Below are 72,089 nucleotides of genomic sequence, written 5' to 3'. Positions count from 1 at the left end.
TAGCAAATAAAGCATAAAGCCAGAAGAGTGGAAATAATAAAGATACAACAGAAATAACTGATACAGAAACAAACAAACAAACAAAATAGTAGAACAGATCAATGAAACTAAGAGCTCTTTCTTGGAAAGAATTAATAAAATTGATAAACCACTTGGCAGACATGTCAAAAAGAGAAAGGACCCAAATAAAATCATGAATGAAAAAGGAGAGATCAAAACTGCTACCACAGAAATACAAATAATCATGAGAATATTTTGAAAAATTATATGCCAACAAACTGGGCAATCTAGAAGAAATGGATAAATTCATAAAAATAATACACATTACCAAAACTGAAACAGGAAGAAATATAAAATTTGAACAAACTCATAACCAGCAAAGAAATTGAATCAGTAATAAAAAGTCTCCAACAAACAAGTGTCTTGGGCCAGATGGATTCCCAGAGGAATTCCACTAGACACATAAAGAAGAGTTGATACCTATTCTTCTCAAATTGTTCCAAAAATAGAAATAGAAGGAAAACTTCCAAACTCCTTCTATGAGGCCAACATTATCTTGATTCTAAAACCAAAGACCCACCCCTAAAAAGGAGAATTACAGGCCAATATCCCTAATGAACATGGATGCAAAAATTCTCAACAAGATACTAGGAAATTGAATCCAACAGTACATTAAAATAATTGGTCACCATCATCAAGTGAGATTTATTCCTGGGCTGCAGGGGTAGTTCAATATTTGCAAATCAGTACACCACGTTCATAAAAGAAAGGATAAGAACCACATGATCCTCTCAATAGTTGCAGAAAAAGCATTTGACAAAATACACATCCATTCTTGATAAAAACACTCAACAAAGTAGGGATAGATGAACATACCTCAATATCATAAAGGACATATATGAAAGACCCACAGCTTTTCCTCTATAGTCAGGAGCAAGACAAGGATGTCCATTCTCACCGCTGTTGTTCAACATAGTGTTGACATATGTCAACATAGCCTCAGCAGTCAGACAACAAAAAGAAACAAAAGGCATCCAAGTCAGCAAGAAAGAAGTCAAACTTCCACTATTTGCAGTTGACATGATACTTTATGTAGAAAACCCAAACGACTCCACCAAAACATTCCTAGAATACATGAATTCAGCAAAGTTGCAGGATATAAAATCAATGTAAGGAATACAGAAATCTGTTGCATTTCTATACACCGATAATGAAGCAGTAGAAAAAGAAATCAAAGAATCGATTCCATTAACAATTGCACCAAAAACAATTAGATACCTAACAATAAACCTAACCAAAGAGATAAAACAAAACAAAACAAAACAAAAAACAAAACTTGTACTCTGAAAACTATAGAACACTTATGAAAGAAATTGAAGGATCCTGGGAAGATGGCAGCATAGGAGGACGCTGGGCTCACCCTGTGTCCTGCTGATCACTTAGATTCCACCTACACCTGCCTAAATAACCCAGAAAACCGCCAGAAGACTAGCAGAATGGAGTCTCCAGAGCCAAGCGCAGACAAGAGGCCCATGGAAGAGGGTAGGAAGGGCGGCAAGGCGGTGCGCACTGCACGGACTGGCGGGAGGGAGCTGGGGCGGAGGGGCGGCCCAGTGGCCAAGCAGAGCCCCCGAGTTTGGCTTGCAAAAGCGGAGGGGCCAGATGGAGTGTGTTCTGACAGCAAGCGGGACTTGACATCTGGAAGGTTATAAACTAACAGCTCTGCACGGAGAACGGGAGGGCTGGAGGACAATGGGAGGGAGAGTTGTTGAGCCCTGGACAACAGAGCGCTGCTTAGCGGGGAACAAAGGGGCTCACCAGCGCCATCTCCCTCGCCCATCCCCCAGCCAAAATCCCAAAGGGAACCGGTTCCTGCCAGGGAACTTGCTTGCACTGCGCAAACACCCAACGCTGTGCTTCTGTGGATCCATCCATCCATCCCATCCATCCCTTGGCGGGTCTGACTCCCTCCTGGTGCCGCAGGGCCCCTCCCGAAGCGGATCTCCGAAGGAAAAGCGAGCTGAGCCTGCCCCTCCCGCCCACGTGCACCTTGCCGATCCACCCCAGCTAATATGCCAGATCCCCAACACCACAAGCCTGGCAGTGTGCAAGTAGCCCAGATGGGCCATGCCACCCCACAGTGAATCCTGCTCCTAGGAGAGGGAAAGAGAAGGCACACACCAGTCTGACTGTGGCCCCAGCGGTGGGCTGGGGACAGACATCAGGTCTGACTGCGGTCCCGCCCACCCGACGCAAATTATTCAAGACAGCACAGGGGAAGTGCCGCGCAGTTCCGCACCACTCCAGGGACTATCCAAAATGACGAAACGGAAGAATTCCCCTCAAAAAAAGTCCAGGAAATAACAACAGCTAACGAACTGATCAAAAACGATTTAAACAATATAACAGAAAGTGAATTTAGAATAATACTCATAAAATTAATCGCTGGGCTTGAAAACAGTATAAAGGACAGCAGAGAATCTCTTGCTACAGAGATCAAGGGACTAAGGAACAGCCAGGAGGAACTAAAAAATGCTATCAATGAGCTGCAAAATAAAATGGAGACAACCACGGCTCGGATTGAAGAGGCAGAGGAGAGAATAGGGGAACTAGAAGATAAAATTATGGAAAAAGAAGAAGCTGAGAAAAAGAGATAAAAAAAAAACCCAGGAGTATAAGGGGAAAATTAGAGAACTAAGTGATGCACTAAAGAGAAATAATCTATGCTTAATTGGTATTCCAGAGGAGGAAGAGAGAGGGAAAGGTGCTGAAGGTGTACTTGAAGAAATAATAGCTAAGAACTTCCCTGATCTGGGGAAGGAAAAAGGCATTGAAATCCAAGAGGCACAGAGAACTCCCTTCAGACATAACTTGAATTGATCTTCTGCACGACATATCATAGTGAAACTGGCAAAATACAAGGATAAAGAGAAAATTCTGAAAGCAACTAGAGATAAACGTGCTGCAACATATAAAGGGAGACCTATAAGACTCGTGACTGATCTCTCTACTGAAACTTGGCAGGCCAGAAAGGAATGGCAGGAAATCTTCAATGTGATGAACAGAAAAAAATATGCAGCCTAGAATACTTTATCCAGCAAGTCTGTCATTTAGAATAGAAGGAGAGATAAAGGTCTTCCCAAACAAACAAAAACTGAAGGAATTCATCACCACTAAACCAGCCCTACAAGAGATCCTAAGGGGGAATCCTGTGAGACAAAGTACCAGAGACATCGCTCCAAGCATGAAACCTACGGACATCACAATGACTCTAAACCCATATCTTTCTATAATAACACTGAATGTAAATGGACTAAATGTGCCAACGAAAAGACATAGGGTATCAGAATGGATAAAAAAACAAGACCCATCTATTTGGTGTCTACAAGAGACTCATTTTAGACCTGAGGACACCTTCAGATTGAGAGTGAGGGGATAGAGAACTATTTATCATGCCACTGGAAGTCAAAAGAAAGCTGGAGTAGCCATACTTATATCAGACAAACTAGACTTTAAATTAAAGGCTGTAACAAGAGATGAAGAAGGACATTATATAATAATCACAGGGTCTATCCATCAGGAAGAGCTAACAATTATAAATGTCTATGTGCCGAATACAGGAGCCCCCAAATATATAAAATGATTACTCACAAACATAAGCAACCTTATTGATAAGAATGTGGTAATTGCAGGGGACTTTAACACCCCACTTACAAAAATGGATAGATCATCTAGACACATGGTCAATAAAGAAACAAGGGCCCTGAATGATACATTGGATCAGATGGACTTGACAGATATATTTAGAACTCTGCATCTGAAAGCAACAGAATATACTTTCTTCTCGAGTGCACATGGAACATTCTCCAAGATAGATCATATACTGGGTCACAAAACAGCCCTCATAAGTATACAAGAATTGAAATCATACCTTGCATACTTTCAGACCACAATGCTATGAAGCTTGAAATCAACTACAGGAAAAAGTCTGGAAAACCTCCAAAAGCATGGAGGTTAAAGAACACCCTACTAAAGAACGAATGGGTCAACCAGGCAATTAGAGAAGAAATTTAAAAATATACAAAGGAAAATGAAAATACAACAATCCAAACGCTTTGGGATGCAGCGAAGGCAGTCCTGAGAGGAAAATACATTGCAATCCAGGCCTATCTCAAGAAACAAGAAAAATCCCAAATACAAAATCTAACAGCGCACTTAAAGGAAATAGAAGCAGAACAGCAAAGACACCCAAACCCAGCAGAAGAAGAGAAATAATAAAGATCAGAGCAGCAATAAACAGTATAGAATCTAAAAAACTGTAGAGCAGATATATGAAACCAAGAGTTGGTTTTTTGAAAAAAATAAACAAAATTGATAAACCTCTAGCCAGGCTTCTCAAAAAGAAAAGGGAGATGACCCAAATTGATAAAATCATGAATGAAAATGGAATTATTACAACCAATCCCTCAGAAATACAAGCAGTTATCAGGGAATACTATGAAAAATTATATGCCAACAAACTGGACAACCTGGAAGAAATGGACAAATTCCTAAACACCCACACTCTTCCAAAACTCAATCAGGAGGAAATAGAAAGCTTGAACAGACCCATAACCAGTGAAGAAATTGAATCAGTCATCAAAAATCTCCCAATAAATAAGAGTCCAGGACCACATGGCTTCCCAGGGGAGTTCTACCAGACATTTAAAGCAGAGATAATACCTATCCTTCTCAAGCTATTCCAAAAAATAGAAAGTGAAGGAAAAGTTCCAGACTCATTCTATGAAGCCAGTATTACTTTGATTCGTAAACCAGACAGAGACCCAGTAAAAAAAGCGAACTACAGGCCAATATCCCTGATGAATATGGATGCAAAAATTCTCAATGAGATACTAGTAAATCGAATTCAACAGCATATAAAAAGAATTATCCACCATGATCAAGTGGGATTCATTCCTGGGATGCAGGGCTGGTTCAACATTCGCAAATCAATCAATGTGATACATCACATTAATAAAAGAAAACAAGAACCATATGATCCTGTCAATCGATGCGGAAAAGCCATTTGACAAAATTCAGCACCCTTTCTTAATAAAAACCCTCGAGAAAGTCGGGATAGAAGGAACATACTTAAACATCATAAAAGCCATTTATGAAAAGCCCACAGCTAACATCATCCTCAATGGGAAAAACTGAGAGCTCTTTCCCTGAGATCAGGAACACGACAGGGATGTCCACTCTCACTGCTGTTGTTTAACATAGTGTTGGAAGTTCTAGCATCAGCAATCAGACAACAAAAGGAAATGAAAGGCATCAAAATTGGCAAAGATGAAGTTAAGCTTTCACTTTTTGCAGATGACATGATATTATACATGGAAAATCTGATAGACTCCACCAAAAGTCTGCTAGAACTGATATATGAATTTAGCAAAGTTGCAGGATACAAAATCAATGTACAGAAATCAGTTGCATTCTTATACACTAATAATGAAGCAATAGAAAGACAAATAAAGAAACGGATCCCATTCACAATTGCACCAAGAAGCATAAAATACCTAGGAATAAACCTAACCAAAGATGTAAAAGATCTGTATGCTGAAAACTATAGAAAGCTTATGAAGGAAATTGAAGAAGATATAAAGAAATGGAAAAACATTCCGTGCTCATGGATTGGAAGAATAAATATTGTCAAAATGTCAATACTACCCAAAGCTATCTACACATTCAATGCAATCCCAATCAAAATTGCACCAGCATTCTTCTCGAAACTAGAACAAGCAATCCTAAAATTCATATGGAACCACAAAAGGCCCCGAATAACCAAAGTAATTTTGAAGAAGAAGACCAAAGCAGGAGGCATCACAATCCCAGACTTTAGCCTCTACTACAAAGCTGTCATCATCAAGACAGCATGGTATTGGCACAAAAACAGACACATAGACCAATGGAATAGAAGAGAAACCCCAGAACTAGACCCACAAACGTATGGCCAACTAATCTTTGACAAAGCAGGAAAGAACATCCAATGGAAAAAAGACAGTCTCTTTAACAAATGGTGCTGGGAGAACTGGACACCAACATGCAGAAGATTGAAACTAGACCACTTTCTCACACCATTCACAAAAATAAACTCAAAATGGATAAAGGACCTGAATGTGAGACAGGAAACCATCAAAACCCTAGGGGAGAAAGCAGGAAAAGACCTCTCTGACCTCAGCTGTAGCAATCTCTTACTCGACACATCCCCAAAGGCAAGGGAATTAAAAGCAAAAATGAACTATTGGGACCATATGAAGATAAAAAGCTTCTGCACAGCAAAGGAAACAACCAACAAAACTAAAAGGCAACCAACAGAATGGGAAAAGATATTTGCAAATGACATATCAGACAAAGGGCTAGTATCCAAAATCTATAAAGAGCTCACCAAACTCCACACCCAAAAAACAAATAACCCAGTGAAGAAATGGGCAGAAAACATGAATAGACACTTCTCAAAAGAAGACATCCAGATGGCCAACAGGCACATGAAAAGATGCTCAATGTCGCTCCTCATCAGGGAAATACAAATCAAAACCACACTCAGATATCACCTCACGCCAGTCAGAGTGGCCAAAATGAACAAATCAGGAGACTATAGATGCTGGAGAGGATGTGAAGAAACAGGAACCCTCTTGCACTGTTGGTGGGAATGCAAACTGGTGCAGCCACTCTGGAAAACAGTGTGGAGGTTCCTCAAAAAATTAAAAATAGACCTACCCTATGACCCAGCAATAGCACTGCTAGGAATTTACCCAAGGGATACAGGAGTACTGATGCATAGGGGCACTTGTACCCCAATGTTTATAGCAGCACTCTCAACAATAGCCAAATTATGGAAAGAGCCTAAATGTCCATCAACTGATGAATGGATAAAGAAATTGTGGTTTATATACACAATGGAGTACTACGTGGCAATGAGAAAGAATGAAATATGGCCCTTTGTAGCAACATGGATGGAACTGGAGAGTGTTATGCTAAGTGAAATAAACCATACAGTGAAAGACAGATACCATATGGTTTCACTCATGTGGATCCTGAGAAACTTAACAGAAACCCATGGGTAGGGGAAGGGAAAAAAAAGAAAACAAAGGAGGTTAGAGTGAGAGAGAGCCAAAGCATAAGAGACTCTTAAAAACTGAGAACAAACTGAGGGTTGATGGGGGGTGGGAGAGAGGGGAGGGTGGGTGATGGGTATTGAGGAGGGCACCTTTTGGGATGAGCACTGGGTGTTGTATGGAAACCAATTTGACAATAAACTTCATATATTGAAAAAAAAAAAGAAATTGAAAACACAAAGAAGTGGAAAAACATCCCATGCTCATAGACAGGAAGAAAAAACATTGTTAAAATATCTAACTACCCAGAGTTATCTACATATTTAATGGAATCCCTATCAAAATACCACCAGCATTTTTCACAGAGCTAGAAGAAACCCAAAATTTGTATGGAACCACAAAAGACCCCAAATAGCCAAAGTAATCCTGAAAAAGCAAAGCTAGAGGCATCACGATTCCAGACTTCAAGTTATACTACAAAGCTGTAATCATCAAGACAGTATGGTACTGTACAAAAAGAGACACATAGATCAATGGAATAGAATAAAAAACTCAGAAATGGACCCACAACTATATGATCAATTCAACTTCAACAAAGCAGGAAAGAATATCCAATGGAAAAAAGACAGTCTCTTTAACAAATGGTGTTAGCAAACCTGGACAGCAACATGCAGAAGAACGAAGCTGGACCTATTTCTTACACCATACACAAAAATAAATTAAAAATGGGTGATAAGACCTACATTTTGAGACATCAAAATCTTAGAGGAGAACACAGACAGCAACCTCTTTAACTTTAGCCCTAACTTCTTACTAGACACATCGCCAGAATCAAGGGAAACAAAGACAAACATGAACTACTGGGACTTCATCAAAGTAAAAATCTTCTGCACAGCAAAGGAATCAATCAACAAAACTGTAAGGCAGCCTATGGAATGGCAGAAGAGATTTGTAAATGACACATCCGATAAAGAGTTATCAAAATAAATATTATAAATATTTAAGAAATAAGCAGAAGAGAGAAATAGTTTTCCAAAGAAGACATCCAGATGGCTAACAGACATGAAAAGATGGTTAATGTCACTCATCACCAAGGAAATACAAATAAAAACCATGATGAGATACCCCCTCACACCTTTCAGAATGGCTAAAATTAGCAACACAAGAAACAACAGGTGTTGGTGTTGATTCAGAGAAAGGGGAACCCTCTTGCACTGTTGGTGGGAATGCAAACTGGTGCAGCCACTCTTAAGAACAGTATGGAGGTTCCTCAAAAAGTTAAAGATTCCTCGAAAAGTTAAAAATTGAACTACCCTACAACCCAGCAATTGCATTATGAGATATTTATCCAAAGGATACAAAAATACAGATATGAAGGGGTACGTGCTCCCCAATGTTCACAGTAACATTATCAACAATAGCCAAACTATGGAGAGAGCCCAAATGTCCATAGACTGATGCATGGATAAAGAAGAGGTGGTGGGGGTGCCTGGGTTGCTCAGTCAGTTAAGCATCCAACTTTGACTCAGGTCAGGGTCTCACAGTTCGTGGGTTCGGGCCCTGTGTTGGACTTTGTGCTGAGTTTGGAGCCTGGAGCCTGCTTTAGATTCTGTGTCTCCCTCTCTCTCTCTGCCCGTCCCCCACTTGTGTTCTCTTTCTCTCCCAAAAGTAAATAAATATTACAAAAAAAAAAAAAGAGATGAAGAGGTAGTGTATACCCCTGCCCCCCCCCCCCACACAATGGAGTGTTAGTCATCAAAAAGAATGAAATCTTGCCATTTGCAATGTGAATGGAGCTAAGATGTATTATGCTAAGCAAAATTAAGTCAATCAGAGAAAGACATACCATATGATTTCACTTATATGTGGAATTTAATAAAGAAAACAGATGAACATATGGGAAGGGGTAAAAAGAGAATAGAGGGAAACAAACCAAAAGAAACTTAAAAAAAAATTTTTTTTTAATATTTATTTTTGAGACAGTATGAGCATAAGCCAGAGAGGGACAGAGAGAGGCGGTGACAGAGGATCTGAAACTGGCTTTGTGTTGACAGCACAGAGCCTGATGTGGGACTTGAACTCAAGAGCCATGAGATCATGACCTGAGCCAAAGTCAGCTGCTTAACTGACTGAGCCACCCAGGTATCCCAAGAAACTCTTAATGACAAACATGGGTTGATGGGTAGGAGATGGCCTAGGAGGGTGATGGGTACTAAGGAGGGAACTTGTGATGAGCCCTAGGTGTTGTATGTAAGTGATGAATCACTGAATGCTACTCCTGAAACCAACATTGCACTTGTATGTTAACCAACTAAAATTTAAATTAAAAAAAAAAAAAAAAAAAAAAGGTGTGGTGGGGGAAAGATGTGGTTTATATACATAATGGAATATTACTCAGCAATCAAAAAGAATGAAATTTTGCCATTTGCAATGGCATGGCTGGAGCTAGAGTGGATTATGCTAAGTGAAATAAGTCATTCAGAAAAAGACAAATACCATACGATTTCACTCATATGTGGGATTTAAGAAACAAAACATACAAACACATCAAGAGGGGGTAAAAAAAAGAAGAGAAAGGGAAAGAAATCACAAGAGGCTCTTTGACAATAGGGAACAGACTGAGGGTTGATGGAGGGAAAAGGGTGGGGAATGGGGCTAGATGGGTGATGCATATTAAGGAGGGTACTTGTGATGAGCACTGGGGTGTTGTATGTAAGTGATGAATCACTGAATTCTACTTCTGAAACCTATATTGTACTCTATGTTAACTAACTGGAATTTAAATGAAAATATGAAAAGTAAAATAGAAAATAAAGAATAAAAAGAAAAGAACTGAGCTTCCATAAAATCTTTACAACAGTTCTGAAAGAGACTCACTAGGTAGTAAGCATCTATCACTGGGAATGTGAATGTGTGGGAAACACATTGTAGAAAGAATTTGTGCCCTAGGAGGGCATTTGGATATATTGCCTTAAGGCAATCCTCACCTCCCCACCCCAATTAAGGAAATAACCAAGTAAGAAATAACTACGTTCCAGATAGTCAAAATAAATTACCATCACCTGCTTTAAGGCATAAAGGGGAAAAATGTCACCAACAGAACTTCTATTTACTTTCATGGAATCAACAGTGAAAAGGCAATCTCAGAAGTGGGAGGAAATATTTGCAAATCATTTATCTGCTAAGAGGTTAATATCTAGACTATGAAAAGAATTCCTAAAACTCAGCAACAAAAAATAATGATTCAAAAATGGGCAAAAGACTTGGACAGATGTGTTTCATAGATGATAAACAAATGGCCAGTAGCACATGAAAAAAATGCTCATTAATCATTACAGAAATGCAAATAAGGACAATGAGATACCACCTCATACCCATTAGAATAGAAAAACAAAAACAAAAACAACAGAGTAACAAGTGTTCAGAAAATAAGTGTTGGCAAAAGAGTTAAGATGATGGAGCAGCACAGAGACACTGAGCTTGTTTCTTCCCTGAAATGCAGCTAGATCAGCACCAAACCATTTTGAACACCTGGGAAATTAACCTGAGGATTAACACAACAATTTGTATAACTTGAGCCACAGAACTCAGCAGAAAGAGAAAAAATTATTATTATTATTATTATTTTTTACTTTTTAATTTTTAAAGATTTCTTATTCTATTTCATTTTATTTTATACATTTTATATATATATATATATATATATATATATATATATATATATATATAATTATTAAAGTTTTCTTACCTTTTCTTTTCTTTCCCTTTTTTCTCTATCCTATCAAGCTTCTCACAACAAGCAGATCAAAACACAACTATGGTCTGGCTTTCATTATTTGATTTTGTGTTTTGTTTTTAATTTTAACTTTTAATTTTATTATTTTTTCTTCCTCCAAAATGACAAAACAAAGGAATACACCTCAAAAGAACAGGAAGAAATGACAGCCAGGGGCTTAATCAACACAGATATAAGCAATATGTCTGAACTAGAATTTAGAACCATAATAATATGAATACTAGGTGGGGTTGAAAAAAGCACAGAACCCCTTCCTGCAGAGATAAAAGAAATAAAATCTAATCAGGACAAAGTTAAAAATGCTTTAACTGAGATGCAATCTCAAATGGATGCCACGATGGCAAGGATGGACAAAACAGAGCAGTAAATCAGTGATACAGAAGATAAAATTATGGAGAATAATGAAGCAGGAAAAAGGAGAGAAACAAAGGCAAAAAGATCACGATACAAGACTTACAGAACTCAGTGATATATTGAAAAGGAATAACATCTGAATCATAGGAGTCTCAGAAGATGAAGAGAGAGAAAAAGGGGCAGAAGATTTATGGTAGCAAATTATAGTGGAAAACTTTCCTAATCTGGGGAAGGACACAGACATCAAAATTCAAGAAGTACAGAGAATTCCCATTAGATTCAACAAAAACCGACCACCACCAAGGCATATCATAGTCAAATTCACAAAATACACAGACAAGAAAAGATTTATGAAAGCAGCAAGGGAAAAAAGTTCTTAACCTATGGAAGACAGATCAGGTTCACAGCAGACATATCCACAGAAACTTGGAGGCCAGAAAGGAGTGACAGGATATAGTCAATGTGATGAATGGGTAAAATAAGCAGCCAAGAATTCTTTGTCCAGCAAGGCTGTCATTCAAAATAGAAAGAGAGATAAAGAGTTTCCCAAACAAAAACTAAAGGAGTTCATGACCACTAAACCAGCCCTGGAAGAAATTTTAAGGGGGGGTTTTGAGTGTAGAAAAGATAAAACAAAAAAGACCAAAAGCAACAAAGACTAAAAAGGCCCAGAGGACATCACCAGAAATACTAACTCTATAGAAAACACAATTGTACTAAATTCATATCTTTCAGTACTCACTCTAAATGTCAATGGACTAAATGTTCCCATCTAAAGATTCAGGGTATCAGAATGGATTAGAAAAGAAGACCCATCTATATGCTGCTTACAAGACTCATTTTCGACCTAAAGACACCCACAGATTGGAAGTAAGGGAATGGAGAACAATCAATCACGCTAAGTAGCTGGAGTAGCCATACTTATAATATATGAACTACATTTAAAAATAAAGACTATAACAAGAGATGAAAGGATTATATCATAATTAAGGGGTATATCTACTAAAAGGATCTAACAACTGTAAATATTTATGCCCCCAATGTGGCAGCACCCAAATATATAAATCAATTAACCACAAACATAAAAAAGCTTGTTGATAATAATACCATAATAGTAGGGGATTTGAACACCACACTTACAACAATGGACAGATCATGTAAGCAGAAAATCAACAAGGAAACAATGGCTTTGAATGACACACTGGACCAGATGGACTTAACAGATATATTCAGAACATTTCATCCAAAAGCAGAATACACATTCTTTATGAGTGCGCATGTAACATTCTCCAGAAGAGATCACAAATCAGCCCTCAACAAGTACAAATAGGTTGAGATGATACCTTGCATATTTTCAGACCACAATGCTACAAAACTTGAAATCAACCACAAGAAAAAATTTGGAAAGGTAACAAATACTTGGACACTAAAGAACATCCTACTAAAGAATGAATGGGTTAACAAAGAAATTAAAGAGGAAATTTAAAAAGTCCATGGAAATCAATGAAAATGAAAACACGACAGCCCAAAACCTCTGGGATGCAGCAAAGGCTGTCATAAGAGGGAAGTATATAGCAACCAGGCCTTCCTAAAGAAGGAAGAAAGGTCTCATATACACCACCTAACCTTACACCTAAAAGAGCTGGAAAAAAGAATAGCAAATAAGGTCCAAAACCAGCAGGTAAATAATAAAGATTAGAGAAGAAATTAATGATATCGAAAACAAACAAACAGAACAGATCAACGAAACCAGGAGCTGGTTCTTTGAAAGAATTAACAAAGTTGATAAAATCCCTAGCCAGGCTGATCACAAAGCAAAAGGAAAGGACCCAAATAAAGGGGAGAGATCACAACCAACACAACAGAAATACAAACAATAATAAGAGAATATTATGAGCATTTATATGTCAACAAATTAGGTAATATGAAAGAAATGGATAAATTCCAAGAAACATAAACTACCAAAACTGAAACAGGAAGAAACAGAAAATTTGAACAGACCCATAACCAGTAAAGAAATTGAATCGGTAACCAAAAATCTCCCAACAAGAGTCCAGGGCTGGAATTCTACTAACATTTAAAGAAGAGTTAACACCTATTCTTTTTTTTTTTTTTTTTAAACGTTTATTTATTTTTGAGACAGAGACAGAGCATGAACGGGGGAGGGTCAGAGAGAGAGGGAGACAGAGAATCGGAAGCAGGCTCCAGGCTCTGAGCCATCAGCCCAGAGCCTGACGCGGGGCTCGAACTCACCGACCGTGAGATTGTGACCTGAGCCGAAGTTGGACACTCAACCGACTGAGCCACCCAGGCGCCCCACCACCTATTCTTTTGAAGTTGTTCCAAAAAATAGAAATGGTAGGAAAACTTCCAAACTTATTCTACAAGGCCAGCATTGCCTTGATTCCCAAAACCATACAAAGACCCCCTGAAAAGAAGACCTCCAGACCAATTTCCCTAATGAAGATGGATGCAAAAATTCTCAGCAAGATACTAGCCAACCGGATCCAACAATACATTAAAAGAACTATTCACCACAATCAAGTGGGATTTATTCTTGAGCTGCACGGCTGGTTCAATATCTGCAAATTGATCAATATGATAAATCAAATTAATAAAAGATAGGATTAATAACTCATAATCCTCTCAATAGACACAGAAAAAGCATCTGACAAAATACAGCATCCTTTCTTAAAGCCCTCAAGAAAGTAGGGACAGAAGGATCATACCTCAAGATCATAAAGGCCATATATGAAAGACTCACTGCTAATATCATTCTTAATGGGGAAAAACTGAGAGCTTTCCCCCTAAGTTCAGGAACACAAGGATGTCCACTCTCACCACTGCTGTTCAACACAGTATTGGAAGTCTGGGACTCAGCAATCAGACAATACAAAGAAATAAAAGGTATGCAAATTGGCAAGAAGGAAGTCAAACTTTCACTTTGCAGATGACATTATACTCTATGTGGAAAACCCAAAAAACTCCACCAAAAAAACTGCTAGAACTGATCTATGAATTCAGCAAAGTCACAGGATATAAAATCAATGTACAGACATCAGTTGCATTTTTATACATCAATAATGAAGTAGCAGAAACAGAAATCAAGGAATCCTATTTACAATTGCACCAAAACCCATAAAATACCTAGGAATAAATCTAACCAAAGAGGTGAAAAATCTACGTACTGAAAACTATAGAAAGCTTATGAAAGAAATTGAAGACACATACACGAAAAGGAAAAACATTCCATGCTTACAGGTTGGAAGAACAAATATTGGGGTGCTCGGGTGGTCTCAGTCAAAGCGTCCAACTTCAGCTCAGGTCAAGATCTCACAGTTCGTGGGTCTGAGCCATGTGTCAGGCTGCGCTGATAGCTCAGAGCCTGGAGCCTGCTTCGGATTCTGTGTCTGCTTCTCTATCTGCCCCTCCCCACTCTCACTCTCCCTCTCTCCAAAAATGAACATTAAAAAAAAAAATTTAATTAAAAAAAAGAACAAATATTGTTAAAATGTCAGTACTACCCAAAGCAACCTATGTATTAAATGCAATACCTATCAAAATAACACCAGCATTCTTTACAGAGCTAGGATAAACAATCCTAAAATTTGTATGGAACCAGAAAAGACCGTGAATAGCCAAAGCTAGGATTTGAGCCTAATCCTCAAAAAGAAAACCAAAGCTGGAGGCGTCACAATTCTGGACTTCCAGATGTATTACAAAGCTATAATCAAGACAGTTTGGTACTGGCACAAAAAACAGACACATACATCAATGGAACAAAATAGAGAACCCAGAAATAGACTCACAAACGTATGGCCAACCAATCTTTAACAAGGCAGGAAAGAAAATCCAGTGGAAAAAAGATGGTGTCTTCAGCAAATGGTGTTGGGAAAACTGGACAGGGACATGCAGAAGGATGAACCTGGACCACTTTCTTACACCGTACACAAAAAAACTCAACATGGATGAAAGACCTAAACGTAAGACAGGAAGCCATCAAAATCCTGGAAGAGAAAACAGGCAACAACCTCTTTGACCATGGCTGCAGCAACTTCTTACTTGATATGTCTCTAGAGGCAAGGGAAACAAAGGCAAAAATGAACTATTGGGACCCATCAAGATAAAAATCTCCTGCACAGCAAAGGAAACAATCAGCAAAACTAAAAGGCAACCGACAGAATGGGAGAAGATATTTGCAAATGACGTATCAGATAAAGCATTAGTATCCAAAATCTATAAAGAACTTAACAAACTCAACACCCAAAAAATAAATAATCCAGTGAAGAAATGGGCAAAAATCATGAACAGTTTTCCAAAGAAGACACCCAGATGGCTAATAACCACATGAAAAGATGCTCAACATCACTCATCATCAGGGAAATACAAATCAAAACCACAATGAGATACCACCTCACGCCTGTCAGAATGGCTAAAATTAACAACCCAGGCAACAACAGATGTTGGTCAGGATGCGGAGAAAGAGGAATCCTTTTGCACTGGTAGTGGGAATGCAAATTGGTGCAGCCACTCTGGAAAACAGCACAGAGATTCCTCAAAAAATTAAAAATAGAATTACCTATGACCCAGGAATTGTACTGTTAGGTATTTGTCCAAAGGATACAGGAGTGCTGTTTTGAAGGGGCACATGCACCCCCATGTTTATAGCAGCACTATTGACAATAGCCAAAGTATGGAAAGAGCTCAAATGTCCATCAACTGATGAATGGATAAAGAAGATGTGGTATTTATATGTAATGGAATATTACTCAGTAATAAAAAAGAATGAAATCTTGCCATTTGCAACAACATGGATGGAACTAGACTGTATTATGCTAAGCGAAATAAGTCAGTCAGAGAAAAACAAATACATTTCCCTTACATATGGAATTTAATAAACAACATAAGATGAATATAAGGGAAGTAAAGATAATATAAAATCAGAGAGGGAGACAAACCATAAAAGACTATTAAATACAATGAACAAAAATTGAGGGTCGCTAGCTGGTTGTTAGGTGGGGGAATGGGCTAAATGGGAGAGGGGCATTAAGGACACTTGTTGGGAATGAGCACTGGGTGTTACATGTAAGTGATGAATCACTAAATCTATTCCTGAAATTATTACACTATATATTAACTAACTTGGATTTAAATTTTTAAAAAGTGAAAAAAAAAAAAGTGTTGGCAAGGATGTAGAGTAATTGAACCCTTGTGTACTGTTGGTGGGAACGTCATATAGTGCAGCTACTAAACAGTTCCTCAAAATTTTAAAAATAGCATTCACATGATCTAGCAATCCCATTTCTGTGTATATATCCAAAAAGAACTGAAAACAGGGTCTCAAAGAGATATTGTACCCCATGTTCATAGCAGCATTATATACAACAGCCAAAAGGTGGAAGCAACCCAAGTGTCCATTTATAGATGAATGGATAAAACAAAATGTGGTATATCTATACCATGGACTACTAGAATACCTTAAAATGAAAAGAAATTCTGACACATGCCATGAGAATGAACCTTAAGGACATAATTTTAAGTGAAATAAGCCGCTCACAAAAAGACACTCTTGTACCGACCTAGAATAGCCAAATTCAGATATAAACATATGGTAATTGCCAGGGAGGCAATTAGGAGAGGGACGAATAAGTTGTTTAATGGGTGTAATCAGCTACACAAGATGAAAAGAGCTCTGGAGATTGGTTGCTAACAGTGTGAATGTAACACTACTGAACTCTGTATTTAAAAAATGATTAAGAAGCTATGTTTTATGTTAGGTACATTTTACAATTAAAAAAAAAAGTGAATATGCTTAATTTTACTTGGTGATGAATAGACAGACTGCTTTTCACTCAAAGCCAGAAATCTAAATCTTGGCATCAAATAAAAACAAATTATATACTTTCTTAAAATAAACTAGGAAGAGACTAACTTATTCATTTTAGATGAAAGCAATGAGCTACTATTTAAGAAATGCCTTCTAAGTACTATGCACTTTATAGAAATATTACCTTCAGTTCTCACAAGGCAGAGAATATCTCTACTTTATAAATGAGGAAACTGAAGCTCTTTTTAAGGTTCTGAAATTTCCTTACGGTGGAAGTGGCAGAGTCACAATTTAAATACCAATGTATGTGCTTCCAAAGGCTCATGTTCATTTCCCTCTATCACAGGGCTTGCTAGACATTATGCCTGAGTTAGGATCATTTGACCGTGGCTTTTCTTTTAGATTTCCAGATCTTGGAAGGATCTGGAATTAAAAAGGGCAGGGGAAGAAATTACTCTTTTAAATGTTAGTCTGCTTTTTTTTTCTTCTTTAATGTTTATGTATTTATTTTGACAGAGAGAGAGAGAGAGAGAGAGAGACAGACACACACAGACAGAAAGGAGAGAGCACGTGCATGCTAGTTGGGGAGGAGCAGAGGGAGAGACAGAGAATCCCAAGCAGGCTCCGCACTGTTAGCACAGAGCTGGAGGCTGGGCTCAATCTTATGAACCAGGAGATCATGACCTGAGCTGAAACCAAGAGTCAGTCAGACATTTAACTGACTGAGCCACCCAGGCATCCCAAGAAATCCCTGTTTTAGCACTCCAGGTCTATACAGCAGGTATTACATCTTACTTATAGCAAATAAAATACAACCCCTATTGACACTATTCTGAATAGATTTTAAAATTTGGATATTCTTCATGGCTATACTTGATTTAATTAAAATCATACCTGGCACAATGCCTCTGAGCCCCTAGCAATGTATCTTCCATAAAGGTCCTTTCTTATAGTTATAAAATAAGGAGTATTTTTAGTAAGGTTACATTCTTCACTATGTGGGTGTGAAAGAAAATAGCCCTCAGTCCATCTGACTTTTTAATATGCTGTTAATGTGTAATTCATTACATGAGACCTTTATATGTGAAGTTCTCTCTATATTCTAACATTTGCTAAATACTTACTTATACCAGGTACTGTGCTAAATGTTTTATATGTATCAGCTCAGATACACCTCCAAATTATTCTATGAAGTAGACACCATTTTTAGTCCTACTTATAGATGAGGCATGAAGAAGTTAATTAGTTTTCTCAAGGTTCCATAGGTAGTTAAGTGGCTGTAAACTCAGGGAGTCTGATTCAAGAGTTTGTTGTCTAGTGAGCATTATTATGGTTCAGCATATGGCCTTTTTCTTCTAGAGTAGACAGCTTTTAGCATAGCAATGACTCCCCCAAACTGATGACAAGGGCAACCTGAATGCATATAAAAAGAAATATTTATTAACTCAAGCTGTACCATATACTGATTTAGTCAAACAAGAAATTTACACAAAAACCTAAGTAAAATCCATAGTATTCCATTCAGACCTGAATTTTATATTGATAGGACAGGAGAATGTCTTTTGCTTAAAACAAAAGAGCAAAATGGCTCCAATTCCATTTTGTAGGAATGCAGACCTGTGGGGAGCCAAAGCCATGCCAACCAGGCACTGGGCCTGACCTAATGAATTTGTCGCCCATGTCACCAGCCAGTTTGCTTCCAAGAACTCAGCCCCAGCACTGACTTCTTTGCTTTTAAGGCAATAGTCTTCGGATCCTTGTTATAAGAGTTCAAATAAAATTCCAAAGCTCTCACATCTTCATTGAGGTGGCAGATGTACTATTAGTTTGCAGCCAATGGCAGTCTGGAAGCTGAAATCACTCTGCTATAACCTTTTGTGCTTTGGCAGCATTTTCCAAAATTTTCCTTTTCCATTCTTCATAATCCTGTGTCAGATCTTCATCTTTCTGCAGTTTATGTGGTCTGTCTACTACCTTCTCTGTTTCTATGAAAGAAAATTTTCAAAAGTGTTTCAAAATTCTTACAAGTAAAAAAAAAGTAACCTTGTTTCAAAGATCTTATTAATTAAAAAATATGGAATATAATGCTGAAAACTGGAAACAGTAGCTAACACATTAGTTTTTTGCTCTTTTACTCCATGCACCTCACAACATCCTTAAAATAGTTAACATTTATCAAGCACCTATCTTGTGCTTCAAGACACTGAACCAAGAACTTCAATGGCATTATCTCATTCAACCCTCACCATAATTCTATGAAGTGGGTGCTAATATTAACCGCAAAAGATTAGAAAATTCAGGCTTACAGAAATAAGTGACTTTCCTAAAGTTCTAGAGTCAGTGGGTATTAAAGCAGGATTTGAACCTAAGCCGTTTGGCTTCAGATAGGTTCTTACATAATATTTCTATTAACTTCTTTAAATGACTACTTGGAAAAGTGTCTTATCAAATAAATGATTGTTAGAATTTATTTAAAACCTGACTCTTATCAGGCAAGCAGCTAAAGCAGCACAGGACTATTCACTGCATTAAACTCACTGTACACTAATCCCACTGCACTAATTTCAAAGCTTGTCCAGTGTTAATACAACTTACCTTTTGCTGGAGGTTCAACCATTGTCTTCTTTTTCTTCTGTGGTGGAGTAGCTGAATCTCCAGCCTCTCCTTTAAGGGAAAAAACGTGTTACCTACTAACTAAATTTTCTCCTATTCTTAATTTTACTAGTTGGGCACATTTTGGATTACAAATAAAAATTAGATACTTTGACCAAATACTAGGATAAGGAGAAGGCAAATGATCTTGCCCTTCTCTTTTCTTTAGTTTCTCTTGTCAGACTTGAGAATCTTTTCTATTCTAGCTTATGTATATGGAGGCTAGCATTTAACATTGGAGCATGTTAACAGAAAATCTATTTTTCAGGCATGGAGTCATATAATCACAGGTGTTTTAAAGGTCATTATGCTACTTTATTTGAAAAACCAAGTAATTTCTCACTAAAAACTTACTTGGTCCACATTAAATACAGAATTCAGAAAGCAGCCATTTTGCAAGTTTGAAAATATTAGGCTTTTACCAGTAAGTTTACATTTTCAAATAACACATTCTTGAAATATAGAATGAATACTCACTGTCAGCCTGCCGTCCAATCTTCTCTAATTGTTTACATAGTCGATCAAATATGGCTTTTTTCACACCAGATGTGGCTACCATTTTATTTTTATCCACCTTTAGCTTTAAAACCCTATAAAAGAGTTTAATAAATTACTATTTTTAAGACCAGTATAGCTATCTCTGGCCAACCATATTATCAACTTATTTCCTTTCCACTCATGCTTTATGTTTAGTTTTCCTTTTATTCCAAACATATATTATTAGCTATAATCATGTAAATTTGCCTTTTAAAACTACTTATTTAGTTGTTTGTTGGACTGACAGTTAAAATATAATGGGATCTGTCATGTAACAAAAGGGGCACACAGGGGCACCTGGGTGGCTCAGTTGGTTGGGCATACGATTTTGGCTCAGGTCGTGATCTCACAGCTCATGGGTTCAAGCCCTGCATCAGGCTCTGTGCTGACAGCTCAGAGCCTGGAAACTTCTTCGGATTCTGTCACAGTTTCTCTCTGCCCCTCCCCCCTCTCTCTCTCAAAAATAAATTTAAAAAAATTTTAAAAAAGGGGGCACACAGAAGACATCTGTATAGTGGTTCATGCCTTGAAGAACTCTCAGTGAATCTCAGATGTTACTAATTTGCTGAATGACAATCATAGCATTTTTAAGTGTTCAACTCACTTTAACCCATGATACTTATGTTTATACTATAGGAAGATAAATCACTTTCACCTCCCCAATTACCAATCACCTTCCTAATTACCAGTCCACAACAACTACTAATGAAATATACAAGAGACTTCTTGTTTAGGATAAATCTAGTCAAACCTCTGTTTGCTCAGTGTAATTTGGTTTCAAAAGTAGGGTTAGTTGTTAATATTGTTTTTTGTAACAGCCGCCATACTCTTTCTCCACATACACATATCTTTGTTGAAATAAAAGGACATTTTCTATGAATGCCAATTAATCATTCTAGGTGTGTAGCTAATAGAGCTAAACAACCAAAATTAGAGGCTGGGTAGTAAGAAACCCAGTCTTTACAGGACAACTATATTTTGTTTTATAAGGAGTTTCCCAGCAAGATCAAATAAGACAACTTTAGACAAAGATAAGTTAGGAGTATTTCCAAGGTACCATTTCAGTATGCACAAAAATAACCCCAAATTTTAAAATTCAGATGTAAAAATTCATCACTGGTGTTTTCTAAATTATTTGAAAAACAGCTGCAATTGGTACTTAAAAAAGATAGGACTGGAATAATCATAAACCAGTTTTAACGACAGATTTTATCACTCTTAAAGGTAGACCCTGGGGGTGCCTGGCTGGCTAAGTCAGAAGAACATATGACTCTTGATCTTGGGGTTGTGAGTTTGAGCCCCACGTCAGGTGTACAGATTACAAAAGAAAATAAAAAACTTAAAAAACAAAACATGGACCCTTGGCAAGCAGACTACTGGCAACAGTGATCCAAATTGTCAGATATATTGTAGGCTAAACAGAATCTGGTCACTTGGCCACTATTCCTAATATTATTTATATGGGAAAACATGCTCTGTGTTGAAATAAACTGAATTAGAAGTCTTCTTTGGGAATGAGAAATCTCTTTGTGAACTGTGGACTTTTCTCAATATTAAAAGGCACACTTACTTGCATGCTGAAAGTAGTGCAGCAGTGGTGAAAAGTGGCCTGGATAAGTCGAGATCCAACTGCTGTGTTTGTGGAAGACTGGACTCATAGCTAAGGGAAAGCAGTGTTTGCAGAATTATTTGTTAAAAAATATTATTTCAAAGGGACTGAAAATGCATATGAGAACTTACTAAGCCATTTAAATGCATGAGCTATACATCATATCACCTTACCATATTAGTTATTTTTTAAGACTGAAAATAGGACATTAGATAATTCTGCCTTTTGTATCAGTATAAATTTTCAGTTAAGACTCTTTATGCTTCTTACCTTTGCAATATCTTTGAAGCCATGTTCACTGCTTCTGTACAGCTAAATTGTACAGCTAGATCTCTTATTCCAATATTTGAATTCAGGCCCAGTAAACACTCAAAAGATTTAAGACAGCTCTGATACATCTTCTTGTTCAAACCAGAAAGTTTAATTAAATAAACCTTTAAAAGAAAAAAATGCATGAATCATAAAAATTATCATAATCATTCTATATTGGTGGCCTTAAACGTTTGTTTAGTAGGTCACCTTTTCAAAATTAATTAATTCTGTGACAACTGACTCTATCTAAACATTTAGCTTCATTTAGTCAAAAGTCAGTAATCATGTCAGGCAGAATTGAGTACTGCTTTCAAGGAGCTCACACTTTAGAAAGACAGTCATGCATAAGCACAGATAATTTTAAAAAACAACATAGTGTTACTACAGCCACGCTGTGAATAAAAAAACACAGGAGACACCTGTTTTTCAACAAAAGTGACAATGTGCAATTTAGTGGGAAAAGGATGGAGGGAAGTAGTGGGAGTGGGGGTGGGAAGGATGATTGTGTGGAGGAGGGAGAGGAGAGGCTAACTGGGAAACAGGAGGATCAACAACTGAGGGAAACCAACTACACCTGGGAAAGTCAAGGAAAGTTTCATGAAGGATGTAACAGCAAGGCAGGGTCATGGAAGACCTTGCCAGAAAAGAAATGCATGTTAAAAAAAAAAAAAAAGGTTGTTGCTTTACAAAGATGTAAGTCATTAAAGTGCATAGTCTGTTAAGTAAATAGTGTAGCTTGAGGTTAGTATTTAAGACAGGCTGGAGAGTTTGACAGTAATGGGGAGCCAATGTCACCATTTGATGAGTATATCATTATGTGATATATACTGTGTTAAGTGTGTTACATACAGTATATGGTTTAATCCTCACAATAATCCAGTGAAATGGATATTCTTATCCCTACTTCATGAATGAGGAAACTGGAAGCTCACAGAGCTAGTAACTGGTGGTACTGAGATTTGGTCTCAACATCTAACTCTTCCTGACTCCTAGCTTGTGCTCTCAACCACTGTGATACTGGAAGAAAAATACATATGGGTTTTAAAGCATGCGCTTTAGGAGGATGCTAGCAGCTGCATGAAAGATGGTCTTGAGTAAAGAAAGAGGCAGCCAAGGAAACTAGATAGTAAAGAGTAAAGGGAATTTTCTTCAACTTGACAAAAATGGTCTTGAAGTTTACCTAGAATAATCTTATCTAATAGCCAGGAAAATTCTAAAAAACAAGAGTTTAGTTAGAGTCTACTCTTTCCAATCAGAAATTAAAACATATGATTAAGTTTCAGTGTTGCAGAGGATTATTTAGACATTCAGTGGGACCTACTTACCCTGTCCAAGGGGCACTTCATACAGGAAGCTGCAAGATCCAGGCACATGACTGCATTGCTGGTTTCTGTGGTATGTGCAGACAGGCCATTACAGTTCACCTGGGACAGTCGCAAGTACTCCTCTGCTTTCCTGGTTATAAAGGCAACATGCTCATTAAGACTCTTCCAGAAGTTTGCCCAACACTTTGGTAAACAATAAATACAGCTTGGTGGACTTCGTTCTGGGCCTAACTCCTATGCAAGTTTATGTGGGGGTGGGAGACAAGGTTCTGTAAGACAGAATCAGCCCTGACCTCAGACACCACTGTGCTTAAGTACTTCTAAGCAAAAGTAAGTTCTTCAATTTCTTAAAAACAAACAAACAAACAAACAAACAGACAAACATACAAAAAACCCCAACTTCTTTCATCCTTCCATTACTGGGACAAACATGAACTATCGCAGAGGCTGGCAGTTATACCAGGGTTCCTTCTTTTTACCCCTTCCTCTAAATCAGTGATTCTCAAATTTTAATGTACAAGACAATCACCTTGAGCTTGTGAAAACAGATTGCTGGGTCCCATCCTCGGGGTTTCTGATCAGTAGGCCTGAAATGGGACCCGAGAATTTACATTTCTAAGGAGTGCCAAGATGATACTGATGTTGCTGGTCCAGGAACCACACTTTGAGAATGGCTGTTCTAAACGATTACTGAATTCAAGAGGTCTTACTTCAACTCTTAAGAAGTGCTTTCCTTTCTCTCCCTCAATTGAGCGCCAAAGCATCGGGCCTTGTCTTGCTCTCCACGCTTCAGCCACAACAGCTTTATTTCTAACCCTGGATTATGCAAAGTGATTTTTTGTGCCGCTCTTCCCACGTCTTCCGATAGCTGGCACCTTCTATCAATCTGGTCTCAGCAAAAGTGGCAGCCCCTCCAAGGCCTTTCTAGGATTTGTTTTTCTATTTTTTTAACGTTTTTTATTTATTTTTGAGACAGAGAGAGACAGAGCATGAACGGGGGAGGGGCAGAGAGAGAGGGAGACACAGAATCGGAAGCAGGCTCCAGGCTCTGAGCCGTCAGCCCAGAGCCTGACGCGGGGCTCGAACTCACGGACCGTGAAATCGTGACCTGAGCTGAAGTCGGCCGCTTAACCGACTGAGCCACCCAAGCGCCCCTAGGATTTGTTTTTTTAATGAAAAGCAAACGCCAGGGCGCGCTCTGTGCTCCTCCCTCCCCCGCTTCCGGCACATCACCCAGTTTAGTTTTCTCCCTAGTTCTGTCATAGACAGTAACCTCAATGGAGGTCTGTGTGGCTCACCACTGTAAAGAGACCCTCAATAAACATCTGTGGGACGACCTAAGTTCTCCGACTTTTCCCTTCCCACCGAAACAGCTGTTCCTAAAGACATCTGCAATTGTCCCTTCTCGCCGGCTCATAAAGGCCCACTCTGCTGGCAAGTTTTTCCTGAGACAGGGCCTAATCCCACCCACTTCCGGCGTTCCCCCCTCACTCCAGCACTGCCCGACGCGCGGGAATGACTCGGGCCTCGCCTGAGGGAAGTCTAAGGCCCGCTGAGGCGTGCACCGCCAAACCCACCTTAGCACATCTGGCTCGGCGATACCCAAGCGCGGTGCTAAACGCCGGATCAGCCCCGATTCCATGGCGCGAACTAATCTCGCGAACAGCTGCTACACGATGAAACCCGCGCGCAAACGCCGCGCCAGCCAGTGACGGCCAGACCCCACCCCTCTAACTGCATCTGGATTGGCTGGGACAAGAAGTTGAGACCGTTCCACAAATCAAGCCTAGTCTTCCTTTTGCGCACGCGCAACGTGACTGCACGCCCCTGGACAGGTGAACTTGGGCCGGCAGCTCCCACTTCTTCCATTCCTTCCGTCTTGACAAACTACTCAAACGACACCTTTACTTCCTGCTGTCTCCTTCCTGCCGCGGAGAGATTCCCCGCTACAGTGCACCTCCCCGCCCTCTCTCACACACTGTGGAGGGACAGGCTAGAACCCAGGTCCGTCAGTCCATGGATCAGTGGCAGGAGCCAATAAACACGCGAGACTTGAGTTCCTAGAAGCGGGCCAATCGAGGAGCCGCCTGCAGGGTCCGAGGGCGGGGCTAAGGAGGGCGGGGTTTGGAGAGGCCGCAGCGTCACCTGACCACAGGAGGCTTCGCGCGGGGTGGGTGCTGCTTGCTGCAGGCTTTGGGGAGTCGCCATGGTAAGTGTTGAGGGGCGGCGGGCCCCGGGCGGACCCTTCTTTCAACCTCTGCGCTCTCCCACCGCCCTGGAGCCTTGCGGGCGGAGTTGGGGCTCTGCAGCCTGATCGGGGCTAAGACCAGCTCGGCTTGGCCTGCGGGATGAGGACAGGCCGGGGAAGGCCGCAGGCGGGCAGATCCGAGATCGGGGTGGGCGGCGGCTCCTGATCTCAACGGTTGCTCTGGAATGGGGTAGCCTTTTCGAGGGGGTGTCTCGGCCTGTAGGCTCTGAGGTCCATGAAGGCCTGCTGCCACCTCTTGAGTGGAGTCGGCCACCGCCGCGCCTTGAGGGGAATACCGGGTCTAAGCGTCAGGCTGGGTCGGGGGCGTGCAGTGGGCCTGAGACTCCGAGGTGGCGTAGGGATCCGCCCAGAGATTGATCTGTCGCTGGCGTGCGTTTCCACCTTTGTGCCTGGTAGTGCTCTGTTGTCCCCACGCCCTTTTCTTGTACAAGAAATACCTACCGGAGGGGCCAAGTGGTGTCTTGGCCTTTTTCGGCCTCATAGCCCCCTTCCACTGCTGTGTTTGTCAGCGATTTCTAGGGACTCACGTGAATTTCCTGGAAGGACTCTTGCTATCTGATATCCATTAAGTAGGACAGAAAGGAGACTTCTTGTTTCCTTTAATGTTTGTTTATCGGGTACCTTGGCTATATTACGTGTCTTCTCATTGATGAAATCTAAGTATTTTATTTGCTGGAAGTAGGCATTCATTCTTGTTAGCTCCTCTTCGTGGTGGCAGCAAATCGTGATGTGGCTGTTGGCCTGTAAACTTGAACTTCCTCAAAATGTAAATCCATGTGCCTAGTTTCCACAAAGGCAAGTTGTCACTTGCATTTTATTAGCTTTTGACATAATCTGCAGTGTATAAACCATGTTTTGGGGTGTTGGTGTATTCTATGTAATTTTAATGATCTCATTATTCAGTTCATGTAGACAGGCTTTTATAAACCTCTAAGCCTGGAAACAGACTTCACTTTAAATGTGTTAATGCCAGAAAGCAGGATTAAATGTTTGACATACTACTTTCATATAATATATTGCCGTACAAGATTTTGTTTATTTCTCAGAATTTTTACAATAGAGAACTGATGTAAGGACGATGTAAAAATTTAGCGAGGATGTGTCAGTTTCTCAACATTTATGGATTGATATGTACAGTGTTTTGTAATGGAAAGCACTTAATTAAGGATCTGCTGTACACCTTAGTTCTGTACTGGGTGAACCAGTTTGAAGCAGTGAGCTGGACACACGGTCCTGTCCTCATGGACATTTTTGGGAAAGGAAACTTGGCTGTCAGTCTTGTCACAGTCAGTGTTTCTATGAATTGGGCGAGTCATTCATTCTTCTTTGAGTCTTACTGAAAACAACTGTTGGCTTCTTTGGCTCTTCCCCGTCCTAAAATTCTGGGATACAATTCAATTCAAGCATATTGTATGCCTTCTAATGTCAGTGCTAGGCACTGGAAACAAACACGGTCCTTACTGTCCAAGAGCTTAAGAGTGTCTAATAGGGAAGATATGCTTATGGAACTTAATGTAATATAGTCTTTACAGTCTTTATTAGCACTGTCAGCTCAGTGTTGTGGGATCGTAGAGGGAGAGAGTTCTGCTTCAGGAGCCTGAAAAAGACTATGGAAAGTGACATGTGAACTGAGACAGTGAGGAAGGTAAGCAGAAATTCTCCAGGTGGAGGAGAAAGAGCATTGCCAATAGGTGAAGCTGAGAGAAGTGAATGCTCATGGTGTGTACCAACATAGAATTCCTGGAGAAATTTATTGGTAAATGAAGTTGGAGCCAGTTTAGTGTTCAAATTGTATTTTGAAGTTCCCAAGCCCTCATCATCCTTAATGCTCTGTACTTCAGTTGTAATGTTGTGAAAGGAAAAGAAAGGGAAGGGAAGGAAAGAAAGCAAAGGAAAACAAAAGAAAATACAAAATTTCTGATTTTGAGAAAAATAAAATAGTACTTTCACTAAATATGATGAAATTCGGTATCTTTGTGAGAGTGGTTATTTTCACTTTACAGTTGATTTGCATTGTGTTAGGATTACATCTACAGCATATCAGTGAAAAAATGGACCAGTAAATAAGTGGCTAGGATGGGTGGAGATAATTGCTTGTATCTGAGGGGGGTATAATAATAATAACACTTAAAAAGTGCTTATTACTAAGTGCTAGGCATGTTCTGAGCTCTGTGTCATTTCATTTATTCGTCATAATAGTATAAGTACTCTTACTGTTCCTGTTTGATGGAAGAGGAAATGAATGCACATTGTTTGAATGGAGAGTAATTTTATAAGTGATCCGTTCATAATGGATCACTTTCTCTGCCTTTCTCTGAACCGTGTAATTGTATAGACTTAGGACTGTTTGGCCTGGGTCTCAAGCTAAAGTGAGCCTAGTCACAAATGTTAATTTGATCTTGATTCTTTAGTGTTTCCATTTTTCTCTGACCCATGTAACTGCTAAGTATAGAGTCATTTGTAAAATGAGGAACCACTTCTGTAAGTGAGGAGACATTGATTACCTGGCTCATGTTTAATGAGAGCATGTTTGTAACAGTTCTTACTGTTCTTGCTGTATGTGACACTTCCCAGGGAGGGCATCAAGACACTCCCTTAGAATAGCCATATTATGGCTACATTTGTATAATAACTACGTTGTTCTGGGAGTAATATCTAAAAATACATTTCTTTATTATAGCTTTAGTTTTTCATTTGTAGCCTACTTTGTAATAAGGGTGTAGTTTTCTACATTTTGCATTTATGTTTCTATTTTAAACCCAGTTGATACAAAATAGAAGAATTTTGCTAAAGTTTTATTTATAAATCACTGAATCTATTTAGTTCTATACAAATATTTTTACAATTGTAGTCTCTTTGTAACCAGTTATATTTGCTATATTAAAGTAATTTTAATACAGAATAGCCAAAAGGTGGAAGCAACCCAAGTGTCCCATCAATAGATGAATAGATAAACAAAATGTGGTATATACATAATGATGGAATATTATTCAGCCTTAAAGGAAAGGAAATTCTGACACATGCTACAACAAGGTTGAACCTTGAAAACATGCTAAGTTGAAATGGCCAGATACAAAAGTGTATGATTCTACTTATATGAGGTACCTAGAGAAGTCAGACTCAAGAGAAAGTAAAATGGTGGTTTCCTGGCATGGAGTGGAGAATGGGGGATTATTTTATGGGTAGAGAGTTTCCCTTGGGAAAGATAAAAGGCTGCTGGAGATGGATGGTTGGTGATGACTGTGCAACAGTGTGAATGTACTTAATGCCACTGAACTGTACACTTAAAAATGGTTAACATGGCAAATTTTGTAAGTATTTTACCACAATAAAAAATAATTATAAAAATTTCTTGATGTATAAATATTTATCTCTAAGTTGATCATCTGAATGTAATGAAATCTGTTGATTCTAATAATTGTTAAATCTATTCCATCTAGAGATAAAGAGCCAAAAAAAATTCCAAACTATAGTTTGATGTCACTGAAGTTCTCAGAGGACTAGCCCAGGATGAATAGCAAATTTTATTAAGTCAGAATCCTCAGATGCTGGTGTTGTCTTTGCCTCTGAGACCAACATTTAACACTAATAGTTCTGCTGTGTAAATTAATGTTCCCTTTAAGTTTAGCTTAAAAGACATAACTTTTTCTTTGAAATTTGTGTATGCTTGTGAAGAAGTGTGGTCATAGGGAAGCACAGGATACTAGAGTTTGCCATGGGAAAAAGATAGAGACGCTTAGCATTTCTTGTTATTAGCTTTCCCCTCTTTACAAAATTAGACCAAGAGAAAACTTTCCACTTTTATAAGTGATTATAATTCAGAAATGGGTTTTATGTGGTTTTTGTTACTCTCAAATTCATTGTTGTTTTGATTGTCAGATATTGGAACAGACCAGATTAAACTTTCACGTTTATGTGTAAGTCTTTGCGGCCTTCCTTTCCATCTTATTGTGTAAGAGGGATTTTATCTTTGGTTATTTTTTTTATTAAGGTGAAATTTATATAACATAAGATTAGCCATTTTAAAGTGAACAAGTTAGTGACATTTAGTACATTCGCAGTATTGTGCAACTATTTCTGTCCAGTTCCAAAACATTTTTATCACTCCCAAAGGAAACCCTATACTCATTAAGCAGTTATTCCATGAGTCTCTCTTCTGGTAACCACCAGTGTACTTTTTTTTTTTTTTTAATGTTTATTTTTTACCAATAGAGCACAGATGCGCATGTGTGTGCGCCTGAGTGGGAGAGGGACAGAGGGAGGCAGACAGAGGCTCGGAAGTGGTGCAGGGAGCCCTACGCAGGGCTTGAACTCACGAACCATGAGATAATGACCTGAGCCAAAGTCGGAAGCTTAACCAACTGAGCCTCCCAGGCGCCCCTCTACTTTCCGTTTCTATGGATGATTTGCCTATTCTGGATATTTTATATGAATGGACTCATACAATATGTGGTCTCTTTTTTGTCTGGCTTCTTTCACTTAGCAAGATGTTTTTTAGTTTCATTCGTGTCACATATATCACTACTTTGTTCCTTTTCATGACTGAATAATATTCCAGTTTATGTGTTTATGTATATGTGTATACCAGAACTTAACTATTCATCTATTGATTCTTTAGTCATTTTTTTAATTAAACACGTAACCTGAACATTCTAAAACCAACTCATTCTTTCCTACAGTGAACATTTGTGAATATCACATAACCTAATATAAAAATGATCATCATTTATAATTGCAGTACAGTGCATTTATAGAGTGTAGAGGTGTAAACACGTTTATATAGCATAAAGGAGGGTGTAGTTATTTCTGCTTAACAGGTAAATCTAATTAATTTTGCAAATAAGGTTTTGCTGGTAACAAACTGAAGAGTACATAATATTTTGTCCATTATAACTATAGATTTTTCTATTTGAAATGGTAAGGTAGGTACTTGAGAGTACTCCTATGGCCTTCTACATCAGTCACTAATATTAGTTTCAGTTATTTTATTTCTAAGTTTTTTAGTTTCTTGTTCTATATTGCCTGAAAATGTCAGTGTTCCATAAACTGGCTTCTTGATCTAAGAATAGACTAAAATGCAGATGAAAAGTAGTATGGAGAAAAAAAGAGGCTTTTAGAGATTTGGGTTACACTATACCTATCACAAAGACTAGATTGATTGGATGGCTGTGTTCGGGTTGGATTTAAACTAACACCACATGTTTTTTGAGGCCAACCTGCTAACAAGTATGTTGAATCAGTTTCTGAGAGAGAAGAAATTCCGTATACATTACTGTTCCCCTTTGGCATTATTTTGCTGTTAAGTTAGATGACTGGGTTCAATAGTTGTCAAAAATAGATAAATGGGCTTGACATCTAGAACTGGAATGAGCTTATGAAAGCTTTGGAAAAGGGCTATGGCTAGAGCTATGGAAATAACAGATTTTTATTTTTTTATTTTAATTTTATTTATTTTTAAAAGTTTATTTAGAGAGAGGGAGAGAAGTGCGCAAGCACATGGGTGTGGGGGGGGGAGGGGAAGGCGGGTGGGGGGGGGGGAGAGAGAGAGAGAGAGAGAGAGAGGGAAAAAGAGAGAGAATGAATATGAATCCTGTGCAGGCTCTACCCATCTGGGGGCTGGATCCCATGAACTGCAAGATCATGACCTGAGTGGAAATCAAGTGTCGGACGCTTAACCCACTGAGCCACCCAGGCACCCCAGAAATAACAGATTTTTTAGAGGAGAGTGCTAATGGGACATTAATGGAAATATTTTTTATTTTTCAGCCTACAACACAGCAGTCACCTCAGGATGAGCAGGAAAAGCTCTTGGATGAAGCCATCCAGGCTGTGAAGGTCCAGTCATTCCAGATGAAGAGATGCCTGGTAAGAATGTCAATATGAAAGCAGAATTTCAGCCTGGGTTTTCTTAAGTCCTATAGCATCACTTCTTCTGTCTTTATCCCACGTCCCTCAAGCACTGTGTGGAGCAATTCCAACAGAGAGCCCTGTTTACTTGCATTTGCATTTATGATTTGGGATTGTCTCTTCTCTACCAGAATGTAAGCTCCAGGAGGACAAGAAACCCTATCATCTATTTACACATAGTGTTGATCTACATACCAATATCTGCCCTTAGTTACTAGCCTCATTGATTCTATATCTCAAATCTGAGGAGTACTTGACATATAATGGGTGCTTAATAAATATTTGTTGAGCAAATATATTTAAAAGCTTTCAGTTTGGATTATTCAGCTTTTTTTCTATCTTGAAGACTTTTTGTTTCTATCCTGAATAGATACATATTTTTTGCAGCAACCAACTTGAAAATTATCCTTACACCGGTTTCTGTGTTTTCATATTCTAAAAGACAGGGTAGGAGGTAATCTGTATAGAAACTATGGATTCTCTGCATTAAAATTTATGAAATGGAACCAAAGAGGCCGGTACTTCAAGTTATAAGTTGCTCTGATGATGATGATGATGATGATGATAATACCTTATCTTTGTAAAGTGTCTTATAGTTTCTAAAGCTTAGCAATATGCCATTTTAACCAATTATACCTACTGTATTTTTTTCTTACAAAAAAGTGTGTTGGAATGGAGAAGACGGGTGGGTATGGAACTTGGTATTGCTTGTTTCTGTTTTTTCTGAGTCTGAATATTGCTTTCTGTATCTGCAGGCATTTTTTGTATTTATGTGTTCAGTGGACACATGGGCATTGTGAGGAGGAAAACATACTTAAAAGGATAGTCATTTCATACATATCTGAAGAGTCTTTACTTGTGGCAAAGCCATTATCAGGATAATATCTTGCTTTAAAAGAATTAGTATGCCAGCCCTCTTGATTGTAGGAAATGTGAATTAATGGAGCTAGTTTCATAGTCACTAGGGGTTGAAAAGATTAGAGTTATGCCAGGAAGTTTGCAGTCCTAGTTACAGATGACTTGCTAATAAGCTTTGCAGTCCTGATGAACCATGAATCTTTTTCTTTCAGTAGAGAGAATGTAAAGTGAAACTAACCTGATTTGCATGTGATTAAAATAATTTAAGTACTACATACTGTATAACAAATCCAAGTTAAATGAAAGCTTTCTCATCAGTTCTCTTGGTATTTCTGTAGGACAAAAACAAGCTTATGGATGCTCTGAAACATGCTTCTAATATGCTTGGTGAACTCCGGACTTCTATGTTATCACCAAAGAGCTACTATGAACTTTGTATCTTTTGAATGTTGAAGATTGAACATTTTCATCATACTTTTTTTCTTGATAAGGCCATATTTTGTTTGTTCCTTATTATGTTTTTCTGGTTTTACATTATTTTTCATTGTCTTAACCAAATAGTACTCCATGGAAATTTTGTGAGAAAAAGAAAAACTGAATATCAGAAACCCTTTTTCTATGCCTTAGCTTCTTTAAATAGGTTGTTGCAGTTTCCAGTCCCTTCATGAAGGATATTGAAGCTATTAGGCAGTTGGTTCTTTAATGCTTAGATTTTGTTATGCAGTATTCTGAAGTGGAAATGAATTCAATGATTTGCCATTTTAAAATCCTCTAGTAGTATGTTAGGCAATCCTTGTTTATACTCCTTTGCTTTACCAGACTATCTTTAAAAACCCTTATTTTATTTTTTTTCTTTAGCATTTTATTCCATTTATTTTTTAAGTTTTTAATCACCTGGTGCTCATTGTGACAAGTACCCTCCTTAATCCTCATCACCTGTTTCACCCATCCTCCAACTCCTGTCCCCTCTGGTAACCATCAGTTTGTTCTCTATAGTTAAGGGTCTCTTTATTGGTTTGTCTCTCTTTTTTTTTTTCTCTTTGTTCATTTGTTTCTTAAATTCCACATATGAGTAAACAGAAACTTTATTAAAAAATTTTTTTAGGGGCGCCTGGGTGGTGCAGTCGGTTAAGCGTCCGACTTCAGCCAGGTCACGATCTCGCGATCCGTGAGTTCGAGCCCCGCGTCAGGCTCTGGGCTGATGGCTCGGAGCCTGGAGCCTGTTTCCGATTCTGTGTCTCCCTCTCTCTCTGCCCCTCCCCCGTTCATGCTCTGTCTCTCTCTGTCCCAAAAATAAATAAAAAACGTTGAAAAAAAAATTTAAAAAAAAAATTTTTTTTTTTAAATGTGTATTTATTTTTGAGAAAGGGAGAGACGGAGCACGAGCAAGGGAGGGACAGAGAGAAAGGGAAACACAGGCTCTGAGCTCTTAGCACAGAGCCTGATGTGGGCTCGAACTCATGAACTGTGAGGTCATGACCTGAGCTGAAGTTGGATGCTTAACCAACTGAGCCACCCAGGCACCCCATAAAACCTTTATTTTAAAATAAGGAAAACCCACTGAAATCGTCTTCACTTAAACACATACTTTTTTGAAGGACTAATGTTTAAAATATCTGCCCAGTAGTTTAATGACTCCAACAAGTTCATTGTATTGCTTAGGCTGGCATTGCTTCTCGGCCTTTTGGCTAAGATCAAGTGTTGTATTGCTTAGGCTGGCTTAGCTTTATTTGAGTCCTTAATCGTAATGAAAAGATATGGCTATTTCTGATGAACTACACTATTTGGAGGTCTACCTGACAGATGAATTTGCTAAAGGAAGAAAAGTGGCAGATCTCTATGAACTTGTACAGTATGCTGGAAACATTATCCCAAGACTGTAAGTAATTGAGAATTTGAGGGCTTTTATAACTGCATTTTCCACTTTATGTTATAGCCTTTAAACTTTGATTTTTAAAAATCATTTTTAAGGTTACTTAATTTCTTAACAAATTGAGATTAACATTTTGGTAGAAAGTCTAGGTTTTCTTTTTTCTTTTTTTTTTAATGTTTTTACTTATTTTTAAGTACAGAATTACAGAATATGAGTTGGGGATGTGCAGAGAGGGAGGGAGACACAGAATCCGATGCAGGCTCCAGGCTCTGAGCTGTCAGCACAGAGCCTGACGCGGGGCTCGAACTCACAGACTGCAAGATCATGACCTTAGCTGAAGTCGGATGCTTACCCGACTGAGCCACCCAGGTGTCCCCCCACTTTTATTTTTTTAATATTTATTTTTGAGAGAGAGAGCGCACACACATGCACACACACAAATGTGGGCAAGGGCAGAGAGAGAGGGAGACAGATTCTGAAGCAGGCTCTGATCTGTCAGCGCAGAGCCTGATGTAGGGCTCGAACTCACGAACTGTGAGATCATGACCTGAGTCAAAGTTGGACACTTAAACAACTGAGATACCCAGGCACCCCAATACTCTGTGTTTTCTTTTAAGGTTTTAGGGTATGATTAATTTTACTTTTTATATAGATAGTTGAGGAATTTTTGAAATAGAAAAGTGGACTTACTGTTTTGTTTAATGTCGTGACTACTAGAAAAATTAATGATGTTTATTCTCTTCCTAATGTGTAAAGGTGATTATGATACTCATGTGTGTATATATATATATATATTTGTATATGTATGTAAATATACATAACCTGTATGTAAATATATATGTAAGTTGGGGAGAGGGTCAATGAGTGGTTTTCTCTCTTTATAAGTTCTCTCTTTTTAAGTTTATTTTTGAGACAGAGCATTCAAGTGAGCGGGGAAGGGGTAGAGAGAGGGAGACAGAGGATCTGAAGTGGGCTCTGTGCTAACAGCAGAAAGTACGATGTGGGGCTTGAACCCACAAACCGCGAGATCATGACCTGAGCTGAAGTCAGATGTTTAACTGACTGACCCACTCAGGCACTGTGGTTATATTATAAATTAGATATTTTTTCATTGTGCAGAAGAAAAACATGGTTCCTGTCTTGCTTAATAGGTTTGTAGTCAGTATGTTTCGACATAATCAAATTCTTGACTTGAATATTTTACTTATTTATTTATTTTTGAATATTTTATTTTTAATCAAATATTTTCTCATAATTCCCCTAGTTATCTATTGATCACAGTTGGAGTTGTATACGTCAAATCGTTTCCTCAGTCCAGGAAAGATATTTTGAAAGATTTGGTAGAAATGTGTCGTGGTGTGCAACATCCCTTGAGAGGTTTATTTCTTCGGAACTATCTTCTTCAGTGTACCAGAAATATCTTACCTGATGAGGGAGAGCCAACAGAGTAAGTGATTTTCTTTCTTGATTTAGTTGTAAGATTTTTTTGTTGTAGAATATGCAAGAAGTATAGAAAAGTGTTTGGAAGAAAATAAATCTCAGTAATTCTCCTCCCCACACCCAACTAGCGACTTGTAGCATTTCATGTATGTATTTCCCCTGTGATACAGAACTCTTGAGCATGTGTGGTGTGATGTAAAATGTACTATTATGAAATTTATGTCTGTGGATTATTAGAACCTGCTTTTTTCATTTAACACAATTGAGAGCATTTTTCCATTATGTTAAGTATTCTTTGAAACTGTGACCTTTTAAATTACATTTATGATGAATTCATGAGGTATGATGAACTTTTTCCACAAGTGAGGCTAATTTTCATATTGTTTCTTGAGTATCTTATCAGTTTTATAATTTATGGACTGGATAACCTGGATATAAGAGACTTAAGTTATCTGTGTACACAAATTACATATTAACTCCAAAACTGAAAAAACAAAAGCCTTTCAGTGAGAGCCCCATCTCTTGTGTGACCAGTATTCTAGTACCCACATCCATTGCACTTTTATTCTACAAGTGTAGATAGTCAGCCAGCTGTGGTCTTCAACCAACTAGATGAACTATTTATGTGAAGATTCTGTAGATTGAGGAACTTAATATCTTTTTGTTTAATTTTATTTATTCATTTATTTTTATTATTTTTTTATTATTATTATTTTTTAGGTAATCTCTACACCCAACATGGGGCTTGAACCCGTGACCCTGAGATCAAGAGTCACATGCTCTACCAACTGAGCCAGCCAGGCACCCCTTATTTATTTATTCATTTATTTCTAAGGTGCACAATTCGATAGTTTTTAGTATATCTACATCAGTTCCTTTTTAAGGGAAAAAGAATATAATAAAAATTTACCATGCATGTGACAAAGTTAAACAGTATAGAGGAGATAAAAACTTAACAGTGCTGAGGAGATGGTGAGGTTATTTGTTTTATTATGATTTGACTGTCACTTTTGAGCATTTATTTTTTATTTTTTTAAAGTGTATTTATGTATTTTTTGAGTGAGAGAATCCCAAGAGAATCAATGTAGGGCTTGAACTCATGAACTGTGAGATCATGATCTCAGCCATAGTCAAGAGTCGGACGCGTAAGTGATTGAGCCACCCAGGCACCCCAGTTTTGAGCATTTAATTAGGCAGTTGTTAAAAAATTTTGAAAACTATGTTTCCTATCCTAGAAGATGAAAAATAAGCAGGAAATAACATAGTCTCTTCCCTCTCAAAGCTTATATTCCAATTGGAACCATAAAAATTTTGATAAAATGATGTAGTTAGTATGTTATTAGTATCAAGTTTTTTAGGCTTTTTGAATTAATGGAGTTGCTGTAAGAACAGGTTGGCCCCGGATGGAGAGTGGGGGAAAGTTTTTTGTCCCTTTGTACTTGTACTATGTTCTCTCCCTGGTATTTTTTTTCTCTTGAGTCTGTTTTCCTTGAAATTGAACACTAAGCCAATGAAGTTAAAGTTTCTAATAGAAAACATTGACGTATTAATGCAATAAGGAAATGCACAAAGGAGAGGGATAACAGTAAAGCTGGTCCTATGGCATAAACAGTGTATATAAAGAATTTTTCAACTGTCTCTTTGCAGTGAAGAAACAACTGGTGATATCAGTGATTCCATGGATTTTGTACTACTCAACTTTGCAGAGATGAACAAGCTCTGGGTGCGAATGCAACATCAGGGACATAGCCGAGATAGGGAAAAAAGAGAACGAGAAAGACAAGAACTCAGAATTTTAGTGGGAACAAATTTGGTGCGCCTCAGTCAGTTGGAAGGTGTAAATGTGGAACGTTACAAACAGGTTTATATCCTTTTACTTGTCACTTTTTCTTACATCATGAGGTATAAATTGAGGTCTAATTTTTACAAATATTTTTATTAAATAATACTACATTGAAAACCATTTTAAAACTAAAGAAGATTTAAGTAAATTGATTTTCAGTTTGTTTGTGGATTGGAAGACTCAATATTAAGATACCAATTTTTCTGAAATTGAGATTAACTACATATTACTGTAGATTTACTCTAAAACTACAGTAAGATAATGTGATATTGGTGGAAGGGATAAACACATAAATCAGTGGGAGGAATAAAGCAGAGATTGACAAGCTTTTTCTAGAAAGGAAAAATAGTAATATATTTTTTTATTTTACAAGCCATGTTGTCTACAACACTAAACTCTGCAGGTATAGTGAAAAACAACCACGGATAATATAGAAGTAATGTACAAAAACAGATAATTGAGCTAGATTTGCTGAGCCCTGGAAAAGAGAATCCAGAATGGGCCCAGTCATATATGATAAATTACTTTTGATAAAAGTGTAATGGTAACCTTTTCAACAAATGGTTCTGGAACAATTGGACATCTGTGTGCAAACAAAACCCTTGAACTGTGACCCATTCTCATACCATGTAGAAAAAGTCAAAAATGGATCAGGGTTGTAAATATAAAACCTAAAACCATAAAACTTTTAAGGTTTTTTTTTTAATGTTTATTTTTGAGAGGGAGCATGTGAGAGAGTGGGGGAGGGGCAGAGACAGCAGAAACATAGAAGCAGGCTCCAGGCTCTGAGCTGTCAGCTCAGAGCCCAACATGGGGCTCAAACTCACAAACCGCCAGATCATAACCTGAGCCAAAGTCGAACACTTAACCGACTGAGCACTCAGGCACCTATAAAACTTTTAGAAGAAAACACAAAGGAAATCTTTATAATATTGAATTAGACAAAGATTTCTTAGGGCACAAAAGGCACAAATTATAAAAAAAAATTGATAAAATGAACTTCATCCTAAATGACTTTCTAAATAGAAACCCAGAATTTTTTACTTAAATTTTTACTTAAAAATTCTTCTGTAAAATGTTAAAGTTTAAAAATGAAATAGGGGTAAGAAAAATCTAAAGTAAGATTTTCAAATTAATAGTTTATGTTATTAGAGGAGTGGTTTAGGATTTAAAAATAATTTTTTTTTAACTCTTTTAGATTGTTTTGACTGGGATATTGGAACAAGTTGTGAATTGTAGGGATGCTTTGGCTCAAGAATATCTCATGGAGTGTATTATTCAGGTAAGTGAGAACATTTCACTTTTTAAAAGGACTCATTTTGTCTTTCATTAATTTTCATTGTTTTGAAAAAAATCTTGATAGAATATCAGCTGGCCTCAGTAAAGAATTTTCTCTTAATGATAACTTCGTCTTTGTATTGATGTGTTTTTTCTCCCCAAAATGTAGGAAAGAGTAGTTTTCATGTTTTCTAGTTCTCATTTGTTTTAGTTTAATTGTAGATGTACTTTGGTTATTGGAATATTTCTGTCTGGCCTTATGTTTAAAGAGGCTCAAAAGTGGGGCGCCTGGGTGGCGCAGTCGGTTAAGCGTCCGACTTCAGCCAGGTCACGATCTCGCGGTCCGTGAGTTCGAGCCCCGCGTCAGGCTCTGGGCTGATGGCTCGGAGCCTGGAGCCTGTTTCCGATTCTGTGTCTCCCTCTCTCTCTGCCCCTCCCCCGTTCATGCTCTGTCTCTCTCTGTCCCAAAAATAAATTAAAAAAAACGTTGAAAAAAAAAAAAAAAATTAAAAAAAAAAAAAAAAAAGAGGCTCAAAAGTAACGTATTTGAATTTAGTTGTGTAAGATTAAATGATTGTTTCCACAAATACGACCTTTGCCGTAAATCCAGAATATAATGTGAAATACTTTTACTTGTATCACTCAATTGTTATTTGATTTTCAGGTTTTCCCTGATGAATTCCACCTTCAAACTTTGAATCCTTTTCTCCGGGCCTGTGCTGAGTTACACCAAAATGTAAATGTGAAAAACATAATCATTGCTTTAATTGATAGGTAAGCATTTCCAACACTGCAGGGCAGTGTTTTGACTTGGAACTAATGAACTTAAAACATTTCTGTGAATTACTATTTCTGTTACATCTTTATTAATGATTTTAATGTAATTACATTATGAACATTTAGTTCTGTAAGTATGAGTACCTACCAGGTGCTTGCCTAGCTTAGGCGTGAGAAGAGGCTTAGCAGCAGGCATGGAGATAATGAATACTCTTGTTCTTTTGTTTTGTTTTAAAAAAAATTTTTTAATGTTTATTTGTTTTGGGAGAGAGAGCATGTGTGCAAGCACGGGAGGGGCAGGCAGAGAGAGAGTGAGACACAGAATCCAAAGCAGGCTTCAGGCTCTCAGCTGCCTGAAGCTGCCTCTGTCAGCACAGAGCCCAATGTGGGGCTCGAACTCATGAGCCGTGAGATCATGACCTCAGCCGAAGTTGGATGCTCGACTGACTGAGTCACCCAGGTGCCCCATGAATACTCTTAATCTAGACATTTAATTGGCATTTAAATTGGCAATGTTATACAGATTCATTACTTAAATCTTACAAATCCAAAGAACAAAATTTGTTTTTTACAATAATGAAAGTTACCTTTTAGTGGGAACTGATTTGATTTGGGAGTCTTTTTTTTTTTTTTTTTATCAAGTATTCATTAAATAGAGATGATTAAGAATGTTTAGGTAATCACTCTATCACATTTTTTTAAAGAAGAATTTTGAAATATTAAATATGTTTAGTAAATTCCTTTTAGGTTTAAATTTTACTTCTTTAGCCAGTGGTCTTGGGTGAAAGTATAAAACTTTGCCTTTGATAATGGTTTTAATGAGTGCCTGCTTGGCAACTATGCTGAGTGCCAGGATATAATAGGTGTCCTGCTTGTGAGCTTACACATCATTGACATAATGAAACCAGAAACCCAAGTGAAGATTTATTTCTGCAAATACCTTTTGTTATATTTTAAATACCTAAGTTATTAAAGTCTGAGAATTTATATAGCAAATTCTCTAAATTATCTCTTCAAACCTGGGCAGCAAGAATTACATGCAAATTGGGCATACTCTTAAGGGAAGCTGATAATGGAATTTATCTTTTATTTTATTTTATTTTTTATTTTTTAAAATTAACATCCAAATTAGTTAGCATACAGTAGATTCCTTAGTGCCTCTTACCCATTTCGCCCCTCCCCCCTCCCCCAAGCCCTCCAGTAACCCTCAGTTTGTTCTCCATATTTATGAGTCTCTTCTGTTTTGTCCCTCTCCCTGTTTTTATATTATTTTTGTTTCCTTTCCCTTATGTTCATCTGTTTTGTCTCTTAAAGTCTTCATATGAGTGAAGTCATGATTTTTGTCTTTCTCTGACTGACCAATTTCACTTAGCATAATAACCTCCAGTTCCATCCACATACTTGCAAATGGCAAGATTTCATTCTTTTTGATTGCCGAGTAATACTCCATTGTATATATATACCACATCTTCTTTATCCATTCATTCATCGATGGACATTTGGGCTCTTTCCATACTTTGTCAATTTTGATAGTGCTGCTATAAACATGGGGATGCATGTGTCCCTTTGAAACAGCGTACCTGATCCCTTGGATAAATGCCTAGTAGTGCAATTGCTGGGTTGTAGGGTAGCTCTATTTTTAGTTTTTTGAGGAACCTTCATACTGTTTTCCAGAGTGGCTGCACCAGCTTGCATTCCCATGGAATTTATCTTTTAAAGATTGCTCTTTAAAATCATGGTTGTTGAATGCATTTGTCACTTTACATTTTTATCCATATCTATTTGATTAGACTTCAAAGCATATGGCAAAATTGGCCTATTGAAGATCTATGTATAGTATAAAATATGTATATATAGTAAGAATTCAGTGAAATGAGACATCATTGACAAAACTGTTCAGTTAAAAATGAATTGACCACTTTCTTACTACACAAAAATAAACTCAAAATGCATTAAAGACCTAAATGTGAGACTGGAAGCCATAAAAATCCTACGAGAGTGTACAGGCAATAATTTCTCTGATATTGGCCATAGGAACATTTTTTTTAGATATGTCTCCTGAGGCAAGGGAAATAAAAGCAAAAATAAACTATTGGGACTATATCAAAATAAAAAGTTTCTGGGGCACCTGGATGGCTCAGTTGGTTACTCGTCTGACTCTTGATTTCAGCTCATGTCATGATCTCAAAGTTCATAGGATTGAGCCCCATGTCAGGCTTGGTGCTAGTGCAGAGCCTGCTTGGTATTTTCTCTCCCTCTTTCTTTGTCCCTTCTCTGCTTGCTTACTCTTTTTCTCAAAATAAATAAATTAAAAAAAAAAAAAGTTTCTTCATAGTGAAGGAAACAGTTAACAAAACTAAAAGGTAGCCTACTGAATGGGAAAAGGTATTTGCAGATGACGTATCCAATAAAGGGTTAGTTTCCAAAATATATAAAGAACTGATACAACTCAACACCCAAAAAACAATCCAATTAAAAAAATGGGCCAAAGACATGAACAGACATTTCTCCAAAGACCTACAGATGGCCAACAGGCATGTGAAAAGGTGCTCAATATCACTCATCATCAGGGAAATACAAATCAAAACTACAATGAGATGATACCTCACACCTCTCAGAATGGCTAAAATCAAAAATCTAAGAGACAATAGTGTTGGTGAGGATATGGAGAGAAAAGAACCCTCTTGCACTGTTGATTGGAAGTCAGACTGGAATAGCTACTGTGGAAGACAGTATGGAGGTTCCTCAAAAACTTAAAAACAAATCTACCCTACAATCCAATAATCGCACTACTGCGTATCTACCCCAAAAATACAAAAACACTAATTCAAAGGGATACATACACCCCTGTGTTTAGCGCATTATTTGCAATAGCCAAATTATGTAAGCAGCCCAAGTGCCCATGCCCATGGATAGATGAATGGATAAAGAAGATGCGTTACATATATACATATGTTTAGTCATAAAAAAAGAATGAAATCTTGCCATTTGCAATGACAATGTATTTGCTAGAGAGTGTTATGCTAACTGAAATAAGTCAGAGAAAGACAAATACCATATGATTTCACTCATGTAGAATTTAAGAAACAAAACAAATGAGCAAAGGAAAGAAAAGACACATCCCAAGAAACAGATTCTTAACTGTAAAGAATAAACTGGTGGTTACCAGAGAGGAGGTGGGGGGTGGGGAATAGGTGAAATAGGTGATGGGGATTAAGGAGGGCACTCGTCATGAGGATGGGGTGATGTATGGAATAATTTAATCACTATACTGTACACTGAAACTGATATAATGCTGTTATACTAGAATTAGAATAAAAACTTAATTAAAAAATGAATGGAGGGAATGGCTCAATTCCACGTTCTTTTTTAAAATCTTTTTTAATGTTCTAGGAGAAATACCTTGTATAAAATACAGTAAGGTATAAAGAATAAAATGTCACCCATGATCCCACCATTCAAATCCCTGTATTTGTTAAAATAAAGATTGTTTTCTTTTTCAGATTAGCTTTATTTGCTCACCGTGAAGATGGACCTGGAATCCCAGCAGATATTAAACTTTTTGACATATTTTCACAGCAGGTGGCTACAGTAATACAGGTTTGAATGGCTTTTCTAAATTCCCAAAACTTGGAAACTTCTCAGCTGGTATATCCTTTTGTGATTGTTTAAATTCTGTGGTTTTCTAAACATTTCAGTCTAGACAAGACATGCCTTCTGAGGACGTTGTGTCTTTACAAGTCTCTCTCATTAATCTTGCTATGAAGTGTTACCCTGATCGTGTGGACTATGTTGATAAAGTTCTAGAAACTACAGTGGAGATATTTAATAAGCTCAACCTTGAACAGTAAGTCAAAGTTACATTTTTGTAAAAACCCTCATAAAACACTTTTTAAATCCCAGATTTGTTATTCTTAATTGCTTTTGGAAATGTTAGCATTTGTCTGAAGCGTTTGTTAGATTGACTTGCTTGGTGTTAATCAGGGCAGAAAGTGCCAACCAATTCCTTGATTATGTACATTGATAAAGTAGTGGCACTCATGGAGTATAAGCAGTCTTTCCATTTCAGAATCTGAATGAGTTTTCAAACTGGTAAGAAAATTAACAGTTCATCTTTGAACAGTATTGGGATTAGGAGCACTGACCTTGTGTACAATTGAAAAATTGCTTAGAACTTTTTACTCCCCCAAAACTTAACTACTGGTAGCCTACTGTTGACCAGAAGCCTTAACAACAAAAAACAGCTATGAACACGTATTTTCTACGTTCTATGTATTATATACTGTATTCTTACAATCAAGTAAGCCAGAGAAAAGAGAAAATTATAAGAATATTACAGGAAGAGAAAATAACATTTCATAGTACTGTACTGTATTTGTAGAAAAACATCATGTATAAGTGGGCCTGCACAATTCAAATCTGTGTGGTTCATGGGTCAACTGTTTATGTTAAGCAGTGTTTCCATAAGAAGTGATTTCCTGCAGGTGAATAAGTTTTGAAAAATTAGAAACATATATATATTTAAGGTGTGAAAATTAAATTGGTTTGAAATATTTTTCTATTTTGAGCTTTGATTTTGATACCATCAAGGAAAGTTGATTTTGTTGCCTACTTGGGAGCTTCCTCAACTATGCTGTCCTAGTCTGTGGCATCCTCTAGTGGCCACCGTGGGCAGTTCTGGTCCCTTTACCTTTTCACCAGCAGTCCTCCTACTGTCCCATCCTGCATCGCATCTGAACATGGGGTCAATTATTTTTTAATAATTAAAAAGTATATTTTTAATAATAAAATTATTCATAATTTTACTTCATACCATCTTTTTCCTTTCCATCTCCTTTCTGGTGGTTTAGCTACATCAGGAAGATTTCTCATTTTCCTTTTACCTCCTTTTATTTGGCACTCCACCCCCCTTTTTTTGGTTATTTCCATTTTTTTGTGAACTGAAAAACATTCCAGATCTTGAATGTTAAATATGAGAGAAAATTAAATTATGTATCTACATTCCCCCACCAAGTAAGTTTTAAAGTAAAATTAGACAAAATAAGGAATTAGAAATCCCAACCTCTAAAGGTCTTATAAATGCCCGGATATGCCTCATCTCAACAGAATGCTGCTATGAGCTACTACCTTGAATTTAGCCTGCTTTTCCTTAATCACCAACATCTGATGCAGAAGAAACTGTTTTGTAGAAGTGCTAGTTTTGCATGGATTTTTCTTACTACTGATTTTCATCATGAATATACAGTATTTATTGGCTACCCAGGAACTTAACTACCACTTAAAATACTTTTCTTAGAAATGTCAAATTCTAGATAGTTATTTTACCTCAAGCTGTACAACCTGGTTGATGAGTTGGAGAGTGTTACATCTTATTTGTATTAATGGAAAATTAAGAGGTGAGTACGTGTTTGTGTTTAGATAGACATCTGTATCTTCTTGAAGAAGGTCATTGGAGTATTTTGAGATGGCATGATTCACTTGACCTATTTCCTTTAATGTATAAATGAAAAATTTTTATGCAATGAGTTATTCATATATATAGAAAGCTAATTTTATTCATTAAAGGGCTGTTGTTTTTCTTTTTGTAGTATTGCTACCAGTAGTGCAGTTTCAAAGGAGCTCACCAGACTTTTGAAGATACCTGTTGACACTTACAACAATATTTTAACAGTCTTGAAATTAAAACATTTTCACCCACTTTTTGAGTATTTTGACTATGAGTCCAGAAAGAGCATGAGTTGTTACGTGCTTAGTAATGTTCTGGATTATAACACAGAAATTGTCTCTCAAGACCAGGTAAGAGAATACCAACATGCTATATTAGGAAAACAGACAATGTAGTTAGGATTTTAGATCTTGAGAAAGACACATGAAATGGGAGGAGAGAGTAATACTAAAAAAGGTTATAATTAGCTACTCATTATATAAATCAGAAATTAGAAAAAAAATATATATATGTATAAAGAAGAAAGTAACTGTAATCTCACCAGTAAGAGAATAATACTGTTAATTAATATGTGGTGCATCTCTTGGATGGAACTAAACGGTATTATGCTAAGTGAAATTAGTCAGAGAAAGACAAATATCATATGATTTCACTCATATGAGGACTTTAAGACACAGAACAGGTGAACATAAGGGAAGGGAAGCAAAAATAGTATAAAAATACAGAGGGGGACAAAACATAACAGACCCTTAAGTATGGAGAACAAACAGAGGGTTGCTGGAGGGGTTGTGGGAGGGGGATGGGCTAAATGGGTAAGGGGCATTAAGGAATCTACTCCTGAAATGATTGTTACACTATATGCTAACTAACTTGGATGTAAATTAAAAAATAAATTATTAAAAAAATAAAATGCCAAAAAAAAATTTGGTGCATCTCTTCCAGACTCTTGTCTATATCTGTATCAACATATGTAAACTTTCTTATAACAAAAGGAATTATATTGTTAATACTATTTGATAACTTTATACAACTAGAAACACTTTTGACAGTGATTTTATATGCTGATAGTTTCACTTCAATGGGTTTCTGTGTCTCTTGTGTTATAGGTGGATTCCATAATGAATTTGGTATCCACATTGATTCAGGATCAGCCAGATCAGCCCATAGAAGACCCTGATCCAGAAGACTTTGCTGATGAGCAGAGCCTTGTGGGCAGATTCATTCATCTTCTACGGTCTGAGGACCCTGACCAGCAGTACTTGGTATGAGTTAACTCAGTTATACAGCTTCATCAGCTCCTAGTGAAATCACATGTAGATGTGACTTGAATGGTCTGATGCAGTTGTGGCCTTAGAAAGTTTAAAAAAAATTGCAACCGAATAAGATTAAGTGACATCCATGGACTTTCACTTTATATATAAATGCACAATTGTGAGCTTATTGGGAATAAGTTGGTTGCTCTAGTTTCATTGAAGATTTCTTAAGAATTGCAGAAAGCCCATCCTTCTTTAGTTGGGTGTTCAGTACTCATTTCATGTTCATTTTCTTTTTCAACTGTGCTGTTTTTAGAATTGTCCACTGTTTATTATAATAAAATTTAAAGTATAAACAGCAGTCCTCATATTCAGTTGTATTTATGTTTCGAAGGTTTGAAAATATAAGTTGTATGTGTTTGCCACATTGAAAATTTATGAAAACACTTTAGAATTGAAATTGTCTTTTTTTCTTAACCTCTTTTTCTTGGTAAAGAACAATCAGTTGAGGTTCTCCCTTTGTTTATCATTAGTCCTCAGTAAATCTTTGTGAAATGAATAACATGTTGCCTGAGTAGGAATATTGGTGACTGATCCCAGATGATTTGTTTTAATGAAAGGTAGCACAGATGGCTGTTTAATTACTGTTTGGGCAAGGTGTAGTTTAACTGTTGTTAGATACATGAAACTCTATAGTTAGACTGCATTTTAAAATGAGGAATATTTTTATTTGAGGTTGAGTCCTGACTTTCTCCTTCTATTGATTTCTTTTGTTATAGTTGACACTCTTGTACTCCTTCATAAGCAGTGTGAAAAAGAAGCTGGTTTCTATTGGCAAGATGATAGTCTTTGACTTGGCTTACTGATAAACATTCTGGGCACTCCAGTGTCACATTCTGTGCACTGTGTGTGATCTGTGTACGATGACTGGCTGATTGTTCAAATATTTTAAGTGATCCCTTTATGCTACGTTGGTTTTCACTTTTTGTTGCATACCAAATGTAGTGGTAGGAAGTATGCCTTCCACATCTAGCCAATTGATTTTGCCTATGTACTGAGAATTAAGACAAGGATTATTAGCTCTGACTTCCCCAAGGGGGAATGCATTCTCTTATCTGTCTATTATATCAGAGGATATTTTGTGAATACAGAATCTGAATATGTCACACAGTGTGTCACACATATTAAAAAATATTTCATGAATATTTGTGTTTTTTCTGAAAAACCTGATGTTTCACAATGGCTCTTTTTAAAGTATATTGTCATTTCTTTTGACTTTAATGGTATTTTTTTTTTCTGAATTAGGAGGTATGACATACCAGCAATGTGCATATAACTGTTTTTGCATCCTACTAATAGCCAACATTTTCTAAGCACTTGCCTTGTGTCAGGAACTGGTAACACTTCACATGTATTACTTGATCTTCCCAACAACCCTAGGAGAAATATGCTACCCCATTTTTCAAATGAAACTTTTATAGCTAAGAGAAGGTAAATACTTTACTCAGGGTCACTCAGATAGTAAGTGTTAGAAACTACTTTTATTTTTTTATTTTTTATTAAAATTTTTTTTTAATGTTTATTTTTGAGAGAGAGAGGGGCAGAGTATAAGCAAGGGAGGGGCAGAGAGAGAGGAGACACAGAACCCGAAGCAGGTTCCAGGCTCTGAGCTCTCAGTACAGAGCCTGATGTGGGGCTCGGACCCACGAACTGCAAGATCGTGACCTGAGCTGAAGTCAGATGCTTAACTGACTGAGCCACCCAGGTACCCCTAGAAACTACTTTTAAATGTAAGTCTGTGTTCAGAGCCTGCAGTCTTTTTATATTTTTTAATTTATTTTTTAATTATCTATTTATTAAAAAAAATTTTTTTAATGTTTATTTTTGAGAGAGAGAGAGAGCAGGAGCAGAGGAGGGACAGAGAGAGAGGGAGACACAGAATCTAAAACAGGTTCTAGGCTCTGAGCCGTGAGCAGTGAATACATGACTGAGCTGAAATTGGACACTTAACCGACTGAGCCACCCAGGTGCCCCTAATTTTAGTCTTATTTATTTTTTTAGTTTATTTATTTATCTTGAAAGAGAGAGGCAGAGTGCGTGCGCCAGCGGGGGAGAAGTGTTGGGGGGGTTGTGGTGGTGGAGAGAATCCCAAGCAGGCTCTCCACTGTCAGCACAGAACCCTATGTGGGGCTTGAACCCATGAACTGTGAGATTATGACCTGAGCCGAAGTCAAGAGTTGGACCCTTAATCGACTGAGCCACCCAGGTTCCCCCAGAGCCTGCCGTCTTTATAAACACAGTATACTATGTACATATCTATATGAAAATATGTGTACATCTGTCATTGTCTCTACTTGTATAACCTTGGGCAGATTACCTTTGAACCTCGGGTTTCTTCATTTGTGAAATGGGGTTACTATCTGTCTTGGTTGCGATGTTGATTGTATTGACCCAGCGAGATAAGAAATGTAAAAGCATCTACTGTAAAGCCTGCTGCATATTAGATACAGTCAAAAATGGTAGCAATGACAATGATTAGAGCCCTCATTTAATTTTATAAATGATTAATCATAGTTCAGGAAAGATTAATGTTTTGGGTTTTGTTTTTTTTTGGGGGGGTGTCAGATTTTAAACACGGCACGAAAACATTTTGGAGCTGGTGGAAATCAACGGATTCGCTTCACACTGCCACCTTTGGTATTTGCAGCTTACCAGCTGGCGTTTCGCTACAAAGAGAATTCTAAAGTGGTGGGTTGACTTTTAAGTATGTCATTACTTTTTTTTCTTTTTTTCTTCATCTGTATGTGTTATTTATTATAGAAATTGAGACATATACAAAAATAGACAATGGTATAATAAAATTCCAGTTTCAATAAGTCAATTCATTATGCATCCTGTATTAAGTGTTCCTAACAGTGGTGTTGGTAGATTGCATAGTAGCTGAGGGATCACATAAAAACACTTAGAAATGAAAGATTAAAACAGTATAAATTTATGCTAGGAGTTTTTCCTGTATTTAAAGATTACTTGTGAGACATTGATAAGTTTATTAGAGAATTGGCTCAGAGTGCTTTAGTTTAGGAATGATTTTACTTTCTTAGGGTCTTTACCAATTCTAAAGTGATACAGTAATCTCATGTAGAGGTTGCAAGTACATAACAGGTAAGGTCTGATTCAAGGTAGCTTTGCCTAATGAAAGGGCCTGACATTGCATAATAACCTCTCTCCAAAAGCCTAAAATTGAATTATTTTATGAATTGTGTACATTTTTTTACGCACTTATTCCTTAAGTAGAATCATGACTTAAGTCTTCGATAATACAGTTTTATAGAAAATACTTAAATATAGCATACCTGATAGTTGGACAGTCAGTTAGTGTTAAGGAGTAAGCCTCAGTAAACTTACTTTTCTAATAGTGGAGAAGCAGATTTATTTAGTAGATATGCCAGCATGACATAGCAGCTTTTGGCCAGTTTTTATCATGCCAGCCACTCATTTAGACCCTTTTCCAGCATTCTATGTATAGATTTTAGCGAAAGTAACAATGGAAATAGCAGCCAGCACTTACTACATGCCGTATACTATGCCGAGGACTGTGTATATACTTGGATTATTGCATTTAATCCTTGACTATTATCTGATTTTAAAAATGAAAAGAATTGATTGCTTTAATAAGAAATTTTGATGGTTAAACATGGATAAAATATCTAACCTCACTAGTAATTACAACAATGAACCTCTGTTTTAGAAATTAAACTGGTAAAAAGGAAAGAAAAATAAGGTTCAGCAGTGCCAACGGTGTGATGATAATTCTCACCTAGTAATGGTGGGTATGTGAGATAGTACAGTCTTTCTAGAAAACTCTGGCATTATTTAAGTAGAGCCTTAAAAGAGCTAATAAAGTCCACTTCTAAGAATTTATACTAAGGAAATAATTAAGGATTCAATAAATCTTTATGTATACAGAGCATTCATTGTCATATTGCAGATTATTTCCAAAGGGAGTAGTTAAGTAAGATATCCTACATCCAGTTTGTGAAATATTTTCTAGTCATTAAAATGATTTCCAGTAACTTAGTATCATGAGGAAAAGTTATGACAAAATAAGTGAAGGGTGCAAGTACATGCAGCACGAACCCAGTTTAACTCTTCTGGTGAGTTAAAGTAGAAAACAAAACCAGAACAGAGATCCTAGTTAGTTATGATTTGCATAGACAAAAAAGAAGACCTTAACATCAGAATGTTATTAGTGATTATTGCTGGATGGTAGATTTAGGGATGATTTCAATTTTTAAAATTCTTTGGTTTATTTTCTTAATTCTGTCCAATTGGGGTATGTGTTGATTTTCTGATGAGAAAAAACAAATGCCAAATATACAAAAATGGTCAAGTCAGTAACTACAAATTGATGTTTTGAGAAGACATTGTGCTTGATTCATTTGTGTGCTTTATAAATGAAACAGAAGAAGGATACCAGGAGAACCTTGAGCTCAGCTTTCCTGCTTTCCCTGTTCTAAAGACGTTTCACATAAAATGAATATTCTTGAGCAAGTTAATCTTGAAAGTAAGGTAATTTAAACTTTTTTTTTTTTCCTTTTAGGATGACAAATGGGAAAAAAAATGCCAGAAGATTTTTTCATTTGCTCACCAGACTATCAGTGCTTTGATCAAAGCAGAGCTGGCAGAATTACCCTTAAGACTTTTTCTTCAAGGGGCTCTAGCTGCTGGAGAAATTGGTTTTGAAAATCACGAAACAGTAGCATATGAATTTATGTCCCAGGTGATGGTCTGTTTTCCTTTCTGTGTTTAATGTTACAGTTTTGCTGTGTTCAGCCACCTGTCTGTAGTTATGGCGGTTAGTGCACATGGATTGTCTCTTAACTGAATTTGTAACTATCCCTTTCCCACCATCTTGGAACTCCTTAATACTGTAGTCATATTGATTGATTTGGAACAGGAAAATGGATCAGTTACTGGGTGCTAATGAGATTTAAGATTTCTAGGTAAGCCTAGGTAAAAGTGTTTCATGGGGTAAAAAGTACCTTTATTCAGCTTGGGAACTCTGGGTTAAACAGTAGTTAAAACAAGTTTCTTTGTTGGAAGTTGTCAGTATCTTTCCATATCAGCTGTGTCTTGTGCTTCTCCAAGGGAGGGGTAAGCATCTTGTGATCTGAAGGGGCTACAGAGTGTCTCACACGATGGGGTTTGGTGGGAAGTACTTTAGAAAATGCTTGAGTAGATAGTAGTAAAGGTCTCTTCTGCTTCTTGTTCACCAGGCATTTTCTCTGTATGAAGATGAAATCAGTGATTCCAAAGCACAGCTTGCTGCCATCACCTTGATCATTGGTACTTTTGAGAGGATGAAGTGCTTCAGTGAAGAGAATCATGAACCTTTGAGGACTCAGTGTGCACTTGCTGCATCCAAACTTCTGAAGAAACCAGATCAGGGCCGAGCTGTGAGCACCTGTGCACATCTCTTCTGGTCTGGCAGAAACACAGACAAAAATGGGGAAGAGGTAAGGAGAGAGGTCATTCCTGGTCATAGAAGAGGGGATTGTTTGCTGGAAGTAGCTGCCAGGTCCTTGTGTGCTGGAAGTGAAGCATTTGGAGTGCTTGGAAACCTGACAAAGAAAATTGCTTTGTTTATTAAAATAAATGAAATGGACGGTAAAGTATACTGTACAGAGTTACATACTGTGGTGAAGCCCCACTTTAAGGATATTGTAACACAGCAAGTATATACTACTACCTTTAAAAAGTATACATAACAGGGATGCCTGGGTGGCTCAGTTGGTTAAGCATCCTACTCCTGATTTCATCTCAGGTCATGATCTCATGGTTGTGAGATCAAGCCCTATGTCAGGCTCCACATGGGGCATGGATTCTGCTTAAGATTCTCTCTGCTGGGGCGCCTGGGTGGCTCAATTGGCTAAGTGTCCGACTTCAGCTCAGGTCATGATCTCTGCAATTCGTGAGTTTGAGCCCCACGTTGGGCTCTGTGCTGACAGCTCAGAGCCTGGAGCCTACTTCAGATTTTGTGTCCCCCTCTGTCTGCCCCTCCCCTGCGCGTAGTCTCTCTCTCTCTCTCTCTCTCTCTCTCTCTCTCTCAAAAATATTAAAAAAGAAAATTATCTGCCTCTCTCCTGCTCACATTTTCTCTAAAAAAAAAAGAAAGGTATACATAATAAATATAAAACATTTAAGATACAAATATGTAAAACAGGGACATCTGGGTGACTCAGTTGGTTAAGCATCCCACTGTTGATTATGGCTCAGGTCATGGTCTCATTGTGAGTTTGAGCCCCACTTCAAGCTTTGCACTGACAGTGTGAAGCCTGCTTGGGATTCTCTCTCTCCTTTATTTTCTCTTTCAAATTAAATAAACATTTAAAGAAATGGATACTCTTTAAAAAAGTGAATATGTAAAACAAATACATGTTTTAAAATATAGCTGTGTCTTTAAAAAAAAATGAAGAGGTTTTAAATTTGTTGTGTACCTTAAAAAAGAGCCAGTGTAGGGTAGGGTTCTGTTGATTTCTTTGTGTGAAATGGGACATTTGTGATTCATTAATCTCTTTAATACTCTCCCCTTACCCCCAATCCCCTCACTTTTATTCTAGCTTCATGGAGGCAAGAGGGTAATGGAATGCTTAAAGAAAGCTCTGAAAATCGCAAATCAGTGCATGGACCCCTCTTTACAAGTGCAACTTTTTATAGAAATTCTGAACAGATACATCTATTTTTATGAAAAGGAAAATGATGCGGTAAGTAAACTATAATAAAATATTGTTAGTGAATTAATACTTCCCTTCCTGCTCTTCAGAGATCTGATACATATTAAAGTTTATGATCTTGATAACTTTTTTTTTGTTTAAGAGGGTCAGAGTTTAGAGAATTCACCTAGTAGTCTCTTTTATTCTCTAGTATCCTTTTCTGTCTATAGATGCATCTCTCTAACAGAAGGACTCATCATGTACAAGAAATTCTCATCTCTTTTGTTATGAATATTTTATAAAAAAAATAGTCCCTGTCTGTTTGAAAAACACAAAATAATTTACAAATGTAGCATACTGATTGGTCATCACATACAAGTTTAGAATAATTCCTAAATGAATTATCCTTTTAGCAGTACAGTGTTGAAGATTTGTAGGTTAAGTAAAATTTTGCTATTCTTTTATTGGTTTGTGATGCTCTTTTTATTGATTTTTTTTCATTTTGTTTTGTTGGTTGTTTTGGTGAATTGCCAATAGTTGTTGCTCAAAGCAGGGATCATGTTTTCATATGTCTTTTTTTATGATTGATTACTCTGGTGATTGGTGTAAGACAATCTTTAAAACGTTTTTATTGAATTATCTTTTCTTTTTTATTGTACATGCTTGGTTATGAAACTGTGCGTGTTCTTTTGTAGGTCACAATTCAGGTTTTGAACCAGCTTATCCAAAAGATACGAGAAGACCTCCCAAATCTTGAGTCCAGTGAAGAAACAGAGCAGATTAACAAACATTTTCATAACACACTGGAGCATTTGCGTTTGAGGCGGGAGTCACCAGAATCTGAGGGGCCAATTTATGAAGGTCTCATCCTTTAAAAAGGAAACTGGCTCACCATACTTCTTTCCATGTACATCCAGTAAGGGTTTTATTATACTAGGTTTCCCCTCCATAGATTGTGCCTTTCAGAAATGCTGAGGTAGGTTTCCCGTTTCTTACCTGTGATGTGTTTTACCCAGCACCTCCGGACACTCACCTTCAGGACCTTAATAAAACTATTCACTTCATAAGTGCTCAATCTGTCTGATCACCCCAGGTAGCATGATTGATCTGCTATTTAAAACTCCTGTGATCTGTAAACAAAACAAAACAAAAAAACAAAACCCACCAACAACAAAAAAAACAGCAAACCACCACTTATCTCAGCTACTAATGAAGACCTTCTTCCTTTATTTCGTTTTGTTGGTTGTGTAATTTCTTTCGTTACTTGGGAGTACTAACCTGAAAGTGTCTGTCTCTTTGTTCTCTAGTCCAATTTGAGATTAATTTAGGGGAAAGGGATACTGTATGTGAAATTCAGCTTGGGTTTTTCCCTAAATGCAAGATAAGGCCATGTGTAATATTTTCCCTAAAACTAGAATATATTAATGCATGTTTGAGAATTTTAAAGCACCATGGTCAAAACCAAAAGCTATATTTTGCATATTTGGACTCCGTCATTCATTAAGAACCTATGTTTTACTCTGGGCATATTTATCAAAATAATTTTGTTCTAAATAGCATAAAATAGAAAATTCGTGATCAGTATAATTTATGTATAACCTTCATTGTAAATTTAAGGGGAAATGCATCGTACAATTACCATGATTTTTTTTTTTTTTTTTTTTTTTTTTTTTTTTGCACCAGTGAAACAATAAAGTTGCTATTAACAATTTGGGACTTTTTACCCTTTCATGCTAGATTTATAGAAGGAGCTAGTAGAATGCCTGTGGTTAATAGACAATCTTATGTACAGCACTTGCTTGTTCATTTTAAGCTTTCATTTTAAGCACTTCTTGAGCAAGGTACCATCTATTCTTTTGTTTATACCCATTTGCTTTCCTTGGCCTTATTCTCTTCTCCTTAGGCATGGTACTTCCACATTAATTCCCAGAAGGCTCACCACCTTTATCTGTCATGTAACAAATTATTCCAAAACTTAGTGTGTTGAAACAACAGACATTTATCTCATGGTGTTCTGGCTTAGGAATTTGGGAGCAGCTTAGCCAGTGGTTCTGCCTTAGGGTGTCTCAAGATTTTGCCTGGAGCTGCAACCATCTAAAGGTTTGGTTGGGACTGGCTTCCAGGCTTATTCACATGACCATTATCTTAAAGGCCTCTATTCCTTTCTTTGTGGGCCTTTACAAGGGCAGCTAGAAAGTCTTCATGACAGCAGCTGGCTTTCCCAAAGTGACCCATGTGAGAGAGGGCAAAGAGGAAGCCACATGCCTTTTTATGACCTGACCTTAGAAGTGACATACTGTTGTTTTTGCCTTCTTCTGTTTGTTAGAAAGGAGTCACTAAGACTAACTCATACTCAAGAGTAAGAGGAATTACATTAAGCTCCACCTCTTGAAGGGAGACTTTGCAAATGTATGGACATTTTCAAATGATCACCTCACTTAATACCTTACCATCTGCCCCTTCACCCACATTGATAGACGTCTAGCACTTCTTAGGTGCTATGGTCTGAATGTTTGTATCCCCCTCTCCCCACCACCCCTGCAATTTATATGTTGAAACCCTAGCCTCCAAAGATGTTGAGTGGTGGGGCCTTTGGAATGTGCTTAGGTCGTGAGGGTGGAGTCTCACGAATGGCATTAGCGCCTTTATAAAAGAGGCCCAGAGAGCTTGCTTGCTCCTTTCCACTTTGTGAAAACACAGGTTGGCAGTATGCAACCTGGAGAAGGGCCCTCACTCAGCCATGCTGGTGCCTTGATCTTGGACTTAACACCTTCCAGAACTATGAGAAATAAACTTCTGTTTATAAGTTACCCAGCCTATGGTATTTTGTTATAGCAGCGTGAATGGACTAAGACATCAGGTTTTAAAGAATAAAGTTATAGAATTGGTACCATTAAAATCTACCAAGTATCCCAAGCTTCTCTGTAGACCCTTTTAGTCTAGCAAATCCTTTCTGTACTTTGCAGGTGCCACTTTACTCTGTATAAACTTGATTGTGGAATAGAAGTCAACATGTTCATTCTATTCACATATTTTGTGAAATACAGCTGGAGAAATAAAGACATGACTCAAGGAGAATACTTGAATTTGAGCTCAGGAAGGTTCAGAGGTAAAATGTCAGTACAGGGTATAAAGTATTTCCCATTGTTTTGGTGAGGTGAAGAGAACAGATTTAGGAAATAAACCAAAGCTCTGCTAATCTTAATTCACACATTCCTTTACTGAACAAAAATTGGGTACCTACTATATGCCAAGTACAGGCACTGGGTATAAAGGTGAACAAGATAGGGTCCCTAGCTTTGAGAATTTTCATCTGGTGTGAAGACCAACAGTAATGTGATAAGGGTATGCCCAGGAGAGCATAGAAGTGCTTTTGGGGGCTGAAGGTGTTGGAGTAAAGCCTGGAGGAGGTTTTATGAATCCTCATGTGACTTCAAGTCTGTCTTTTTAGCCTTGTGAGGCTAATGCTTGACCTGCAGTCCCATATTTTATAGATGGAGCCAGGCTATCCAAGAGTGATCCATGGACTGAAGCAAGTTAAACTCTTACCTGTCTATAATGAGAAATTTAAAAAAAGTTAAAAAAGAAAAAAGGACTAAGAATTGACACACTTAAACCAGTTTGGCGATTTTATGTCTGTTGAATCTAATGAATTAGGGCTTGTGCTTTGTATGCCTGCTTCCCTGGCCTCCTTTTTTCTAGTAGTTTTTATTGTGTCTTACAAAAAAAGTACTGGTTCTTGATAGACCAGGGGGAAAAAAATCCTTCGTAGGTGGAGAGAAGCACTGAGCCTAGGTCAGGCCTAATGTTGCATGGAGAATTCCAAGACTAGGGGACAGTTAGTTAGGAAGACATATCTAAGAGGTGATATGAGTGAATGACCCTTTCTCATTCTGAGAAGCTTGCTGTTTTAGGACATTTCTGCCCTCCCTTTCCTATCTCCACTTGTCTGAAGTGATTCTTGGAGTCCAGATGATTGCTTTTTCACCTAGAAACTCATGCTTCTGACTGGTCCTTTAGCCATGACATTGGGAGCCATCAGATAAAGGAGCTCTGATTTTACCTTGTCCACTAGGGGTCCTGGTTGGTTTGCAGGCTGTTTTATCTGTTAGTGTAGCTAAAAAGAGGGAGGTGTTGGACTTGATCAGGCATCATAGAGTGCTTTGAAGAAAAGGAAGAATGGTTGTAGTACAGTTCATGTACATCTCTCAGAGCCATTGAGAAATAGGACAGACCACAAGGAATAAGTATACCACCATAGACACTGAGAGGGGATTTAAATACAAAGTCTAGATTTCAGAGGGCTCTTCCATTACATTGCTTTCATAAGAATTCAAAGAAAAAAGTTCAAGCAGAATGGAATTGAAAGGATTTCTCAATGGCATTGTCTTTGATGATGGGAATTCCAGACTACATACTATAAATGAAAAGTGATGGGGTGAGGAAATCTCTCAAGGAGCCTTCCTGTTTGCTATGATTGGGGGTGTCCTGGAGTTGGACAGCAGACACTGAGTCAGCTAGCCAATATCTACTCATTTGTTGTATACTTGAGTGACCTGCCCTAGGTTTGATTAAAGACTTGGGTTTTCTGGCTTGTGGTAATTCAAAATAAGTCAGTTGGGAATGGGTAGGGAAGGACCTCATACTGCTGTTCACTCCTCTGCATCACACTGCAGTGTGCCAACAAAACTAGGTCCAAGCCTCCAAAATCTCTGGAGATGTACTGTATATTTTAACCACTCATCACAGTGATTAGCCTTAGGTTAGAAATGTCTTCCTAAGACGAAGTAAAATCTTAAGCTGTGACTTTAATCTATTTTTACAAGGCAGAGCTAAGTGTAAATACAAATGGCTTCATGACCATTAGATATACTGTTAGAAAGGAGCACATTTGGGGGTGCCTGGGTGGCTCAGTTGGTAAAGCATTCTACTCTTGATTTTGGCTCAGGTCATGACCTCATGGTTGTTGAGATCGAGCCCTGCATTTCACCAAGTGAGCCACCCATGTGCCCCTGGGTTCTACCATTTTTTATCAAGCTTACTGTCTATATACAAAGGCAATGGAGTACTCAAAACTCCAATCAAAAGGGTTAATATTGGGGCATCTGGCTGGCTCAGCTGGTAGAGCATGCAACTCTTGATCTCAGGGTTGTGAGTTCAAACTCCATGTTGGGTATGGAGCCTACTAAAAGAAAAGTTAAAATCTAAACTGGTGATCCTTATCAAAGAATAAAATGGGTTGACAGGATAGTGTGCAGATTCAGTAAAATTAATATAAATTTGAACCACAATGATTTTAAGCCTTAAATAGGATGTCTCTCAGGATATGGGCTATCACAAAACCATGCCTGTCAACTACTTTTATCCTTTTACACATCCCTTGGACCAGATTCTCAAGCTTTATTAAACATACAAATCACCTGGGATCTTGTTAAAATGCAGATTCTGGAATTCAGCAGGTCTGTGGTGGGGCCAAAGATTCCATGTTTCTAATATGCCCCCATATAATGCTGTTGGTCCAGGGACCATACTTTTGAGTAAGAAGCCCTAGATAACAATTCCATAGACACATTTTTAATAGTACTTGCAGTAAATTGTTTCACTTGTTTCTTATAATGTAAGATGGTTCTTACATTTCCTTGTGGTGAAGACTAAGGAGAAATGTGTGGCAGTGGCCTAGGGAAGTGTTTGTAAACATCTTTCCTTTGGACAGTATAAGGGGTTTAGGCAATCTGCTCCAGGAGGCATTTCTGTCCTATGTACATATGAGGGTGGATCTTGGCTTTTCCAGGGCATAGCAGTTTGATGAAACTCTTCTGAAACTCATGTGGCATAAAGGGTACAGAATAGGGTTGATAGCCGAATTCAGCCAGAGGAGCCAGAAAGACATCTCATGGAGGGAGTGCTGGATGCATATCCCATGGCAGGCAGCTCGGATGATCATGAGCAATGTGTAGGGTGCCCAGCAACAGGCCAAACACACATGATGATGGCTAGCCACCTGGCCACTTGGTTAATCCAGAAGAGCTACAGGCGGCTGGCCAGTGAGCTGGCCAGGTCTGGCTGTCTCTGGGCAATGCAGACACTCTTGCTGGCCCTGTAGTTGTTCTGTTGCCAGTGTGCTGCTTTGGCTTGGATGTCTACCTGCAGAGGTGGTAAATCTTGAGTCCCAGGGACATCCAAGGAAAGACCCTTGTGTCTGGGGGAGAGTACCTGGTCTCTCTTCTTCCTGCTCCTCGTCTCAGCTAGTTTAACAAAAAGTATAATTTGTTTTTTCTCCCCTGGAAGTTCATCTCCGAGTTGTCTTGGCTCTGGGCAATGTTGTTCCTCCTCAGGGAGGTGCGCTTCTGAATGTTGATGTAGATGCTCAAGTTGAAGTAAGTGACGCTGATAAAGGGAGTGAAGAATTTGATGATGGAGGTCGTCATCAGGAAGTACCAGTTGTAGAAGAACTCAGCATAGCACTCCCCCCGAGGCAGGATGCTCCTTTTGGCCACATATGCCCAACCGATGATGGCAGGTCCATAGACGAGGAATGCCACCACCCACCAACTCGAAAACAATATTCCTGGTCATGCCCTTCTGAGCTCTGTAAGTCACCTAAAAGGAAACAGCAGAGGCCGGTAAGAGGGGAAGTTGAGGCACCTTCACTCACTCAGCCTGGTACAGCATGGTGCCAATGGTGAGGTCGGATATTAGTTGTTGAGCTAGCCAGTGTCTGGGGGCTGGGAGAGGTTTTACTTCTCTATCAGCCAACTCTTCCCTAGCTCTACTCTGCCACTCCAAGGAGCCTCCGTGCAATGGGTGAAAAGCCTCCCTCTTGCGGACACAACTCAAAGTCTGCCCATTTGGATGTTAGTGGTATTCCTCCACGTATGAAAGCATACATTTTCAACACCTCTCAGAACATGTATACATTATATACATAATTCGCTCAACATCCACAAATCGAATAGCACTGTGTTGCACCGTGCTTCTTCTTCCAACTTTAAGTACATCCTGCTGTTAACTTTATGTGCTCACTCTGTATTTTTATTTTTGATCAGTCCAGTCCCACCTACTGTTCCTGTAGGTGGCACAAGGTCTCAGTGACCAAGAGTAGAGGCTCTGGAGTCAGGTGGCTTGAATTTAAATGTCCACTGTCACTTGGCTAGCTGTTTGTCCTAGGCAACTTAACCTCTGTGTGCCTCAGTTTCTTCATGTATAAGATGGGACACCTTTACCTGGACCACAGGGTTGTCATGACCCTATGTATATCAGCTCTTGGATATAATCCATATAAAGTTCTTTAAACAGTATCTGACTTAAAATAGGCTGTCAAATATTACCTATCATTCTTACTGGGCATAAAAATATCTGTAAGGGCAGAAGCATGAAATAAATGTTCTTGGCTTTTTCTCCCCTGTATCTTTGGTGTGCAGAAAAAGTTCTGAGATGGTGAGAGATAACTGTGAAAATGAAAGGTTCTTTGAAGATTGGAGAGATGGGCATTTTCCCCCAACTGGGCTGCCATATTGAAGACCCTTTGGGAATGTGTGTCACTGAAGCAGAAGACCCAGCCCTCTACATGGTTCAATGCAGAACATTTAATACTGCTAATTAGGCCATCTTACTCTGTATGCCCTCAGTGTACCCCAAAGCCTTTCATTCATAGCAAAGGAAACCTAATCACCAATGGATTACAGGAGAGTGAGCCCAAGTAATGTTTACTTTGGGCTCATTTAGAAAACGCCACTTTAAATGATGTTGGTACTTAGGAAATTATTTTGGTCAAATACAGTGAAAATGTAATAAACAGTAACAGAGATGAGAGACAGGGATGAGCTGGACTAGAGCAGTGACGAAAGGCAATGAGTCTCATTCTTGGTTGTACCTTCTAATACCTTATAATCACCTGATGGCCTTTTTAAAAATGCCAAGCTTGCCCCCCACCTCTAAGCCCATTAAGTCTAAATATGTAATAAAAAAAAAAAAAAGTGCTTCCCAAATGGGTTGGAAATTGCAGCTGGAAAAAGCAAATTGCCTGAGTGCCACAGAGTGGACTTAACAATGGATGGCTCTATCTGCCAAAGCTGCTAATTTTCCTATAGTGAACATAGATTACTTGAACAAAAGATAAAAGGAATTTTCATAAAAGACCCAAAGGAAAATGCTTTAAATGCAGTAAAAATGCTTTTTTTTTTCTCTTCTGTCTCATTTAAGGTTCAGTTTTGCCCCAGATGATTAATTTCTTTGGGTCTTATCATCCCTGTGTGCAAAATAGGGATAAAAATCTTTAGTTTCTACCTTACAGGGAGGTGAGGACCAAAAGAATTAGCCATCATAGAGGTTAGAGCCAAAGGGCTTTTAACCGCTCACTTTCCTAATGGAAAACAAGTGCACAGAGGTGCTGTGATGTGCCAAAGGCACACAATGTGTTGTGTCTTAAATCAAGAGTGGACCCTAGGCCTCCTGACTCCTGGACCAGCCTAAAAAGCACCACTGTGAGTGCAATGTACTTGTGATTGCTCATGCAAACCCTTCCCTTTGCTATCTGCTCTAGAAATACTGAAGTATTTTCCCTTCCCACCCAGCACTGTTCTTGGGGAGGCAGCCATGAATACTTACCAGGGAGGACAAAAAACCACTTGGCACCCATATTACCTTTACATCAGGCCTTGAATGTGGACTTTGGATCACGCCTCCAGATGAGGTTATGCTTTCATTAAATCAGTACCTATGCCTAGCACTGTTACAAGCAAGCACTGGGAAAACATCAGGTAGCAAGACCCCTGCCCCCTTAGAGCTTGGGTTCTAGTGAAGAAGACAGACCTCGAATACAGTGTCCAGCCGTGATAAGCATGAGTATAGCAGGGAAGGAGAACTGGAGAAGGTGAGGGCTGTTACTTGACACAGATGACCAAGGATGTCTCTCTGAGGAGGTGACAGTTGAGCAGAGGCGTGGACTCAGGGTGAGAACAATGGATGGAAAGAGAAAGATGCCTTAATAGGACTTTACGTTTGCATCCTTCCTGACCATACTCATGACCGTAACACCTAGGGTACACTTTATAAGGATAAAAATAAATCATGTGAAAGGCACAGTTTATATTGCATTTTAACTCTTTAATTTGTTAAATGTATTTAAAACGGATATCAATATTTGTAACCTACTTTTAGCATCTCCTTTTCTTTTCCCTTTGAATATCTGGGGTTCTGAAAATATATGGAAATCGTATGGTGGTTTCTCTCCGCCACTAGCCCAGCAACTCCAAACCCGACTGTGTCCCTGGCAGTCCTCCACGCCAGCGGGTTTGTGTAGAACCTCTGGCCTTCTTTCCGCCCTGGTGACAGAGGTGAACCTGTCATAGCTGATGAGGACAATATTGAAGGCCGAGGAGGTGCTCACCAGGTAATCCATCACTAGTCACAATTTACACAGCTCCTTCCGAACTTCCACTCCCCGGTCAGGACGTAGGGGATGTACAGTGGGATGCAGAAGCCGCCTGTGGACACAGGGGAGCGGTGGCCTGGCCCCCGGGCTGCCAACTCCAGCCTGGTCTGGGGTGCCCCAAGGCGTCCCAACTCTCGAGGGAGACTTCCGAGCGCAGGGTTCTCCTCTGCAGGGCTACTTGTATGCCGCCGGTCCCTAGACCGCACTCACCCACCAGGAGGTCGGCGACAGCCAAATTGAGGAGGAAGTTGCCGCTGGAGCGCAGGCTGCGGTCCACGGCAAAGACCACCACGATCAGTGAGTTGCCCAGCACCGTGGCCAGCTCCAGCAGCGCCCTGAGCGCCGCCAGCAGCGCGGCCACCGGCGCCGAGAAGTGGCCGGCGTGCCGTCCGGAGTGTAGCCCTGACTGGAGCCCCAGCCCGGTAACGCACGCGTTGCCCGATGCGTTCGGCTCCATGCTGTAGGTGGCAGGGATGCCGGCGGCTGGCGAAGGGAGCCCGTGGGCAGGGGGCGCGCGGCTGGAGCCGGCGCCTGGCCGGTGGGGATCTAGGGGGCGCAGCGGGAGGAAGTGGGGCGGAGAGACGGCTGCCTGCAGCCAGGACAGGGCTGGGACGCTGGGGACCGGGCCCCTGGCCTGTAGGGTAGGGACCACCAGTGGGCTGGGTCCGGAACACCTGGGGCGGGGCCGGGGTCGGGGTGCCTGGTTGGGGACAGCCGGCTGGCTGGGGAGCAGCTGAGAGCGGGGAGTTGCCAGGGGACTGGGGTGGGAGGAGTCGGAGACCGCTGGCAGTGGGGGCAGGGGACCCTGCGGGGCGGGGGGAGGGGGGAGGTGGAGGGTTCGCGCTGCGCCGCGTTCTAGCTCCCCTCGGCGAATGCAGGGAGGTTGAGTCTTCCAAGCAAGTTGTTACTACTATTTTCCCGAACAGGAATAGTTTTGTTTCATTATGTTTTATCGTAAAAGTAGTATGTGCACTTAGAAAACAAGCAATACAGAAGGGCATCAAGTGGAAGTAAAATTTTTACCGTTATCTCCTCCCTGAGATACCCACTTTGAACATTTGGGTTTAAATCCTTCCAGGCTTCATGCCCCCCCCCCCTTTTTTTTACCCCCCAACTCTTCCCTCCTCCACAGAACTAGACAGACAAAACAAACATGCAAAAAACCCCAAACGCATAGATTTGGGGTGGGGGGTGGAATGGGGTTTGGCTATTTTGATTTATAATCTGCTTTTTCTCCCCATGAAATAATAAATCTGGACATTTCCCCACATCCATACGGAATACAGGTAACCATTATTATCTTTAATGATATCATTTTTCCATTATATGGATGAGCATATTTCCTCAATTTGTTGATAGACAACTATCAATTGTTTCTGTTTTGTTTGATTTTGCTTGTGTATCTTTGTTCACTTATCTACATAATTTCCCCAAGGGAAATTAATGGAAACAGAATTGCTGGGACAAAAGGAATGCAATAGTATAAAATACTATTTTACAACATGTTGCCAGGTTGCCAGGTTGGTAGAAAAGTTGTTCTAATTTACCATTGAAAAAGCCATTAAAAATTTTTTTTTCACAGTGGTGTGACACTGAATACAGGAAACTTCAATTACAATAGAGGCAGGAGGACAAGGGACACCTGTTAAGCATCTTGATTTCAGCTCAGGTTTGTGTGAGCCCCACATCAGGCTTTGTGCTGACAGTGTGGTACCTGCTTGGGATTCCCTCTCCCTCTCTCTCTCCCCCTCCCTTGCTCACTCTCTCTCTGTCTCTCTCTTAATTAATTAATTAATTAATTAAAAAAATAAAATTGAGGCAGGAGGCCAGAAGGGGAGATCTCAGCCCTTATCAACTCTAGGACAATTGCAGATCCCAACAGAAAGATCCATACCTTGCATTTTCCAACAGGAAGAAACCTACTTTATTACCCTAGCAAGCAGGAGGAAGATTTTGCTCCTTGCTCAACAGCAGACCAGCCAATGAGAAACTGCCACAACTTAGCCAATGAGAAACTGTAATCACCCTTCTCAGTTTCCTCTAATGGACTTTAATCCAAAGATGCCCCTCCCAACTTCCCTTTCCCCTATAATGTTCCTTTCCTTTGTTCTCTGGACTAGCCTATGATTTTGCTTTGGCTTGCATGTCCAAATTGCAATTCCTCTGCCATTTCTGAATAAACCCATTTTGCTGGTAAAGTAACTGGTTGTTTTTATTTTCAAGGTTGACAGTAGGTAGTGATTGTGTGGGGTCTTAGTTTGGCTTCCTAGAGCTCCCTCTCACCTTAGCCCCTTTGTTTCTCCAGCATAGACAGTCCTTCCCTCTGGCGAATTGGCTCAGAGTGGACTACCTGTCAGGACTACTAGGACTGGGAGTAATGGCCTCTTAGAGAGGGGGAAGAGGTTGGAAGACTGTACCTTAACACTTTTATCACCGGGGTTGGGGCAGAATCTGTCAGGAAGCTCCTCCCTGTGGTTTGGGGTGTGTGGGCATGGGGAGGGGTATGTGTAAAGAGGGGATGTGTATAAATTATGCAGATGGCAGCTGCTTTATCTGTCCTGTTATTTGCCTCCTGCAGACCAGTTTGTTCTGGTGGTGGGAAAAGTGACCCAATGTCACGGATACAAATTCTTGGGCCAGAAAGCAGGGATGGGCCCTTGGGATTATTTGTGCAATGACTCTCAAGCTTTTTGAACCACAACCCACCTAGAATATACTGTTTACATTATAACCCAATGTATACACATACTGCACACATGTGCATGTACACACATATTGGTGAGGAAAAAGTAAAACAAAAACAGTGACTGCCCTTAGTATGATGTATTCTGATATTTTTGGTTCTACCCTATGTTTTATTATTAGTTTTTAAATGCTGGTCTTGACCCACTACATTTATTTTGTGATCCTCAACTGGCTGTCAGCCTGCATTTGAGAAACAGTCATCTGGTTAATCTAGTTGAATCCACTCATTTTACACATGGGAACATGGGCCAGAATGGGAAGATACTTAGTTGGGGCCATCCAGGGAGTTATGGTTGAGCAGAGCTGGTTCCAGACTGATGTTGACAGACATGGCCAGCCGAGAGATGACTGTCCCTCTTGTGGCGGCAATGATGTTTGAGGCAGGAAACAACTCTGATGATTGAGGAAGGAAGAAACAAGCCAGCATTTATCTCCTTTCTTGTCTACTAATTGCCTCTTCATTTGCTGAAAAGATACTTTGGGCCTGGTGGAAATGACACTTGGAGCAGATTGATGGGCCCCTCTCCCACCAACCAGGGGCTGAGAATCCATCTAGGCCAGTTTAAATAGGAAAAGTGATGGCAGGTCATGTAGAAGATGCAGGTAGTACTACTGTTGTCTGTCTGTAAGAAGACAGGAGAATGGGGTCTAGCAGGCATATACTTCTCCCTCTCCTTCAGGTATTGGGTAGCTAGGGGACCATGCTAAAGAGTTAATCCCTGTTTGTTGTGTATGTGTGCTACATTTGTTTCAGAGGGCCAGGCTATACCTTCACAGTGCCTCAGGGGCTGGGACTCATGCAAAGAGCCTTAGGGTTGACACTGCTGCCCCAGTGGTCCTGGAAGGTAGGGTATCCAGGCAGAGAATCGTTCTTGAGCCTTGGATTCATCAGTTTGGCCTGCCGAAACAGAATACCATAGACTGGGTGGCTTCAACAACAAATATTTCTGACAGTTCCAGAGGCTGGGAAGAACAACATCAAGCTGCTGGCAGATCTGGTGAGGACATACTTCCTGGTTTGCAGATGACCATCTTCTCATATCTTCGAGTAGAAAGATATTGTGTCTCTTCCTCTTTTATAAGGGCATTAATTCTTTAAGACCTAATATAACCATAGTTCCCTCCCAAATGCCCCACTTCTAAATGCTATTACACTGGGAATTAGTGTTTTAACATATACACTTTGGCATGGGGGTTGGAGGACACATGAACATTCAGTCCATAGCAAACATTAAGATCCAACGAATTTGCCTTGCTAGGCTCTGGTCTTGCTTGGAATCTGTCACCCCTTTCTTTCTGATGTCTCCCTTTTGGAATAGGAAAGTCAATTCTATGCCTGTCCCACCATGGTAATTTGGAAGCACAAATTAATTTGTCTGGTTCCACAGGCTTACAACTGGACCGGAGTTTTGTCTCAGGATGAATCACACCCCGAAGAGGTGTAACTAAGAAACCAAATCTGGCACAAAAAAGAAAAGGAAATCATTGGCTCTTTTTTGAAGTGGAAGTAAAATGATTTTTATTATTGCTATTGTTATTTTGGTATCTGGGCTTTGCGATGTGAAAGGAGCTGACTTTACTTGCCTGCCAGGCTGTGTGGGGCTGTTGCATGTAGAATCAGAGCAGAGGAGGAAACCTGACATGGGGGCAGAGCTGTCTTCATTCCCTGGGCTCCCGCACAGCTCTGTCCACCATCTCAGCCTTCAAACCAGTTCCTACTTACATGTGCCTTCTTGGGAGTGGAGTGAAATCATGGCTTTAGTAACCAGACTTGAGTTTAAATCATGGCTCTACCGCTTACTTGTTAGAAGACCCCAAGCAAAGTTTAGAACCCCTAAGTCTCATTTGATCAGCTGTCAAATGGCAATAATAGTAACTGGTAGCATTGTTATAAAGATTATTGGACAATGGGCACATATTGCATGGCACACAGCAAGTATGACATAAAAGGTAGCTCTTATAGCCAAGATGTTAGCTGAGGTCTCCAGGCCTCTTGAGTTAGAGATAAGATGTCTTGAATCCTAGCACACCTGGAGGAGTCTAAAACTTCCCCAATGTTCCTGCAAATCCACAGAAGGCTTTTGTTCCAAGGGTCACTCATATCTGGCTTGGAACTCACCTTTTTCTTTTTTTTTTTTTTTTTTTTAAATTTTTTTTTTTCAACTTTTTTTTTTTTTTTTTTTTTTTTGGGACAGAGAGAGACAGCATGAACGGGGGAGGAGCAGAGAGAGAGGGAGACACAGAATCGGAAACAGGCCCCAGGCTCCGAGCCATCAGCCCAGAGCCCGACGCGGGGCTCGAACTCACGGACCGCAAGATCGTGACCTGGCTGAAGTCGGACGCTTAACCGACTGCGCCACCCAGGCGCCCCGGAACTCACCTTTTTCTTGATGAGGTTGTCTCACATCTGTGCCATCTCTCTTATGGGTCATATCAACTCAAAATGAAACTCACCTCCTTTCTTGATTTCCCCAATGCCCCATCCCTCAAGATTTGGGGAGGAGACCCAGGAGGAGTTTATGTCTCATAAATATAATCTTAGCAGCTTCAAATGGAACATTAGGACTTCCTGTTCTGAAAATGTCTGTCAGCTACCTCCACCAGGATGTTTTTGGACTTCTTTGCTCCCACAGTGTCCCAACATCACACTGTCTCCCTGGCTCCCCTCTCTATACTCCCTTTTCTGAGAGCAAAATATATTTTCCCTTTTCTCATGATTATCAGACTAGCTATCTCTTTCCACTTTCTAGGTTTCTGCCAATACTTCTTGCTCAAAAAGATTATCAAGCCATTTATAGATCAAAAACCATCCCTACCCCAGGGGCAACTGAAATTTATACTCCCCTCTCCTGCATTATTACTGTTTCTTATTTAAATTTTATTACAGGATAAAACACAAAATTCTTTTTGTAGACCCAGAAAATCCAAGTGATTCATTTAAAAATCTATTAATAGTAATATGAGCTCAGTAGAGTGGATGGATTCAACTATATGAATGGAAATCAATAGCTCTGTTATACACTAGCAATAACCATTTAGAAATTTGTTGCAAAAAAAATCCCATTTGCCATGGCAACACAAGCCACAAGTACTTATGAATAAACCTAACAAGTAATTGTGCAATAGTGTGAAGAAAAATGTTAACTTTATTGAAAGACTTAGAAAAACCACCAAATAAAGGTAGAGACAAATGTTTCCTCATTTTTAAGACCCAACAGTGTAAATATATATTCTTCAATTAATCTATAAATTTATTTCAATCCCAACTAAATCCCAACAAGTTAGTTGAGCAAAGTTTACATGGGAAGAAAAATGCACAAAAATAGCCAAGACATTTTTAAAAAAAGATAGAAGAAAATTGTCCTAGTGCATATTAAAATATTATAACCCTATAGTGATTAAGATGGTTCAGGAATCATGGGGCACCTTGGTGCCTCAGTCAGTTAAGCGACTGACCTGATTTTGGCTCAGGTCATGATTTCACAGTTTGAGGGTTTGAGCCCCCTGTAAGACTCTGCGCTGACAGTGTGGAGCCTGCTTGGGATTCTCTCTCTCCCTTTCTCTCTCTGCTCCTACCCTCCCCCCCCCCCAAATAAATAAACTTTAAGAAAAAAGAAAAGATGGTTCAAGAATATAATGCAAAAATGCAGAATTCAGAAGCATGTATATATGGAATGTAGTTTATTTATTTATTATTATTTTTTTTAAAATTTTTTTAACGTTTATTTATTTTTGAGACAGAGAGAGACAGAGCATGAACGGGGGAGGGTCAGAGAGAGGGAGACACAGAATCTGAAACAGGCTCCAGGCTCTGAGCTGTCAGCACAGAACCCAACGCGGGGCTCGAACCCACGGACCGCGAGATCATGACCTGAGCCAAAGTCGGACACTTAACTGACTGAGCCACCCAGGCGCCCCTGGAATGTAGTTTATGATCAAGATGACATTTCTTAGTGAAAAAGGATCATACAACACATTTGTTTTAAACAAAGGGCTGAAATTTAGGAAAAATAATGTGAAATCCTGAATCTTATACAAGGGAGAAAAATATTCCAGATGAATTAAGAAACTAAATGTAAAAATGAACAAAACTTTAAAATACTTAAAAAAAAATCATCTTGAGATGGGGAAGACCTATCCAGAAGCTATAAAGAAACAAATGGACAAATTTGACCTTAGTCAAAACTGTATAGTTCAAAACTTCTATAAAATGACAGATGCTAATCACAGTCATAAAAATATTTTTCAAAGAATTAATATCTAGAATATATAGAGCACTTTTACAAATCAATAGGAAAGAAACACAAATGTCCAAAGAATATGAGTAAGTTATTTAAAGGAGACCTACACATGACTTATAAACATACAAAATGATGTCACCATCACTAGCAATCAAATTAAATGCAAATGAGAACAAGACAGCTTTTATAGCCCATGATGATTGGAATCATTTAAAATGGTTGATAATAACTGTGATTGACAAATATGCATGAAAATGGGCACTCACTTATGGGTGGCAGTATAAATTAGTGTCAAAGGGAAAAATTCTTGTACTTTTTAACCCAGGAATTTCACTTCTAGAGTCTATCAAAAATAATCACACATGTATAAAGATGTATGCAAAAAGATGTCTGTTGCAACACTTCTTGTAATGATCAAGTGTTGGAAGAGACCTAAATGTCCATCGATATAGAAATGAATAAATAGGGGTGCCTGGTGGCTCAGCCAGTTAAGTATCCGACTTTGGCTCAAGTCATGATCTCACCGTTTGTGAGTTTGACCCCTGCGTTGGGCTTTGTGCTGACAGCTTGGAGCCTGGAGCCTGGAGCCTGCTTTGTCTCCCTCCCTCTTTCTCTGCTCCTCCCCTACTCGTGTTCTCTCTCTCTCTCTCTCTCTCTCAAAAATAAATAAACATAAAAAAATTAAAAAAAGAAGTGAATAAATAATACATCTATGCCCTTAAATGTTGCCAATGGCCCTGACAAAAGAGGGAATCTATTTCTCCATTCTTTGAATCTAGTTTAGCAATGTAACTTCTCTTGGCCAATGGGACTGTACACATGACGCACTCAGAGGCTTGATAGGTGCTTGTATATTGTAGCCTGTTCTCTTGCTGCACTTGGGACCCTGACACTGCTGTGTGAATGAACCTGAGCCAGACTTCTGGTGGGTGAGAGGCCATGTGGAGAACCCAGGCACACTGGCTGCCTCCCTCCAGAATATGGATGAGGCCATCCTAGACCATCCAGCCTGTAAAAGATCTGCCTGCTAACCACAGATGCATGAGAAAACTCATCAGAAATAAAACTGGATCAAACCAGAAGAATTGTGCAGCTGGTCTTTTTAAACTACTAGGTTTTGGGGTGGTTTGTTTTGTAGCAATAGATACTGATACTAATCCATACAATGAAATACCATGGAGCAATCTGAAAGAATGAGGTGAATATATGTGTCATAGTGTACTGACATGGAAAGCTTGCTGAGACAAATTATTAAGAAAAAACCAAAGACCTTGTAATTCTACAAGCTATCCTATAGTCTTCCAATAAATTCCCTTTTTTTCCCCTCAAGTTAGCTATTGTTTATTTCTGTTGTTTGTAGCCAGATGGTTTTATTCATAGATGTTCCTGGTAAAATAAGTTTGGAAAACACTATGTGAAATATTTTTCTTACTTCAGGATTTGTCAGTAAATCCTTTCAAAAGAGGTTGTGAATGCAGCTGTCTCATTGTTGTTTGATATCAAAACCCTTTTTACCTTGCCCTAATATCCCAAGAGATTAATGATACACTCTGAGAAACTGTCCTATTTGTTCTTGTGACAAATGAATATGGCTCTAAGGATTCTACCATTTCCATCTGTCATTTTTCTGGAAGCCTTTCTCATTTGTGTGTGGTACTGTGTCAGCTGTCCCAATTTCTACAAATTTGTTGCCAGGAACCCATTATATTAAAAGTAAATAGAGAATGGTCTCTGCTTTAAAAAAACATTCCTCTAGTTTTCCCCATTAATATTATTCATTATGTGGGTACATAATTACCCATTTATCCAATGTACCACATATCAGGGCAAGGTGATCTGTTTTAGAAAATAGACCCAATTCACATACTGCCCTAGACAAACTTGGTGAAAGAATTGGATTTGGGGGTAAGTCACTTCTTGGCTAGCATGGCATTGGTAGAGAAGTTATTATCAGAGAGGTACAAGGACTTGGAGCACTGGGTTGGGAGTTATACCAGTCACTGGACCAGGCTGTGCCTCAGGCTGTTTAGTTTGTCCATAAAATGAGGGTGGTAATAGTGTCCCTATCACAGGGGCATTCTAGTGCTCAGATATATTAATGGAGGTGAAAGTGTATTGTGAAGGACAGAGCACTGCATCTGTAGGTATCAGCCCAGGCCCTCTCACTTCCAGGAGGCAGAAACCCACCCTGACACAGCTAAAGCAAAACAGGAATTTGTGTATTTGCATAAGTGAAATATCCATAAATATCCATGGGGATTTTAGGTCTAGGCAGGGATGGATCCAGGGGTTCCAACACACTATCAAGATCTACTTCTTTCCATCTTCCATACATTTTCTGCTTTGACTCTTATCAGAAGGGATATGAATTAATAAATATTCTCACTAAACAGTGAGAATTTCCACAGTCCTCACCACTTATGCAGGCCTTTGCTGACTGAAGAGATTTGCCAGGGACTTAGGCCTGTGAGTTTGAGATCCATAATTAGATTTAGAGTCAGGAAGAA

General features: G+C 38.8%; 3 protein-coding genes and 1 non-coding gene across 7 annotated transcripts; 1 reads left to right on the top strand and 3 right to left on the bottom strand.

Annotated features, from left to right (window-relative positions):
• Positions 1–18,489: 18,489 nt before the first annotated feature.
• On the bottom strand, positions 18,490–25,499 carry ORC6 (origin recognition complex subunit 6). 4 transcript variants are annotated; one of them, XM_019456049.2, is made up of 7 exons: positions 25,084–25,497; positions 23,507–23,636; positions 22,140–22,303; positions 21,831–21,920; positions 20,201–20,313; positions 19,667–19,735; positions 18,490–19,056 (listed from the first exon to the last, which is right to left on the bottom strand). In XM_019456049.2, exons 1-7 carry the CDS (start codon positions 25,146–25,148, stop codon positions 18,929–18,931), a joined length of 759 nt encoding a protein of 252 aa, XP_019311594.1. In that variant the 5' UTR covers positions 25,149–25,497; the 3' UTR covers positions 18,490–18,928. The 4 variants fall into 4 exon arrangements, with proteins under 4 accessions (XP_019311594.1, XP_019311598.1, XP_019311596.1 ...); XM_019456053.2 differs by lacking the exon at positions 25,084–25,497 and adding an exon at positions 24,036–24,384; XM_019456051.2 differs by lacking the exon at positions 19,667–19,735 and having other exon boundaries at positions 25,084–25,499.
• A 95-nt stretch (positions 25,500–25,594) lies between these two features.
• VPS35 (VPS35 retromer complex component) lies at positions 25,595–55,973 on the top strand. The gene is made up of 17 exons (XM_019456048.2): positions 25,595–25,715; positions 31,542–31,640; positions 32,879–32,975; positions 34,296–34,419; positions 35,678–35,860; positions 37,501–37,714; positions 38,895–38,978; positions 39,639–39,748; positions 43,255–43,351; positions 43,450–43,598; positions 45,340–45,547; positions 46,304–46,459; positions 49,076–49,198; positions 51,051–51,230; positions 51,727–51,966; positions 53,071–53,214; positions 53,859–55,973. Exons 1-17 carry the CDS (start codon positions 25,713–25,715, stop codon positions 54,036–54,038), a joined length of 2,391 nt encoding a protein of 796 aa, XP_019311593.1. The 5' UTR covers positions 25,595–25,712; the 3' UTR covers positions 54,039–55,973.
• On the bottom strand, positions 36,584–36,656 carry TRNAK-CUU (transfer RNA lysine (anticodon CUU)). Its single transcript has one exon. It is a non-coding gene; the product is annotated as a tRNA-Lys (tRNA).
• A 2,244-nt stretch (positions 55,974–58,217) lies between the features above and the next one.
• On the bottom strand, positions 58,218–65,893 carry LOC109270632 (proline-rich protein 36-like). The gene is made up of 3 exons (XM_053906177.1): positions 65,876–65,893; positions 62,807–63,401; positions 58,218–59,763 (listed from the first exon to the last, which is right to left on the bottom strand). Exons 1-3 carry the CDS (start codon positions 65,891–65,893, stop codon positions 59,591–59,593), a joined length of 786 nt encoding a protein of 261 aa, XP_053762152.1. The 3' UTR covers positions 58,218–59,590.
• Positions 65,894–72,089: the final 6,196 nt, after the last annotated feature.

Source organism: Panthera pardus, unplaced genomic scaffold (assembly GCF_024362965.1).
Source record: "Panthera pardus isolate Hobbes unplaced genomic scaffold, ASM2436296v1 HiC_scaffold_18, whole genome shotgun sequence".
NCBI classification, from domain to species: domain Eukaryota; kingdom Metazoa; phylum Chordata; class Mammalia; order Carnivora; family Felidae; genus Panthera; species Panthera pardus.
Note: the sequence above shows the minus strand (reverse complement) of the source record. Positions and strands in the feature narration are given on the sequence as shown.

What these genes read in the sequence shown, in the direction of transcription:
- ORC6 (XM_019456049.2), bottom strand. Translation starts at nt 25,148, where the DNA reads ATGGAATCGGGGCTGATCCGGCGTTTAGCACCGCGCTTGGGTATCGCC. An exon ending in TGAAGTGCCCCTTGGACAGG is followed by an intron (nt 22,304 to 23,506) that starts GTAAGTAGGTCC and finishes TTTCTTTTAAAG; the next exon opens with GTTTATTTAATTAAACTTTC. An exon ending in GGTTGAACCTCCAGCAAAAG is followed by an intron (nt 19,057 to 19,666) that starts GTAAGTTGTATT and finishes TTTCTTTCATAG; the next exon opens with AAACAGAGAAGGTAGTAGAC.
- VPS35 (XM_019456048.2), top strand. An exon ending in AGGTGGCTACAGTAATACAG is followed by an intron (nt 43,352 to 43,449) that starts GTTTGAATGGCT and finishes TAAACATTTCAG; the next exon opens with TCTAGACAAGACATGCCTTC. An exon ending in AATAAGCTCAACCTTGAACA is followed by an intron (nt 43,599 to 45,339) that starts GTAAGTCAAAGT and finishes TTCTTTTTGTAG; the next exon opens with TATTGCTACCAGTAGTGCAG.
- LOC109270632 (XM_053906177.1), bottom strand. An exon ending in TGTCGCCGACCTCCTGGTGG is followed by an intron (nt 59,764 to 62,806) that starts GTGAGTGCGGTC and finishes GTTTCCTTTTAG; the next exon opens with GTGACTTACAGAGCTCAGAA.